The sequence below is a fragment of the Symphalangus syndactylus genome, chromosome 10 (assembly GCF_028878055.3).
Source record: "Symphalangus syndactylus isolate Jambi chromosome 10, NHGRI_mSymSyn1-v2.1_pri, whole genome shotgun sequence".
Lineage (NCBI taxonomy): Eukaryota > Metazoa > Chordata > Mammalia > Primates > Hylobatidae > Symphalangus > Symphalangus syndactylus.
Genome location: NC_072432.2, coordinates 125,902,475 through 125,974,563, shown reverse-complemented (window position 1 = coordinate 125,974,563; position 72,089 = coordinate 125,902,475). Strand labels below are relative to the sequence as shown.

The following is a 72,089-nucleotide window of genomic DNA, read 5'->3' as shown; positions in this document are numbered from 1 at the left end:
AATTGAAAAAAATTGAAAGAAGTGACTGTTACATCAGATGCACAGTTATCAATGTAAGGACAAAGGAGATATAAAAAAGAAAATATGACACCGCCAAAGGAACACAATAATTCTCCACCAATAGAATCCTTTAAGAAATTTATGAAACCCTGGGAAAAGAATTCAAAATAATGATATTAAAGAAGGTGACATACAAGAGAAGAAAAATATAAAGAAATCAGAAAAACAATTGAGGATATGAATGAGAAATTTACCAAAGAGATAGGTATCATTAAAAACAACCAAACAGAAACTCTGGAACTAAAGAATTCATTCAATTAATGACAAATATACTTGAGAGTTTCAACAACAGACTAAGTCAAGCAGAAGAAAGAATTCAAAACCTGAAGACAGGTCTTTCAAAATCATCTAGTCAAACAAAAAATTTCATAAAAGAATAAACAAAGCCTATGTGACATACGGAACACATAACATGACCGAATATTCAAATTTTCTGTGTCCCAAAAGGCAAAGAGAAAACAAAAGGGATATAAAACGTATTTAATGAAATAATAGCTGAAAACTTCCCAAGTCTACCAAGGATTTAGATAGCCAGATATAGGAAGCTCAGAGAGTTCCAAACAGACACAATGCAAAAGGTTTTCTCCATAGCACATTATAGTCAAGCTGTCAAAAGTCAAAGACAGAATTCTCAAAACAGCAAGAGAAAAGTTTCCAGTCACTTATAAGAAAACCCCCATCAGACTAACAGTGGATTTCTCGCAGAAACTTTACAGGCCGGGAGAGAATGGAGTGGTTTATTCAAAGTGCTCAAAGAAAAAAAGTATATACCCAACGAAGTTATCATTCATCAGTAAAGGTGAAATAAAGTCTTTTCCAGATAAACAAAAGCTAAGGAAATTAATCATCACTAGACCAGCCCTACAAAAATTGATTAAGGGAAGCAAAAATATGTTATCTGCCATCATGAAAACACATGAAAGTATAACACCCACTCACAGAGCTAACATACAAATGAGGAAGAGAAAGAACTCAAATGTTACCACTACAGAAAACCACCAAAGCACAATGATAAACAGTGAGAAAGAAAGGAACAAAGAAAATACAAGCCAATCAGAAATCAGTAAATAAAATGACATGAATAACCAAGCCTCCAGTATCAATAACAACTTTGAAGGTAAATAGATTAAACTTTTCTCTTAAAAGATATAGACTGGCTGAATACATTTAAAAAAAAAAAAGACCCAATTAGGTGCTGCCAACAAGATACTCATCTCACCTTTAAAGTCATATAGGCTGAAAGTAAAGATATGGAAAAAGATATTCAGATATTCCATGCAATCAGAAACCAAAAACAAGCAGGAATAGCTGTACCTATGTCAATTAAAACAGACTTTAAGTCAAAAACAGTAAAAAGAAGCAAAGAAGGTCGTTATGTAATAAAGGGATCAATTCAGCAAGAGGACATAACAATTCTAAACATATATGCACTCAGTACTGGAGGACCCAGATATATAAAGCAAATTTCACTAGATCTAAAGGGAAATATAGTCTCCAATACAATAATAATTGGGGACTTCAATACTCCACTCTCAGCATTAGAAAGATAATATAGACAGCAAATTAACAAAAAAGCATAGGATTTTTTTTTTTTTTTTTTTTTTTTTTTGAGACGGAGTCTTTCTCTGTCCCCCAGGCTGGAGTGCGGTGGCGCGATCTCAGCTCACCGCAACCTCCACCTCCTGGGTTCACGCCATTCTCCTGCCTCAGCCTCCCAAGTAGCTGGGACCACAGGCGCCCGCCAACACGCCCGGCTAATTTTTTTGTATTTTTTAGTAGAGACGGGGTTTCACCTTGTTAGCCAGGATGGTCTCCATCTCCTGACCTCGTGATCCACCCGCCTCGGCCTCCCAAAGTGCTGGGATTACAGGCTTGAGCCACCGTGCCCGGCCTAAAAGCATAGGATTTAAATTGCACTGTAGACCAAATAGAGCTAACAGATATTTATAGAACATTTTATATAATAGCTATAGAATACAAATTCTTCTGGCCAGCAAATGGGACATTATCCAGGATAGACCGTATGCTGGGACACAAAACAAGTCTCAAAAAATTAAAAAAAAATGCAAAATCAAACTAAGTCGAAAGTTAATAGAAGAAAAGAATAAAGATCAGAGCAGAACTAAACAAAATAGAGACTAAAAAAAATAGAAGGAGTCAATGAAACAAAGAGCTGGCTTTTTGGGAAAAAAGCAAAAATTGATAAGCACTAGCTACACCAACCAAGAAAAAAGGAAATCCAAATAAAATCAGAAATAAAAATAGAGACATACAAGTGATACCACAGAAATATAAAAGATCAGAGTATATTATGAACAACTATACACTAACAAACTTGAAAACCCAGAAGAAATAGACAAATTTCCAGATACATACACCTACCAAGATTGAATCGAGAAGAAACAGTAAACCTGAACAGACTAATGATGAAATTGACTAAGTAATAAAGTCTCTGCCAACAAAGAAAAGTCAGGACCAGATGGCTTCACTGCAGAATTCTACCAAATTTACAAAAAACTAACACCAATTCTCTTCAAATTATTTCAAAAAATTGAAGCACTGAAAATTCTCTTTAATTAATTCTATGAGGCCAGCATTGCCTTGATATTAAAACAAGACAAGGATGCAACAATAATAAAACTGAAATCAATATGTTTGATGAACATACATGTAAAAATCCTCAACAAAATACTAGCAAAACAAACCCAACAGCACATCAAACAGCCATGATTAAGTGGGATTTTTGCCAGAGATATAAGGATAGTTCAACATATACATATCAATAAATATAAAACATCACGTCAACATAAGGAAGGACAAGAACCATATCATCTCAATAGATACAGAAAAAGCATTTGATAAAATTTAACATTCTTTAATGATGAAAACTCTCAACAAACGAGGCATAGAAGGAACATATCTCAATATAATAAAGGCCATACACGGTAAACACACAGCTAACATGATACTAAATGGGGAAAAGCAGAAAAGATTTTCTTCTAAGGACCGGAACAAGACAAGGATGTCCACTTTCACCACTCCTAGTCAATATAGTACTGGTAATCCTAGGCAGAGTAATCAGGCTCAATAAATAAATAAAACACCTAAATAGCATCCACATTGGAAAAGAAGATGTCAAATCGTCCCTCTTTGCAGATGGCATGATCCCATATCTAGAAAACCTAAGGACCCCACCAAAAAACTTAGAATTGATAAAAAAAAAAAAAAAAAGTGTAGTAAAGTTGCAGGGCACAAAATCAACATACAAAAATCAGTAGTATTTATAACACCAATAATGAACTATCTGAGAAAGAAATCAAGAAGGTAATTCCATTTACAATAGCTATCAAAATAAAATACCTAGGAATAAATTTAACCAAGAAGGTGAAAGACCGCTACAAGAAAAACTACAAAGCACTGAAGAAAGACATTGAAGAGGACACAAATGGAAATGACCATACTACCTAAAGCAATCTACAGATTCAATGCACGCCCTATCAAAATACCCATGTCATTTTTCACAGAAATAGGAAAAACAATCCTAAAATTCACATGGAAACAAAAAAAGAGCCTGAATAGTCAAAGCTATCTTCAGCACAAAGAACAAAGTTGGAGGCATTAAACTACCTGACATCAAAATATACTACAAAATTATAGTAACCACAACAGCATGGAATTGGTATAAAAACAGACACATAAACCAATGGAACAGAATAGAGAACTCCAAAATAAATCCATATATTTACAGCCAACTAATTTTTTTTTTTACAAAGACAACAAGAACATACTAGGAAAAGAACTCTGTTTTCAATAAATGGTGCTGGGAAAACTGGATATCCATATGCAGAATAATGAAATTGGATTTCTATCTCTCACCATATACAAAAATCAACTCAAGATGGGTTGAAGACATAAATGTAAGACCCAAAACTATAAATCCACTAGAAGAAAACATAGGGAAATGCCTCAGGACATTGGTCTAAGCAAATATTTTATGGATTAGACCTTAAAAGCACAGAAAACAAAAAAAACAGAAAAATGAGACTATATTAAACTAAAATACTTCTGCATGACATAGGAAACAATCAAAACTGAAGAGACAGCCTGTTAAATGGCAGAAAATATTTGCAAATTATGCATCCAGCAGGGGTCTAATATCCAGAATATACAAGGAACTCAAACAACAACAACAAAAACAAATAATTCCATTTAAAAGTAGGCTAAGTTCATGAATAAACATTTCTCAAAAGAAGACATACAAATGGCCAATAGCTGTATTAAAAAATGCTCAATATCACTAAACCTCAGGGAAATACAAATAAAAACCACAATGAGATATCATCTCACCCCAAGTGGAATAGCCATTATTTTTTTTACTTATGGTAGATCAACTTATAATTTTTCAACTTTACCATGGTGTGAAAGGAACATACATTCAGTAAAAATTGTACATAGAAATTTGAATTTTGATCTTTTTTTAGAGCTAGCATATGCAGTATGATACTTTCTCTTGATGTTGGGCAGTGGTAGCAGTGAGCCACAGCTCCCAGGCAGCCAGCCACTCATGAGGGTAAACAATACTTGATATCTTCTTGACTAACACTATGCCTGCTAAACCATTAAGTGTCCATGCACCAGTACCTTCTACCAGCTCTTCTTGAGCCTCATCAGAAGAGACAGAAATTTAATAACCCTGTTGCTATAACCTCTCCATCATCCAGCAATTGATTGTAGTCCAATTCTTCAAACATTCTTCAGGCCCAGTGTGCTTTCAGCTGTGTACATTAATGGTGAGTACCCATACAACCACTCTGTTTTCCACGTTCAGTACAGTATTCGATAAATTACATGAGATATTCAACACTCCATTAGAAAACAGGCTTTGTATTAGATGATTTTGCCCAACTGTTGACTAACGTATGTGTTCTGAGCATGTTTAAGATAGGCTGGGCTATACTATGATATTCTGTAAGTTATTGAAAGCATTTTCAACTTATGATATATTCAAGTTACGATAGGTTTGAGACAAAGTGGAATGGCTAGCACAACTATCCAAAGTCTCAAAATATCTGATTTACCAATGTAATATTGCCTCAGACTCAAAGGATCCATACCGTGGTGACATAGGATGTATAGATTGTGGGGCTCACTGATTCTACCATAAACAGCAGCACTCAAAGCTGCCGGTCTGACTGTCAGAATGTTGAGATGGCTTTTTATAGCCATCCAACTTGGGTATGACAGCATGCATAGTTACGGTGCTATCCTTCGAAATAGAGAATACACTTTGAATCGATAAGCGTTATATGGTCTATGTTGATTATAGATAGAAAATGAGATCATGAAACAAAGGGTTAGGTAAGAAGTGGCTATTCTTACCATTGTTTACAGTGGCCCACTTGGGAAATTTGTGCTTTCTGTCTTTACATCAGGCTCTGATGGATTGTTAGTTCTATTGCTGGAAAGGAAGTTTTATACCAGAGGGACAGAATATGGGTTTCACTAAACTCAAAGCTGCTGGTACCACCTAGTCCCTTGGGACTAGACCAAGAGGCAAAGAAATAACTACACTGGCTGAAGTATCTGACTATCATGAGAAGATATTGTTGCTGCTATACAATGAGGGCAAGGGAAAAAAGTCAGAGGATTTAATAGGAATGTGTCTTGGTGCTCAATGCCCAGTAATAGCGATGGATGGGTAGTTGTAGTAACTAAGCTTGACAAAGGTTGAAATGAAAAAATGGGGGAACATTTTCAGAGATGAGTGTACAAGTTACCTCCCTGGCAAAAGCCTACAGCAGCTGAGAGTGAGAGGAATCTAGAAGGCATGACAGAGGAAGATGATCAATATAAATAATGATCTTGAAACCAGCTGCAGCAGTAGGCTACTGATGATCACTTTCATCATTTTTCTGAGACTTTCAAAAAATTTTTTGTCTGGCCATGACTTTGAAGAATTTCTAATCGGACAAATTTAACTCAACTTCGGACAGGAGTGAATGTGGGTAGTAACAGAGGTGAATTGTAGCTGATGCCTTTGCTGACCACGTATATCCTCTCTGCTTTCACTGTTCCCATATACACCTGCAGGTTCATACATCAAACAAAGCTTCTTATCTACACATCACTCTGACTGAGAGCAATTTCCGGCCACTGGAACATGTTAAGCTCAAATAGGACAGGCAGGGAGGAGCAGGACACAGAAGCTCTATGAACATCTTCAACAGTGAAAAACAGGAATTAGTAAATACATGTCTAAGCTTTCTTACCTTTGGGTAGAGCAGTTATCAGTGGGCCTGGCAACTAATGACTTACAGTGACAGGCTGATTATTAACACCTTCTATTGGCTTCATTCTGCTTGCTCTGAATTGCCTCCCAAATAAACGAAGCACTCAATTCCAATGGGTGGTTTGCTTCAGTATTTTGGGTCTCAGTTAAGACCTCCAAGGCTAAGACAGATTCTCTTTCCCCATGTAGTAATTACATGCAACTTCCAGGTACTTCGACTGACCTTAAATGATTTGCTACATTCTTCTATATATAAGTCTGCATATTGCTTCTGCTTTAAATATATCTCAATAGTATGTCAAGAATATTCAATCAGCTAAAATTAGAAAATTTTCTAATCGGAAAACCAAAATCTAAAGAACAGAGGAAATGGCTTGAAGCTAATAATTTTTTATCTCATCTCCCAACAATTTCCCATAAAGCCCTAAAAAGGCCAGTTAACTTTTTAGTATCTATGCTTCCTAATGTGTTAAATGAGACTCATAACCCTATGATGTAAGGGCAGTCAAGCAGATGAATTATTTAATGTTAGATGATCCATAATCTGCCACACACTATTATTTTGAAGATGCCCATGCATTATTCATTGCCGAATGCACTTATGTTATGTTATTAGAGTACACAATCTCTCACAAATTTCAGATATTACACACACTTTTTAATAGGTGGCAAAAACGATACATCCTATGCGATATTTTTAGCTAAAATGAGTTAATCCTAGGTGGCCTAGAGTGAAATGTTTTAAGACTATATAAAAATAATAAATGTAACCTTCTTGGTGATGATAAGTATTATTACTGTATTTATTTGTAGTTCAGTAGACTCTTGGCATTCAGGGATTTAATAACACAGTTTGTATTCTTTGGAGGCAACCTCAAGGGTTCATGCCACAGAGTGATGAGTAGTTTTGTGGTGGCATGGATTTCAATTGTATAAACTAATGGCCTGATATGTGCAGGCCTTTCCCAATACCACTACTCATGAACAGTGAGCTAGCTTCTTCTCATCCTGTAAGTGGCTCGCCTTAGCTCTGTTCTTCTTTCTCTTTCATGAGCAATAACTGTTCTTAAGTGATAAAAACTTCATATATTTTTGAAAAATGGCTCTTATGGGAGAAATAAACCATTGCTAGTGCTGGTGATGAAAATGAAGAAGTCTAAGAAGCATTTATTCTTAGCCAGAAAGAGATTTTTAATAAAAAGTAGGATGTTGAACTTGGCAGACTTAAATCCATGATATGACAGAGTCCACCAAGTGGGTACATGAACACCAGAAAAATCATTTTATGAAATTTTTAACAAGAGTTCTCACCAAATCAAAAGTTGATTTTTGCATTTTTCTCTTTTAAAGCAAGCGCTCATCTGAAGGCCAGAAAGGGAGTTTTAAGGTTTTTATTTTACTTTGTAACCTTTTTTTTTTTAGGACAGGTTGTATGTTATAGTAATGTTCTTTTGCATTTTTTAAAAATAAATTTTAATAGTGTTTTAGTTAATCCTTTTGTATTTTGTAAGAGAAAAATCATAATCTTCAAATGAAAATGTTATCTTCTTTTTTAAAACATCGAATCATTAAATTCCTAATTTTGTTGTCTTGTACCAGCCCTTCAGAAATAATGATTAAAAATAGAGATGTCTGACATGCTTCTACTGTTCTTAACTTTTACTGGAATATGTATAGGGTTTCCCAAAGTATATTTTATTGAACAGTTGTACTCTTTGAAGAAAAAGTTCTACGACAAAGCTTTAGAAATCTACCATACTCTGTTTCCATGTTAGAGAATCAAAGAGCATATTCACCTATTAATTGTACCAAGCAGCCCTGTAATTTAATATTTTATGGTTTAATTTTGTTTAATTCTGGATTAAACTGCCTTGTCCAGAAATTAAAGAGAGAACAGTCCCCACTGCCTTATGAAGCCAAATAACTTGGATGGTACATTACAGGAGAAAAAAAATGTATATCAGTTTTTAATCTCATCCTCAAGCTAGTTGGCAGTCATTCATTTTGTGAACAACAATGTGAAGGAAAACCCCTGCCACAATGTCCCCAATGACAACCACAGAATGGACACCGAGGCCTCCAATGAGTGAAAATAAGTCATAAATTAAAGCTTCCCAAAGTGAACAATTATTGTGCTAGAGATGGTGGACTACTAAGTTTTGCTGACTAACCAGAAAAACTATCCCTATACTTTCTTTTGTAGGCTTCTGGGTCAGTTTAACCTAAGAATTATAAGGCAAACCGTGAAAAGCTTTGATCCATTGGCAACTACTTTTTCAGTTTGAATCATGATTTTTTTTAATTTCTCTACTATGTGACGGCAATTGTGATCTAGGATCCTTTCCTTCATATTGTCTTAATCATCAAAGTAACCTCACAGTCCATAAAAATTGGCTACATAATAGATCAGCTCTATGAAGTTAGAATTATAAAAAGCTTTATAATAATAAACCTTCTTGCTTTTATAACTTGGGTATTCACATAAAAGTTAAAGTGTTTAAAACTTCCGCGTTGCTGTTGGCTTTGGTCAGTTGCATCAGTGTTCTTCAGTGAGATTTGCCTGTAGTTTCCTTTTGTGTGACACTTGGTCAAGTATTAATGGCACACTTCTATTTTTTTCCCCTGTATTTTAAGACACTATATGTATTCTGTTATCTATGCTCCAAAGACTGAAAGAGTTCATCTGTAAGTCTAAACAGCAGTAATTTTGAAGAATATTTTTTAAAAATTTTCCCATCCTGTTTATTGATATATTTAAGTTTTGTATGTTCTCTTTAGCCAACATTGATAGTGTTAATTTTCCTTAAAAACTATTTCTTTCCAGATTTACAAAATCCAATAAATATCTTTTCTAAGGGGATTTTTTTTCCATAAGTTATTGGGGTAGAGGTGGTATTTGGTTATGTAAGATCTTTAGTGGTAATTTGTGAGATTTTGGTGCACCCATCACCTGAGCAGTATACACTGCACCATATTTGTAGTCTTTTATTCCTCACCCCTTTTCCACCCTTCCCCCAAAGTCCATTGTATCATTTTTATGCCTTTGAGTCCTCATAGCTTAGCTCTCACATACCAGTGAGAACATATGATGCTTGGTTTTCCATTCCTGACTTACTTCACCTAGTAGTCTCACCCAGTCTCATCCAGGTCACTGCAAATGCTGTTAATTCCTTTTTATGGCTGCATAGTATTCCAACATATATACACATATATGTATATATGTGTGTGTGTATATATGTATATATATGTGTATATATGTATATGTATATATGTGTGTGTGTGTATATATATATATACACACACACACATATATATACACACACACACACACACCCACAGTTTATCTATTCATTGATTGACGGGCATTTGGGTTGATTCCATGATTTTGCAATTGTGAATTGTGCCGCTGTAAACACGCATGTGCAAGTATCTTTTTTGAATAATGACTTCTTTTCCTCTGGGTAGTCGAATTGCAAATTGCTGGATCAAGTGGTGGTTCTTTTAGTTCTGTAAGGAATCTGTACCCTGTTTTTCATAGTGGCTGTACTAGTTTACATTCCCACCAGCAGTGTAGAAGTGTTCCCTGTTCATTGCATCCATGGCAACATCTACTGTTTTTTGATTTTTTGATTATGGCCATTCTTGCAGGAGTAAGGTGATATTGCATTGTGGTTTTGATTTGCATTTCCCTGATCATTAGTGATGTTGAGCATTTTTTTCATGTTTCTTGGCCATTTGTATATTTTCTTTTGAGAATTGTCTATTCATGTCCTCAGCCCACTTTTTGATGGGCTTACTTATTTTTCTTTACTGATTTGAGTTTGTTGTAAATTCTGGATATTAGTCCTTTGTCAGATATATAGATTGTGAAGATTCTCTCCCACTCTGTGGGTTGTCTGTTTACTCCACTGACTGTTCCTTTTGCTGTGCAAAAGCTCTTTAGTTTAACTAGCTCTCAGAAATACCTTACTATTCATGGCTATAGCATAAGGTGTCCTATTCCATTTTCTTTCTAACCTTGTCCTCAAATTGGGAAGGAAAAGGTGAAAATGGAAAGTAACTTCAGTGACAGGTGTAAAAAGGAAAGGTAGACTGAAAGAGACCCCGTGTGAGAGAATGGGATATAAAAAGCTGCTTTATTAAACTTTCCATTCTATGGATTTTTTTTCTCTAAAAAAGAAGTTATCACATAAGAAAGAAAGGTGAAGGCAGATAAAGAATGGGCTTTCAGATGTTTAGGCAGGCTACTATTAATCAAGTTTTTTCAGCTATATAAGAAGAATGGTTAGTATCAACTGTATCCAGCTTTTGGAGGGAAGATTAGGTAAGATACTCTATAGAGCTCTAGAATGTAATCCTGCAGAAATATAAACTATTACTGTTACTTTATAGATTTCCAGCATTCCACTATTGACTCTTTTGCATCTAGGACAATGTTCATTATTAATATTATGGGCCAGGTGCAATGGCTCACAACTGTAAATCCCAGAACTTTAGGAGGCTGAGGTAGGTGGATTGCTTGAGCTCAGGAGTTCAAGATCAGCTTGGGCAGCATGATCAAACACCTAAAATACAAAAATTAGCCAGGCATAGTGACATATACCTGTAGTCTCAGCTACTTGGAAGGCTGAGATGGGAGAATCGCTTGAGCCCAGGAGGTTGAGAATGCAGTGAGCTATGATTATGCCACTGCGCTCCAGCCTGAGTGACAGAGAGAGACCCTGTCTCACATTTTAAAAAGCTCTTTATATTGTATTGGGAAAAATGACCAAAAACCATACGAGTTATTTATGGCAAGTTCTGGCTGACCACAGGACTGTCCAGGAAAAAAAAAAAAAGGTCTTATAAGATCAATTGGTATATTCCTATTAATAACAAGGAGTTATAATCACCAATACGGTCTTCTGCACTATTTCTTAGTGCAGCAAATTTCTGCACTATTTCTTATTCAGCAAATAATTATAACTTTGTAACTACTACTTCCCTTCTTAAAAGAATCAGTACTAAGACAGAAAAGAAAAAGAAATTATTAAAAAGATGTGAGACTTTGACAAGAAACTTGTTCAGAAGAAAGATCTTAGCCTGTATCCACTTACCTATATCTTCTGTTCATTTACCTCTCTTTCTGTGTATGATTCTATTTAATATCCTATCCTTGACCTTGGTAATTCATGGTTGGTTCTATGGTAATGGCTGCTGGAGAAGTAATCTGATTTTTTGCCTCATCTATTTTTAACATCCTTTTCCTAATGTCTTATCTATATACACTACACCAGTGGCAACTTCCTGCTGGTAAAGAGAACATATACTTCCTGAAACGCATCACTTTGGGTTCTACAAATGTCTCTAATTTCCCTTATGCTAATATAATCACTCCTGCAGGTGGCAAATAGTATTTTTGTCATTAAGGGCACGAATGAGAACCGTAAAAGAAAAAAAAAATGTATATATAATTGAAGCCCAAGGTGTTAAACCCTTGGAAATATTCTATTGCCCTTTAAAACATCTATAGAAGTGTACTTCTCTAGAGGCAATAACTGAATGAAATGCCCATTCTTGATGCTATTCAGAGACATCAATTTGCATAGTTAGAGGAGTAAGGAGGAGAAGAAGGTACCAATAGCCCTGGTAGAACTTTGTAGAAGTTCATGAAAGTAAAATATTTAGATAAGCAGAGACAACAGGAACACAATGGCTATACTAAAGAGGTGCAGTCTGATTTTCTCATGACCTCCTTCCCCATATGAGAACCCAATTTCTTAAAAAAACATGATTGAGATGGTTCAGCAAAGACCAAGAAAATCAGATGAAAAACTATAACCGACTTATACCGTGAGCCACACAGTTACATGTCACTTGGGAAACTAACATTTGTAGAATTTACAATCACCTTCAACACTGGATCCTTACGCTGTGTTGAAGGTATTATTTTGATTAGCTTCCCATTTTGCAAATAGAATTAAGAAAATAAGACTCAGATGTTAAATGACTGACCCTTTACTTACAGTTAATGATGGAGTTCAGGACATGCCCCTTCAACATATGGCACTTTGCCATTTGAGAAAATAGCAGAAAAACGAAGGCCACTCTCATCTTTCCTTGGTCCTTCTCTCCCAAAGCAGGTTCTTTCCAGAGGCACCTACTGCATACCTGGATGATAGGCATATCCTTATCTCTGGAGATATAGGAACACAGAGAAGAATCTGGACAAACAGGACTTGCTAAGTTTCCTCAAGTTTATTACCATCAGATCAGCACCTTTATCTAATCATGCTTCTTTTCCAAGGCCACTTCTTCATCAGACTTAGCATAAAAATACACAGGTTTGTCCATTTCTTCATGTCTTCATTTCATTATGAAGGCTTCTGTGCCATGTACTACAACTTATATTAAATTTGTATGCTTTTCTCTTGTCAATCTGTCTTTCTTTACAGGGGTCTCAGCCATAAACCATGCAATGGATAAGAAAAGATTTCTTCTCCCCTACAGTTTGTTCTCTGCTGCACTACTAAACACAAAGCTAGGACTATCTACAAATATCATGCTTTTCCATCACCTTCAAGTGGTCACCTATATTGGGGGAAGGATACTCCATGCATGTGAAATGACAGATAGTTAAACACAACACATAAAGGGAACACTGGATGAGTCTCCTCACTCTGCTGATGACAGCCCGGCTGGTACAGGCAGCATAGTTGACTGTTAGTAGCTGGCTCTCATGCAACTCTGAGACTAGCTTGAAGAATTTCTATAGACCTTATCTAGTGGTATACCCATACAAAAACACCGTAACGTGTGTAGAACCCATATTCATTCAATCTACAAGCCATGCTTGGATTCCCATTCCACTTGTTTCCAATGTCTGCACCCTGGGGCAGATAAAGATTCCTCAGGCTCCTTTGGTCTTGGCTTTTCCTGACTTTGAAAGGCACACAAGACCTTGCAACTCTCTGTCTCTCACAGTCACTGTAGGTATCTTCTAAATCTTTATTACAATGATTGAAAGGTAGAAAACTCACCGGTATCCCCCTGTGTTTGGAGAACCTTACTGAATGCTCTCTGAACTTGGCATTTGGACTTTTAAAGACTCTCACCATTTATCATAACCATCATTGTTCTTCCCTGGATTTTCCTGAGAGGTGTAGAAACTGGTTTTTGAAAGATTAGGATAATCAAAAAGGATGAAGAGGCTTTCCAGGTGACCCCATTCAGCTTGTTCCAAATTACTTTTGGGGAGAAGACATGAGATTCTTCTCTCCCCCATAATAAGTGTCAGCTATTCAATCATTGTTTGTAAACCATGATCTAAGCTTTCCCGCGTGCCTCATGACAGGTTCCTTTGCTTTTCTACATTAGCATATGGTTACATGGTGTTTATGCTCCAAGAAAAAGCCCTTGGACAACTCTACTGTCAAAAATGTGTTTTTCCCTAAGTGGGAGGTCAATAGCATCTCCATATCCCCACCCAGAAGAGAAATAAGATGCTGCATGTGACACCCACTAATCATCTACCTTCGAGGTTTGATTTGGTAATTTTCTCTGAGGATGAAGCAGCTGACAAAAATGCTTTCAAGATGGAAAGGGGGCTTGTAAACCTGCCTGACTCATTATTTTCTGCCTGAAAGCAATAAACATCTGTTTGCTTGATAAAGTAACCAGGTTCGCATTTGAGGGGAACAAAGCTATTTAGTTGGCTTCCAATTACTGATTCTTCTTGAGAACATTACCCTGAGGGCTCTGGGCAGTGAAACGCTGAATATCACCTCAACGTCTCTAGATTCCCCCATACAGTCTGTCAATAGCCTAAATTCCATGCCATGAGACATTTTTTCATACTATAAAATGCTGGCAAATGCTGTTGAGCACAGAAAAAAGGAAATTGTTGTTTACTTTGACTGAGATACTAGACAAGGCCAAAACTTAGAAATTTTTTTCACATGCCAATGGATCCCACTTTTAAATAGCCATAAGTCCAAAGAAATGACTAGATTTCTTTCTAGGTCTAGAAAGAGGTGAAACTTTTGTTTTTATTGTTTGCGTGTTATGTCTGAGTCTCATTACCACACTTAGAAAACTTATACTTTCGGCTCTTGACTAAGTGTATTCTATAATCTGTCATCTTAAAACTATAACAACTGTTCTTCATTTCTTTCAACAAATTGTTTGAGTAAATTTATGTGCTAGACACTCATTTAGGTACTTTAAAAATGTTAGAAAACCAAAACCAAGCATCCCTGTTCTGCTGAAAACTTATACTCCAGGTAATAAGTATGAAGCATAATAAATAAGAAGATTGCATACTGCAAAAAAAAAAAATTAAAAAATTGAGCAGAGTCATGGAAATCAGGAAAGCCAGAGAGAGGTACTGGATGAAGGACAGTTGCAATTTTAAATAGGGTAATTACAATAAGACTCACTGAGAAAGTGACATGTGAACAAAAGCTTGAAAGAAATGTAAGAGCTATCCACACAGATACTCAAAGAACAGCATTCTAGGGACAAGGGAAGCCCAGTGCAAAGGCAAGAAGGCAAGAGCATGCCTGGAAACTCCAAGAAGCATCATGGAAGCCAATATGCCTGGAGAGAAATGATCAAGCAGGAAATGAGCAGCATACAAAGCCAGAGAAGTAAAGATGGGAAGGGTAAGAAAAAGGATGGGCTATGTAGACACCATTAACTGATATAAAAACTTTGGCTTATTCTTTGAGTAAAATGAAAGCTTTTACAGGGTATTAAACAATGCAGCCATAAGAACCACCTCACATTTTAAAAGGGTCACTCTATCTGCTTTTTCAAAATAGACTGCATTAGGTAACAAGTATGGAATCAATAAATTGTTTCAGAGACTATTGCAATAAATCCAAGCAAGGAGCTCAGTAAAGGGTAGTAGCAGTAGTAGTAGTAGTAGTAGTAGTAGCAGTAGTTGTAAGTAGTAGTAGTAGTAGTCTTGGTAGTAGTAGAGGTGGTAAGAAGTGCGACATTCTGGATATATTTTGGAAAGTCAATAGGAATGCATGTTAGCTTGGACATGAAGTATGAAAAAAAGAGGTAAGTCAAGGATGACTTCAAGATTTTTGGCCTTAGCAACAGGATGGATGGAGGTGCATCAACTGAGATCGGGAAAACTCCAAGTGAAATAAATTTAGGAAATAATATCAGAAGTCCAGTCTTGAACATGTTATGTTTCAAATGTCCATTAGATATTCCAGTGGAGACGTTGCATAGGATGCTAGATTTATGAGTTTGGAAAGATCTGAGATGGAGGTATAAGTTTGGCCTATGTAGTTTATTTAAAGCTATGCTGCTATAGGACGTTATCAAAAAAGTAACTACATATTGAGCCCTGGAGCTGGCCAAAGAGGTTAGAGATAAGAGGAAGAACCAATGAGGAAGACAGAGGAGTTGTTAGTGAGCTGGAAGAAAAAACAAGAGAATGTGGTGTTCTAAAGACCAAGGTACAGAAACCGTATCAAGGCAGAGGAAATTATAAAAGTACCAAATGCTAATGAAAAGGTGAAGACTGGAAATGCCCAATGGATTTAGCAACATGAATCGCATTGATGACCTTGATGCGGGTCTAACAATGAGAAAAACACAGTTGGAGACCAAGTAAAAAAAAAAAACTTGAGTAATTTGTTTGAAAATAAGTACAAAAACTGGAGTGAAAGTTGATGGTGGGGGGATGGATTCAAACTAAGTTTTTTTGTTTTTAAAATTTAAAAAAATGATATTTGCATGTTATGCTAATGGAAACAATTCAGGATGGAGGGAAAAATGATGCAAAACTGGAGCGCATTCATGAAGAAATACTCTTGGATGAGCAAGAGCAGATGCGATCTGGTGCAATGGATGGAATGGCTCTGGATATGAATACAAATATTTCATCTATGGCTATGGGTGGGAAGGCAGAGTATGTAGGAAATGTGGGAAAGTGGGTAGATGTAACAGTGTGAGTCTGGCAGAATATCTTTGGTAACCTCTTTTTTTCAGTAAGGTAGGACGCAAGATCATCAGGTGAAAATGATGAGGATAGCAGAGGAATTTTTGAAGGTTTGAAAAAAGAGTGGCTAATTGTTTACACCTTTGATACTCAAAGGACGGTCATTGAACCAGCAGCATTGGCGACACCTGGGAGGCTGTCAGAAAAGCAGAATCTCAGGACTGAGAACTCCTGCATCAAAAGCTCCACTTAAACAGGATCCCCAAGTGTTTCATATGCATCTTAAAGTTCGAGAAGACCTGACCTTTGCAGGATATCATAGTAAAAAAAGCATAAAGAACATGAGTTTTTCAGCCAAATAAATTGAACTCTAACTTATGTGATTTTCAGAAAATTACTTACATTCTGTGTAAGTTTCCTTATTTGTAAACTGGGGAAAACTATTAATATTAGCACAGTAGAAATAAAAGTGGCAGTAGTAGTCGTTGCAATGACAACCACAACAGGTAACATTCACTGAGCACTCTATCAGTCAGGGGCTTGGCAGGAGGCTGGAATTCACTCAGGTGATTTCAATAAGTGGCTCTTAACTCTGGCTTCATTACTTACAAAGCTCTTAGACAACACCAGTGGCCAGAACCCACCCCGGCCAGTTACAATAATCTCTGGGAATGCCAGCCCAGGCACTGGTAGTTTTCAAAAGCTCCCTTGGTAGTCACGTGCAGCAAGGGTTGAGAACTACTGATTAAGTTAATAGTCTTTAGTGAAGGGCCTACTTACAGAGATTTGGGTAGCATTAAGGAACCAAAAAATAGCATGTTGAAGCACCCAGGGACCAGCAAGACAGGGAAATCATTAACTTACATGGGGTTGGAAGAACAAAGGAAGAAAACAGCGTCACTGCTGCAGTAGAGGAAGGACCACAGGTGGAGGTTGGTAGAGGTCAGCAATGGAGGCGCTGGGTTGCTGCCAGTGAGGGAGGCAGAACTCGGAGGGGGCAGGAAGGAAGTTCCCTATCCTTTCTTCTCCCGCCTACTGGTTCCCTGACACTTCCTCCCATTGGCTGGCCCCAAACTGAAGCTAGCTGGCAAGGGAATTTGGGTGATGTAGTCCTACATAGAAGTCCTATTTTCTGGGAAGACAGCAGGCCAGAGAAGATGGGAGAATGACCAGTGGGGGAGGGAGTCTTGCTAAGGGGTCAAATGGAGAATAAGTACAGGCACTTACTATGTGCCGGGCTCTCTTCCAGGTGCTTTGCATGGATTAACATTTTAGTAGATGGCTTCACTGTTTTTCATTAAAACTCAGCACATTTTTATTGAATAAGGAATTGTTCCAGGTCAATTCATTATTGGAGACAGTTAAATATTTCTAAGTTTTCAGATGCACCATTCCCAGAAGAGTGCATTAAATTGTTCCTCTGTGGTCAGGCTGAGAGCCCAGGGCTCAGCATTTGCATTCTCTAGGCTAGCAGGCACACCTACTAGGTTCTTGACAATGGGTTGCTTGCAGGAGTGTAATTTGAGTGATTAAACAACTTGCCTTGGTCCTTAACGACCCAGCTTTCCAATTTGTCTTAGGAAATATATGATACAGTGGGACTGTAAACTGTGGATCCTGCAAGAATTCTAGGACCCATGACGTGCGTGAACTAGATGAAGACATCTACAGGATCAATGATAGTTATAAAAATTCTTTTGTTTTCTGTTGTGAGATATATTTTATATAATGAACATCAATTCTTGGAAAATGCACAGCAAATACATTGTTTAAAGGCAGGACACTTTGGGAGGCCAAGGTGGGCAGATCACCTGAGGTCAGGAGTTCAAGACCAGCCTGACCAACATGGCAAAACCCAGTCTCTATTACAAATACAAAAACATTAGCTGGGTGTGGTGGCAGGCACCTGTACTCCCAGCTACTCAGGAGGCTGAGGCAGGGAGAATTGCTTGAACCCGGGAGGCGGAGGTTGCAGTGAGCTGAGATTGTGTCACTACGCTCCAGCCTGGACAACAAAGCAAGACTCCATCTCCAAAAAACAAACAAAAAGACAGGAGAGGATAACTGGCTAGAAGGGGCAGATGAAGAGCCCCCACCCAGTAATGATGGAACACAAAAGGTAATCTGGGTCACAGTTTAAAGCTATTTAAAAGTTGGTCGGGTGAGGTGGCTCACACCTGTAATATCAGCACTTTGGGAGGCCGAGGTAGGTGGATTGCCTGAGGTCAGGAGTTTGAGACCAGCCTGGCCAATGTGGTGAAACCCCGTCTTTACTAAAAATACAAAAATTAGCTGGGTGTGGTGGCCTGCACCTGTAATCCCAGCTACTCAGGGGGCTGAGGCAGGAGAATTGCTTGAACCCAGGAGGCAGAGGTTGCAGTGAGCCAAGATGGTGCCATTGCATTGCAGTCTGGGCGAAAGAGTGAGACTTCCTCAAAAAAAAAAAAAAAAAAAAACACACAAAAAGGAAAACTATTTAAAAGTTAACCAATGACATTTAAAAAGAATTTCTACTCAGAAGGGGGAGTTCTACTCATTTGGACCCAGAGAAGAGCTGAAAGCAAAGCTTTGATGAACTCTCAGTTGACTGTGGGAACGCAGCTGCTGAGCAAACACTCAACACTAGAGCGGGCAGTGTGGCAGACAAAGCTCATCTCTGGCCCCAACTGCTTTCCTGTGCAGTGATCCTGTTCCGCTTATGGATCAAAAAGATGTAGTTCAGGAAAGCAAGGGCTGGGATTGAGAACTTGAGACGGAGGCAGAGCTGAGCCATTGATTAGAAGAAGCACAAGTACATTTTATAAAGGGCATTTCTCAAGGTCCTGCTACCCAGCATTTTGCTTCCTCTGACTCCATTCATCATAGTCTTGCCAATGGTTATGTCAATCTATTGCCTTTAAAATTCATGTGATTTTGGAGAACATATTCTGAAGAGACCATATTTCCTTAAAACAACTTATCAATATGATCGTCTGTCTAACACAGGATTCCCAGATACCTAATTAGAGTTTCATTCTAACAAGACCACACTGAGCTAATCCTCTTAACAGTGTTAGCTGGCATATCATTTTGTTAGAAGTTCCTAGAAAAAAAGAAAAGTCTTCTGCTCATAGGCATTCCTTCCCAATAATGGGATTCAAGCACTTGTGGCAAGTCTATGAGAGAGAAAAATTGTTTTTAAATCCCACTATACTCAAAACTGCTTAGTCTCCTTTTATATCCAGATACCCTAGGAAAGAGGTAATGAAGACTGCGTGTCAGCACTGGTGATATTTATTTAACATGTGTTATAATCCCAGCTGACACTTTCTAATGAGTTTATTGCCACCATAGAGTTAAAGCTCCCCCACACATAGGCATAAACTCCAGTGTCAAAAATGAAACATAGGCAGTCCTGATGCTTAAATGGCCTGTATCGATTCTCCGGCAGTCTAACTGCTGTAGTCTGGTGCCAGTCCTCTAATTTGTGCCCTGAAGTGTATAGCATCACTTGATTTAGATGTCAGATTAAGGCAGCACACCAGTTTGAAAATTCAGCTAAAATATTCTAGAGAATTGGTTTGGATATTTTCACCTCACATTATAAAAATCATTGCTCTCACATAAACACGGGGCTATTAATATCTTTCTCATTGACTTTTTTTGAGTGTGTTTTATCAAAGGAAATGTCCTCACAGTCAAAGCTTGCTGTGTTTTGTGCTTTATCTGTATAGCAAATTCCATTTAGAGAAATTTAATGCCAAAGCTGAAAGTTCTGCATTCCTAGGCAATGACTATTTAGGGCATTGTCTTTAAACATGAAGTAAACACACACTCAGAATATTTGTACGAATATCCTTCAGTGTTCACAATATGCTCCCTATTCTTTGTTTTTTTCTTTTGAGACACAGTTTCGCTCTTGTTGCCCAGGCTGGAGTGTAGTGCAATGATCTTGGCTTATTGCAACCTCCGCCTTCCGGGTTCAAGTGATTCTCCTGCCTCAGCCTCCCCAGTAGCTGGGATTACAGGCACCCACCACCATGCCCAGCTAATTTTTAGTATTTTTTAGTGGAGAAGGGGTTTCACTGTGTTGGCCAGGCTGGTCACAAACTCCTGACCTCAGGCGATCCACCTGCCTCGGCCTCCCAAAATGCTGGGATTATAGGCATGAGCCACCGCGTCCGGCCTATGCTCCCTATTATTAAGCATCAAAAGACTTAGACACTTAAAAGATGCTGCAAAGCACCACTGTGTTCATGGTTATATTCTCTGCTTCAGAGAAATCATCTAGCATTTCCAAAGTCAAAGAGAATGGTTGAAGAACTAGCAGTGTAAAAATTAGCCAAATTTCTACTTAATGCTGGCAAAACACAGGAAAAGCTAATTATATCCCTCAAACTTAAAGTAAAAAATTGGTATACCTGGAATTATAATATACATTTTGGACACTTTAAAGAGATAGAAGTCCGAGCGTGGTGGCTCATGCCTGTAATCACAGCACTTTGGGAGGCCAAGGCAGGTGGATCACCTGAGGTCAGGAGTTCAAGACCAACCTGGACAACATGGTGAAACCCTGTCTCTACTAAAAATAAAAAAAAAATTAGCTGGGAATGCTGGTGCACACCTGTAATCCCAGCTACTCGGTAGGCTGAGGCAGGAGAATTGCTTGAACCTGGGAGGTGGAGGTTGCAGTGAGCCAAGACTGTGCCACTACACTCCAGCCTGGGCAACAGAGCAAGACTGTCTCAAAAAAAAAAAAATAATAATAAATAAAAGAGCTAGAAGGGACTTTGAAGATCAGCCACTCTTTACAACAAAGGAGACAAAAATTCAAAAAAGGTGAAACGACTTATTGAAAATTTTTTTTTTTTTTTTTTTTTTTTTTTTTTTGAGACGGAGTCTCGCTCTGTCCCCCAGGCTGGAGTGCAGTGGCGCGATCTCGGCTCACTGCAAGCTCCGCCTCCCGGGTTCACGCCATTCTCCTGCCTCAGCCTCCAGAGTAGCTGGGACTACAGGTGCCCGCCACCGCGCCCGGCTGATTTTTTGTATTTTTAGTAGAGATGGGGTTTCACGATGGTCTCGATCTCCTGACCTCGTGATCCGCCCGCCTCGGCCTCCCAAAGTGCTGGGATTACAGGCGTGAGCCACCGCGCCCGGCCTGACTTATTGAAATTATAGAGCTTGCTAAGAGGTAGAAGGAGGACTAGAATTCAAGCCCCATTCCCCAAAGCCCCATTCCCCGAAACTTTAACTCTGGTAGATCAACATTTCGCTAGAATGGCATGAGTTTACTTTAATCTTGTTATTTCTAGAGAAACTGACTGGACGTCCTTTCTGTTGAAGTTTGATATTGTTATAAGACAGCCTGGACATTGTGAAAAATTTTTTAGCAAATAGTTCAGATTTTCTGTCCTTAGAGAGTATATTGTCCCAAGTTTCTCAGTCTATGGATTTCCTTATTTTTGAAGCATGTGGTATTTCAGCTTTCAAATATTTGATCATACACAGTGTTATATAAATGCATAGGGTTAGTTTTACTCCACACTCTGGTGGTGATGAGCAGGTGTGTAATCAGAAAACCTGAGGCTGCTACAACTAACTATTCTGGCAATCAACAGTAGAGGCTTTTCAAAATAGAGCAATGACACCTGTATGTTTATCGCAGTATAATTCACAATTGTAAAGACATGAAACCAACCAAGTGCCCAACAGCCAATGAGTAAAGAAAAGGTGGTCTATATACATCATGGAATACGACTTAGCCATCAAAAAGAATGAAATAATGTCGTTTGCAGCAATAATGTCCTTTGCAATCCATCATGCCACTCTGTATGCCTTTGCCTAGCCATAGCTTATCTCCCACTTATAAGTGAGAACATATGGTATTGGGTTTTTCATTCCTGAGTTACCTCACCCATTATTGTAAGTCAGTACTTGGGAGACTCAGAAGGGAGAGGGTAGGAGGGAAGTGAGGGATAAAATCTACATATTGAGTACAATATGCATTACTCAGGTGACAAGTGCAATAAAATCTCAGACTTCACCACTATACAATTTATCCATGCAAACAAAAACCACTTGCACCCCAAAAGCTATTGAGATCAAAATTATACATTAAAAATATAGAACAGTGAGTATTAGAAAGGGACTTTCTTTGGTTAAAGTAATGGCTAATCAATACTAATTATATAATAGGTAATAGGTGCCAAAATGAGTTCTCCACCATGAAATGGGTGGTTTTCAAGATTTGTGGATAAGCTAAAATATTTTAGAGATACTCCATTCTTGCATGAAAAGGAGTCTAGCAGATTTTTCAAATTTACCCTTAATAATGGCACCTGAGGCTCCATTGTGTTTCTGTGTCCAGCTGGTAGTCCAGAGGGCTGTGTCCACAATATGCCAACTATAAGCTTGACTACATCTTGCTTCGGAATTTTTTCATAAGCCTCATATAAAGCATTCATTTAGAGTGGTCAATTCTTCAGCAGTCTAATGCTGTAATCTGGTGCCAGTCCTCTAATCTGTGCCCTGAAGAGTGGTTAGGGAACAAAGAAAAGATTGTATATAGAATAACCAAAGATCCCGATTTGCTCAAGACTTAGGTGTTGGTTGGACTTAGGATTTTGGTGCCAAAACTGGGACAGTTTTAGGCAAAGGGAGACACTCACCCTATTTATTACACAGTTCTATGAATTATGTACTTGCTTACTAATAAATGATAGTCTACTGTGTCAGAATTTCATCTGACACTTGTTTTAACTTTACAGATTACCTGATCACAAGTTTGTTATGGAAAAACCTAGAGTGCTCATCTATTTCTAACTGTTGGTACGACCAGTGTCTATCTTTTAAAAACCTGATGGTTTTTGTGGCCAGATTGATTTAGGTGCATATGCAACACATGGAGATGAATGGGAAACACACATCCTTGTGTTCCCAATGGATGGGAATTTCTTGTCACAGTGATCTGGATATTTTTATACCTATATCATTATACACATATATATCTACACACTCAAACACAAACAAAAAACAAATGCAAAAACACCCCATCACAAATAAAGAATATAGGTAGATGATACACAAACACTAATCAAGTTTTCTTATGCTTTTGTGGTTACTGCTATCAAAACCTTAACTCTTTATGTAATAAAAATTTACAAAGGGAGGAAAACCTCAAGGATTCCTTCCAAGCAAAGTTTTGAAAGTTGTTCAAAATGTGACTGTAATCACAACTTCATTTCTTATAACACAGAGGATTGCCCTCTCATATGTAATGTAATGAGAAATAGCAATTTGCTTTGGCTCTTAAACAGTGATTATTTGCTTGTTTCATGTAACTTCCATAGACATTAATGAGATAGGCAAACAAGCACTAAAAGTGTGCGTTTTCCAAAAAAAGGATGCTTCTTAGTATATTTCATAGGCTGAACCTTGGAGAATTCATCACTTTATACCCTGGACAACTTGTGTCCTAATGCAACAGCATCACTTACTGGCAACCTCACCAAGTGTCCATATTCTAATACAACATGACCCGAGATGATCACTTTGGATCAAGTCAAACTATCTCCAGTTGTTCTAGATGGTCCTTTTGATGGCCTGGATCTTTTATTATTTTACTAATACTGTTTTGAGCATAGAATACTTAGGCCCAGTGAAGTTGTGGGGATTGTGCTTCAACTCAATGCTGTTAAAATTATTACAGAGAAGATATCCTAAAGGCTTAACATCCATTGAAAAGCAAACAGGTGCAGCCACTCGACTTGCAAATTAAAATCCTAACTGTGAATTTCAACAAATTAGATGAATTTAGCTAATTGTCTCTACAGTTTGTTACTGATGAGTCACAAGCTTTGACAAATTTCTGACATTTCAGACTCAGAGGGACCTTATTCACAGGTACCTGCTGAGGACAGACTATACTTTGAGACTCTTTTGCTAAGTAGGTCATGACAAGTCCTGGATGACCTTCCATCTCCACCACAGAGCTTTTCATCCAGGTGTACTCTGAAAAGCAAAGTGAGCACTTGCATCACGAATCCAATCTTTTTTTAAGGATTGTGCAATGCATCCCATATCACCATCCCCAGCCTCACCACAAGAATGTAATCTGAATTATGCATATGATCATCTTGTTTCTTCAATTCATTTAGGCTTTTGAGAATAAAGGAAGAGAGCATTCTGTGAGAGTTTCAGATTTGGCCTTCTAGAGCATGTTATGTTAGACAAAACAAGTGGGATAGGAGGTAAAATCAAGAATTATCAGTTAGTGATTGAGCTGGAAAATGTATTTCAAGAGAGGGAAACTTGGGTCTATTAGAGGTTTCTTACCGATAGAACAGGTGTTTAGCTATACTTTGGGGATGGGTTTTCAATGGTAAATCTGGGAAATGACGCTGGCATCTGTAAGTACAATCGGTGGAGATGTGAAGTGACATGCACAGCCATAGATGGGAGGCATGGCTCCACTGCATACCCTGCATTTCCCCTACCTCTCTGGTCCCCAGCTACGAGATGTAGCTAAGACTATCTGTTGCTGCTTGTTCATGACACAATACCTTTTCTTCCACATACACTGCTCAAAATTTATTTTTTCCTTATCAGCTTCCTGGGACGTTCATTTTAACCAGAATTCACTGGGTTATAAATAGGGGGTGAAAGGGGAGTGGGAAGTATCACTCTTGGGACTTGTTGGAGCTCTTTATCCAAGATATGACCTTGTTTAGACCCTGGATTTAGTAAGAAAAAAAAAAAAATCAGCCACCTAGCACACATTTCAAACGATTACCTTGTCCTTTATATTTGCAATTCGCTAACACATACCAGGCAGGAAAATGAACCCTCAATCAACCAAATAACTACTTTTCATTAACTGGGTCACTCTTTAAACCTGGAGAGCTTAGCTAAATGGAGAGCTTAGCTAAATTGAGACCTAAATATAAATCTATCAGGTGGAAATTCTGAGATCTAATTCAATCATACTCAAGTATCTTTTTCAATGAGCAGACTGAAGAGTTCAGGAATTACTTTAACTTCAAGAATGCATCCCTTTTGAGCTTTGCAAGGAACGGTTTTTCAGTGGCAATATCTAAAATACTAACAACATACCAGTTACAATGGGCTCAACCACACATCAGCAAGGCTACGGGTTTTCAACACCCAGTGCACTGAATAGCATGTTGGCCTTCAAATCAGCCCTGATGCTCTGCGGTGGCTTCACAAGTCCTGGGATGCGGAAAACTTGACTCAGTTTCTATTCCATGATCTGACGTGTTCTAACATGTTTGCTTGTCCCACACAAGAACTAGAGAACACAGAGTCCCATCTTTATCCAAGAGGCCAGGTGGGGCTAACTCCTGCATTTCATGTCCCTTGGGCTGGGCTGTATCTGAAACTGCTGTGAATGGTCTGGCTTCTTTTAGACAGCCTGAGATAGAAGGGATTCACTGCCTTTTTTCAAAGGTCACTTGGTCTATTTTACAGACTCCCTAAAGATAGATATTATGGACACGAATTGCTTCTCCAAGGTTTGAAGAATCATGAAACACATGATGTTAGGCCCCAACCACTTTGGCACCCATTACCAGCTCCAAATACAAAACCTTCTTTCTCAGTGACGGGTGTTCTCAGCTGGTGGTGAGGTACAGAGGACTGGGTGCCCACTCCAACAATAAAAACACATTAACCACATCCACCATGCAACTAATACTTTCCTCAGAAGCAGCCATAGCCCATGGAAAGTAAGTGACGAACCCATCCAATGCTCTGTGCTTTATTCTTAAAAATTCCACTTGTTGGCATAACTTGGTACGCTGCTGTCTCTGAGTTTTCATTTTCTTCACATACATTAGAAATGAAAGCAGAAGTGTCCCCCAGACGCCCATCACATTAAAAAAATGCAATGCATGAAAATTTGACAGGTTAGGGAATTGTTCATTTAAAAGTGTTTGTTTACTTTTCAAGAAAGTCTCTACATGAGATTGTTTTATGTGTCTAGCTCTAGTGTAGTTTTGAAAAGTTCCACTTTAAAAAATCAATTTCTATAAAGTATTTAAGGAAGAGGTCTATTATTTACATTGTGATACCATAGGAATGAAATTTCTCTGAACTTAACGGCTCAACCAAGCAATAGCACAACCAGAATAAAGCAGAAGTAAAGTATCTCATTTCTCAATGCTATGATCTTAAGTTAAATATGACTTGTCAGTATCAGGGAAGAACATTGATAAACATTGAGGAATTAATGGATTGGCAGGCAATGCAAAAAAAAAAAAAAAAAGCCAATGGCATGGTGACCAAATAGAGAAAAAAAGAGAAAAATCTCTTTTTAGGTGTCTTTGGTAAGTTTGCTCTGAAATCCTGAATACAAGCCTGCGCACATTGATGCCAGAATAATATGGATCAACTCAAAGAAGTTAGGAGAACAGTAACATAAATTATTAGAAAGTAGGAGAGTGATTTATGGGCAAAGACCCACAGAACTAAATTCTGTCCACATAGGTTACTTAAGCAGGAGGCCAGGCTTGGAAGTGACAGCTCTGTAATTGAAGAGCACAGGAGGGAGAAGAATCTTTTAGAGGGGTAGAAAAAAAGGTTAAGTAGGGGCAATGGAATGGAATAAAATGTCTTTGTTCATGTATTTAAAAGATCCTCAGAGGCAACCTTCTGAATTCCAAATTAGCTGAGTCATCACAGCGGTTCCTCAAACTTAAAAAAATGGAAATGCCTAGCCATAAACCCTTGAAATGATTGTGTTTGCAGCTCAGAGAGGCAAAAGTAGGGGATAAAAATTCTGGTTAGATGTTGGGAAAATCTCTACACTTCCAGATGGTGAGAAACATTAGATCATGAAGGAGGACCCTGAGGGAATTGACAGAAATCACTGTAAAGCTCTTAAAAATCAGGATCTCCAAAGCAATAGAAAATGCAGCAGGGAGAGAATGCCTCCTTTAACAGAGAGATGACAACAGACAAAATAATATCCATCGCCTCTCACCTTCTCCAAACCACTTGTCCTCACTGTTACTGTTAGTGGCATCCACATTTTCACAGATACCAGGTTCTATGATCTCTTTCTGATGAGTCAGGCGTATCATTGCCTGCTCCAGTTCTGGAGCCCCATTTTCTGCCAGTTTCTCCTGCTCATTATTACCTTGTTCAGGTCACTAATTCCCTCACAGACATAGTTTGTAGGAATCCTGAATAATATCTTTATGCCCAGTGTCTCACCTTCGTACTCATTCTTCGTATCAATTATTCTCTTAAAGCACACTTAGATTATTTCATCTTGTTTTTTTTAAACCATTTTTTAATAGAAGCATTCCAGCTAGTCAATCATAAAGGTATGATAGAACATCACCACTTTGGAATTCCTAATAAAATGATTGGTCTGGTCATTGATGATCAGCCTAAAATCATTAAAGAGCTTAATGGGAGCTTGATAATAAAAGATTCAGGCTGACAACACCTGAACCCATCGATCAATTTTAGCATCACAAAAAAAGTGACAGATAGTACATCCACTCGACAAAAGTACATGACTCCACTTATGAAGAATTCTTGCCAATAAATCAAAACTGAATCTAATTAAGTATCTGGATATAACAACTAGTTTATGGAAAATACGAGGGACTGAGAACTATATTAAACAAAAGTCTGGTGATACAATCAGCAAAATCCAGAATATGAGACATTTTAAGGAATCAATGACCCAGTTTCTTCAACAAAAGGTAAGATTTTTAAAAACAAAATACAAGGTGAATTTACAGATTCAATGAGACTTTAGAGATTAATCAACCAAACACAATAGCTAGAACTTGTTTAGATTCTGATTCAAATAACCCATAGACTATAGTTATAGGCCAATTCATGACATTTGAAGTCTGTCTGGATAATTGTATGAAGGGATTATGGTAAATTATTGGGGCAGATGTGGGATTCAGTCATGGTGTTTTGAAGAGTTCTTTTTGTAGATTCACACTGAGGTATAAAAGGAAAAGTGAAGTATTATGTGTGAGACCTGCTTCAAAATAATCCAGAGGGAAGGAGAAGTTGGATGTGGGTTTAGATGAAGGAAAACTGGCATGAATGACAGTTACTAAAGCTCAGTGATGGACACATGGATTTTATTATACTGTCCTTTCTAGTTAATATATGTTTGAAATATTCCACAATAAAAAGTTTTTAAAAAGTCAATTGGCTAAGAAATACACCAATTTTGTTTCACCAAGATTATGAAGGGAACTTGCTTGAGCCAAATAAAATGGCTGGTTTGAGCAGTGACCTGTTTAAGCCCAATAATTGGTTTGGTTTGGTTTCATTTGGCTCCTTCCAGGTGGTCATAGAGATTTAAATTTGCTGTCTTTCTAGGCCTTCCCTTCACTTTCTATTAATTCTGTGGTTTTGTTTTTTTCTTGATCACCCACAGTAATAAATTATTCACTATTTGATGGCAGTAATGATTGGGAATTTTGTTTTATAGTCTGGCCATTTGGTGATTTCTGTTGGATCAATGATGTAGATCTCTTCTCTGTTAGATGAGAAACAACACAAGGCCGGGTGCAGTGGCTCATGCCTGTAATCCCAGGACTTTGGAAGGCCGAAGTGGGAGGCCTGCCCGAGCCCAGGAGTTCGAGACCAGCCTGGGCAACAAAGGGAGACCCCCGTCAGAAAAGAAAAAACAAAAGAAAAGAGAAACTACATAAAAATCCAACCTGTTGGTCTTCTGCCTGTTTGTCTACTTATGAGCTCAAATGAATTGTGTGCCAAGCTCAGTGGCTTCTGCCTGTAATCCCAGCACTTTGAGAGGCCAAGGTAGGAGGATCACTTGAGCCCAGGAGTTTGAGACCAGCCTGGGCAACATAGCAAGACCTTATCTCTACAAAAAGAAAACAAACAAACAACAAAAACAAACACAAAACTTAGCTTGGCATGGTAGTGTGCTACCAGCTACTTAAGAGGCTGAGGCAAGAGGATTGCTTGAACCAGGGAGGTCAAGGCTGCAGTGAGTTGTGATTGCACCGCTGTATTCCAACCTGAGTGACAGAGCAAGACCCTGTCTCTAAAAAACTAAAAGAATTTTGTGCCCACCATGGAAGAGAGCAACTCTTTGCGATCTGGACAGTGAATTTTTGTTTTTAGGTTTGGTTACAACTGTAAGCTCTGTGTAGGTACGTCTATAATTCAGAAAGACATCTAACTCCTGTTATTGAGAATTAAATATTTTTCTACTTCTAAAATATTTAATAAGTTAGATTATGATGTACCTTAAATTTAAGGAACTATTCTCATTGATCTGTAGCCACAATGTTTTCCAAACTTCACAGAAAATAAGAAGGCTAAACTTTGAAAATTGTTTGAAGTGGTAGCCTTTTAAGAAAAAAAAAAAAAAAAAATTCTTCCCATAAAAACCAGCTGGAAAAGATTTGTGTAAAAGAATACAGGTTTACACAATTAAGGTTAAACAATCCTTGGTTTAATAATTTGGGTTTAAGAAAGCAAACAAATGCAGCTGTGCATCCATTCCCAAATTTTATCAGCATAGAAAACAAGAGTACATTTTATTTTTATAAGATTAGGATTTAATGTCTCATGAAGAAACTAGTCTATCAGACCTTTATAAATATTTAATAGATTATTTATCAAGAAAAAATTACAGTTATTCCTAAATACCTGATTATGAAAATGTTAATTTATATTCATTTAATTTGAAACATTATTGTGAAAATCTTTTTATATATCATCACTAATCATTTTAGTGTATCAGGTTGAATACAATATCTAAGTTCTCTAGATGACTTAAAACCTTGAACTAATATTATGTTAAGTAACAAATAATTATTGGACATTCAGATAATTAAGTATGTCTATTCTTTGAAACATAGATTATTAATCATACTTTAAAGTATATATACATTTGCCTCTATGTTTACATGCTGTGTCACTATATCTTGTGGGTTATATTGATAAGCATATTTGGTTTTTCTACTGCAAAAAAGCATAGAAGATGAGTGAGCAGCTACAGAAAGTTGTATGTATTCATGAGATTTGCTACTCCACTAAAATGCTTATATATGACAGATAGGTCTCACTTTTCTATTAGGTTGGTGCAAAAGTAATTGTGGCTTTTAATGGCAATTACTTTTGCACCAACGTAGTACCTCCCACTTTCCTATGTAAAAGAGAAGTTAGTTACTGCTATAATTTGCTTTTTTTTTTTTTTTTTCGAGACAGGGTCTCACTCTGTTGCCCAGGCTCAAGTGCACTGGCGTGATCTCAGCTCACTGCAACCTCCACCTCTCAGGTTCAAGTGATCCTCCCACCTCAGACTCCCAAGTAGCTGGGATTACAGGAGTGTGCCACCATGCCTGGCAAATTTTTGTATTTTTTTGTAGAGACAGGGTTTCACTATGTTGCTCAGGCTGGTCTTGAACACCTGAGCTCAAGCAATCCACCCATCTTGACCTCCCAAAGTACTGGGATTACAGGAGTGAGCCACCACACCCCCACTCTTATAGTTTGCATATTTGACCCTCCAAACCTCATGTTGAAATTTGATCCCCAATGTTGGAAGTGGGGCCTAGTGGGAGATATTTGGGTTTTGAGGGGAGATTCCTCATGAATAGATCAACGCCCTCAAGGTGAAAGGGATAAGTGAGTTCTTACTATTGGTTCCTGCTAGAGCTGGTTATTGAAAAGAATGTGGTGTCTTCCCCCCTCTTTCTTGCCTCCTCTCTCTTCATGTGATCTCTGCACACTCCAGCTCCCCTTCACCTTTTGCTATGAATGGAAGCAGCCTGAGGACCTCACCAGAAGCAAAGCAGATGCTGGCATCATGCTTCTTGTACAGCCGCAGAACTGTGAGCCAAATAAATAAAACTATTTTCTTTATAAATTTCCCAGCCTCAGGTATTCCTTTATAGCAACACAAATGGACTGACAGTGACTTTGATAAAGTTATCACTAATATGAATTTTGAGGCTATACTGAGAACAATAGTGACAGAGAAATATAAATATGGTGACCAAGTACAAAATGGAATGCACTTTTATCAAAATAAAAAGAGAATCTTGTCTTAAAGGTCTGGCTGTTCCAGAATGTGAAACCTAGAGGATAGAAACACAAAAATAATGAACGGCTGCAGAAAGGTGTAGAAGGTTTGCAGAAAGGAGGGATCATTTTATTTCCCTTGCTTTATAATACTTGAGTCTGGAAAGAAAGCAATAATATGTGTTAAAATTTTATCAAAGGTGGCTTGATTTTGATGGGTTTATCCATAAGAAAACATTTCTGTTTTTCTTCAGTGAAGAAAAAAAATTTCTTCACCGCTAAATATATTTGCAAAAAACCTAGAATTTGATTTTCTTAATCTGTTAAAACTATAAATTATTTTATAGCTCTTTAACAAAACATTATTCTTTATTTTCTGTGTAATCTGCCCAGAGAGTATAGATTCCCTATCTTACCAGATAAAGTCTCCTTTGAATATATTTTGATAAAAATTACTATTAGGGCTCTTTTTTGGTTCCATATGAACTTTAAAGTAGTTTTTTCCAATTCTGTGAAGAAAGTCATTGGTAGCTTGATGGGGATGGCATTGAATCTATAAATTACCTTGGGCAGTATGGCCATTTTCACGATATTGATTCTTCCTACCCACGAGCATGGAATGTTCTTCCATTTGTTTGTATACTCTTTTATCGCCAAGTCAATCCTAAGCCAAAAGAACAAAGCTGGAGGCATCATGCTACCTGACTTCAAACTATACTACAAGGCTACAGTAACCAAAACAGCATGGTACTGGTACCAAAACAGAGACATAGATCAATGGAACAGAATAGAGCCCTCAGAAATAATGCCACGTATCTACAACTATCTGATCTTTGACAAACCTGATGAAAACAAGCAATGGGGAAAGGATTCCCTATTTAACAAGTGGTGCTGGGTAAACTGGCTAGCCATATGTAGAAAGCTGAAACTGGATCCCTTCCTTACACCTTATACAAAAATTAATTCAAGATGGGTTAAAGACTTACATGTTAGACCTAAAACCATAAAAACCCTAGAAGAAAACCTAGGCAATACCATTCAGGACATAGGCATGGGCAAGGCCTTCATGTCTAAAACATCAAAAGCAATGGCAGCAAAAGCCACAATTGACAAATGGGATCTAATTAAACTAAAGAGCTTCTGCACGGCAAAAGAAACTACCATCAGAGTAAACAGGCAACCTATAAAATGGGAGAAAATTTTCGCAACCTACTCATCTGACAGAGAGCTAATATCCAGAATCTACAATGAACTCAAACAAATTTACAAGAAAAAAACAAACAACCCCATCAAAAGGAGGTGAAGGATATGAACAGACACTTCTCAAAAGAAGACATTTATGCAGCCAAAAAACACATGAAGAAATGCTCATCATCACTGGCCATCAGAGAAATGCAAATCAAAACCACAATGAGATACCATCTCACACCAGTTAGAATGGCCATCATTAAAAAGTCAGGAAACAACAGGTGCTGGACAGGATGTGGAGAAATAGGAACACTTTTACACTGTTGGTGGGACTGTAAACTAGTTCAATCATTGTGGAAGTCAGTGTGGCGATTCCTCAGGGATCTAGAACTAGAAATACCACTTGACCCAGCCATCCCATTACTGGGTATATACCCAAAGGACTATAAATCATGCTGCTATAAAGACACATGCACACGTATGTTTATTGCAGCACTATTCACAATAGCAAAGACTTGGAACCAACCCAAATGTCCAACAACGATAGACTGGATTAAGAAAATGTGGCACATATACACCATGGAATACTATGTAGTCATAAAAAATGATGAGCTCGTGTCCTTTGTAGGGACATGGATGAAACTGGAAACCATCATTCTCAGTAAACTATCGCAAGGACAAAAAACCAAACACCGCATGTTCTCACTCATGGGTGGGAATTGAACAATGAGAACACATGGACACAGGAAGGGGAACATCACACTCCGGGGACTGTTGTGGGATGGGGGGAGGGGGGAGGGATAGCATTAGGAGATATACCTAATGCTAAATGACGAGTTAATGGGTGCAGCACACCAACATGGCACATGGATACATATGTAACAAAACTGCACATTGTGCACATGTACCCTAAAACTTAAAGTATAATAATGATAATAATAAAAAAATTACTATTAGGTGAACTTCATCTAAGTTTTCTACTTTTGTCTAGCTTTCATATTTGCATGTCTTTGAAGTCACCGAGTGTAACCAAATCAAATACTCATTAAATAGAAAATAAAAAATAAAATGAGAAAACGATGATTTTGGAAATATACAGAAAAAAAAAACAGAAGTAAGATAAAGTCACTTTTTCTCTCCCCTATTTAAGTATGTAGCTATGACTAGTAGCTTTGGGAAGGGTGTATTTTGAATAAAAATATTACATATGACGAGAACCTATTTGCATTTTGAAAGTTTAAAATCAGTAATAGACCACATTACAATTTATCCTTCATTTCTTAGTAAAAATGTGTTTTAAAACATATTTTTAAATGCTTATTCATGCTGTAATACTTTATGGAGCATCAACAGAAGGCCTTTTGCAGTGTTCTAAGGGGCCAAAATATAATTACTCCCAAGTACTATTAACATCACCTACATTACACAGCGTAACAACATAGATCATCAAATTCTGCATAAAAGTCTGTTGTTGTACTGAGTTCCCTGATGCATGATAAAGGCAAATGTTTTAATAGAAACAGAAAAATAAATTAAAACAAACCCAGGATTTTCATGGTGATTAATTCAAAATTATACCAAATTCCTAAAACAACTATCTTCAGATTAATTCCATGGAATAACATACACCAATGTCATCGCTACTACTAGAAACATTTGTTTTGATAAATACAAGCTTTTTTTTTTTTTTACAATAAATTAATACCACTTACTATGCCAGGCCCCCAAAATGGTATGATAAAGAACAAATCAGGTTTCTTTGAGAGCTGGCAAGATCTTAAAGATTCCTTTCAACTACTCATTTTGTAGAAAAGAAAACTGAGGCACAGAGAAATCAGGTGACTAAGGCTACACGGCTAATTTTTTGCTTTTGCTTTTGTTGTGGTTTTTGAGACAGAGTCTTACTCTGTCACCCAGGCTGGAGTGCAGTGGCTCAGTCACAGCTCACTACAGCCTTGACCTCCTGGGCTCAAGCAATCCTCCCACCTTTGACTCCCAAGTAGGTGGGACTACAGGGACATGCCACCACACCAAGATAATTTTTTTTTTTTTTTTTTGGGTAGAGATGGGGTTTCACCATGTTGCTTAGGCTGATCTCAAACTCCTGGGATCAAGTGATCCACCTGCCTTGGCCTCTCAAAGTGCTGGATTACAGGCATGAGCCACCATGCCCGGCCTACATGGCTAGTTTTTAATAAATTCCAGTGCACTGCTCATTTTATCTAGTCAAATATAAGAGTGGGAGATATGCAAGTTTTTGGAGCCTTTTTTCTTTTTTGAGAAATAAAAAGTACATGACAAATATTATAGCAATCATCTCTACCATCATTGTTCAGAATTAACAACTGCTAACATTTTTGTCATATTTGCTCCTAGTCTATTTTTCTTTAATGCATTCAACCTTACTAACATGACTAAAAGTCACTTTAAATATCACTGCAAGTGCTATTTGGGATGTTTGGGATGTAAACTTCTAGTTCAGCACTGTCCACCAGAAATATAATGGGAGGCACATATGTAATTTTAAATGTCTAGTAGCTACATTTAAAATAAGACAGGAACAGAAAATTAAACACCGCATGTTCTCACTCATATGTGGAAGCTAAAAAAAAAAAGTTGATCTGATAGAAGTAAAAAGTAGAACAGAGGATACTATAGGCTGGGAAGAGTAGGGAGAAAGGGAGAGATAGGAAGAGATTTGTTAAATGACAAAATTACAGCTAGATGGGAGGAATAAGTTCTAGTATTCTATACCACTGTGTAACTATAGTTAATAATACTATATAGTTTCCGATAGCTAAAAGGGAGATGTTGAATATTCCAAGCACAATGAAATGATAATGTTTGAGAGGATGGACATGCTAATTACCTTGATCTGATCACTATACATTGTATGTATCAAAATGCTACTGGGTATCCCATCAATATACATATTGATGTATCAACTACATATTGACGATGTTTATGTAAACATTAAAATAGGAATATAAGTAATAATGTAAACAATTGGTTCATGAATTGTGACAAATGCATCATACTAATGTAAGATGTTAATAGCAGGGGAAACTGAATATGGATATATGGGAACTCCCTGTATTGTCTGCAATTTTTCTGTAAACCTAGAACTATTCTAAAATCAAAAGTTTAACCAAAACTGGAATGATACAGAGAAGATTAGCATGCCTCCTATGCAAAGATGACACATACATTTGTGAAGCATTACATATTTTTTAAAAAAGAAAAACATTATTCTAAGTGAAATGGGCCAGTCACAGATGACTGCATGTTGTATGATTTATATAAAATGACAAGCTATAAATACATCCTTAGGGACAGAAAGTAGAATGGCAATTGCCTGACTGGTAATGGGAACAAGGGTTCTTTTACGGTGATGAAATGTCCTAAATTTATTGTAGCGATGATTGCACAACCCTATGAACATGTAAAAACAACATTAAATTGTACAATGTAAATGGGAGAATTGTCTGGCATATTAATCCTTATTTCAATAAAGGTGTTTTAAAACAAACATAACAAGTTAATTGCATTTTTTAAAGTAAAAAGAAACAAATGGAATTAATTTTAGTAATTATTTTATATAATCCAATACATCCAAAATATTATTTCAGCAGTTAACATTTAAAAAGTGTTAATGAGTTATTTTGATTTTGATTGGAAGACAGCATAATCAAAATCACTTTAGTAACTTTTCCAAGTTATACAGCTCTGCCTCCTTACCTACCACAAACTCTCAACCTCTGTACCAGTTGAGACCTACTAGAAGGTGATGGGGTGAAAATTTTGAGATTTGTACGAGCCTCAGAGTTTAACAGTTAAAAAATCTCCCCAGCTTCTGTGTTCAGGGAAATGGCTCATCACAAAGGGCCACATTGCCCTCACATATTGCAAGAATGCCTTCTCTTGTGAATCCCGTAAGACTTCCAGTCCATCCTTTCTCATGACTTCCTTTTCAAAACTCCAGGCTTTCTCCCTCTTCTTTGAGATGTTCCACATTCATGAATGTTCTGCCTGAATAAAATCATACCCTTAACTTTATAGGGCACTTGTCTTTCACAGCTTTGGTGACATGACTTGGATAGGATCACATCTTGCTTTCAGATCTCTGTTTGTTCCACCCAGGCAAGGAGGCTTGCTGGAGCCCTTTGTGCTCCATTCCTGATGGGCGCTCTGAGGACCAGGGGTGGTTCTGACTCTTCGTGCTGGACTCCCAATTCCTGTGCTCTGGGGACCCGCTCCCATTGGCAGCATGGTGGGCCCTTGACTTTGATTGCTTGTAAGAACTCACTTGATTTCCAATTGTGGCTTTTCTTTTCTTTTTTTTTTTTTTTTTTTTTGAGATGGAGTTTCACTTTTATCACCCAGGCTGGAGTGCAGTGGCAAGATCTCAGCTCATTGAAACCTCCGCCACTCGAGTTCAAGTGATTCGCCTGCCTCAGCCTCCGAAGTACCTAGGATTACAGGCATGTGCCACCACGCCCAGCTAATTTTTGTACTTTTAGTAGAGATGAGGTTTCACCATGTTGGTCACGCTGGTCTTGAACTCCTGACCTCAGGCGATCTGCACACCTCGGGCTCCCAAAGTGCTGGGATTACAGGCGTGAGGCACCGTGCCCAGCTGGATTGTGGCTTCTTTTGGTTTTGTGGTCTGACCATTTGGTGATCCTGTAAATAGATTAATGATTTTATAGAAGTCTTGTCTCTCTTGGGTGAGAGCTGACGGACAATCTGGTGTGTTAATCTCTTATGTTTGCCTACCTGTCCATATTGAGCTCAAATAAATTGAGGATTCATACCTGCTGTGAAAAGAACAGCTCTTTGATATGAACCAATGAGTTTTGTAATTATGTATTTATACTTGACCCATGGCTAAAATTTCAGAATTGAAACTGTAAGCTCTCTCTATGCCTGCATGCTTATGTATTTATAAATCAGAGAGGCCTTTACCTCTCATTGTGTGAATGTGTAACATTTCTCTAACATAGGATGATATTAGTCATTAGATTATAAAATCTCTTAATGGTGCTCTATTCTTGTTATTTCAGAGATAAGTAAATACTTATATAAATTGAATATTCCTAATATTTCCAGAAATTAAGAAAATTGAATCTAGCTGGGTGCGGTGGCTCACGCCTGTAATCCCAGCTGTTAGGGAGGCCGAGGCAAGAGGATAGCTTGAGCCCAGGAGTTGGAGACCTGCTTGGGCAATATAGCGTGACCCCATTCTCCACAAAAATGAAAAAAATTAAAAAATAAAAAATAAGTGAAAACTGAATCTCAAACACTTTCAATGTCTTGATTTAAAAATTATTTTTACAGAAACTAACTTGGATATGATTTAGGAATTCAAGTTCACATAATTTAGATAAAGCTTTGGCAAACAAGACTAGTTTAATATTTTGGTTTTAATAAAAACAGCTATGTCTTCTCTGATTTATCAGGGTTAAGCATGATATATACATAGATTTTTATTTCTACTTGGGAACGTTCTATGTAAATGTATACAAGTTTACTGATTTATTAAGCTTGTATTACTAATGTTTAAGATTAATGTTTAAAATTATGGAAAGTATAAATTTGTGTTTAACCAAATAAATTATTACAATGACAAACTTTATTTCACTAGTAATTATGTTTTATAGTACGTCAGCTTGAAGATAATTTCCAAGATCTTTAGGCAACTTAAAACCTCAGATTTACACTAAAGTTAGTTAATTGATAGATATTTATTGAATACCTAAATCATTTCCTAGTAAGACAGAGTACTGAAACAAAGCAAAGTCTTAAGTTTATCTATATTTTGCGTCTTATTTTCTGTTACTTGGAGATGATATATTTGGGCCTGTTAATGAACATGCTGATTTTTACCACTTCGTAAAGTTGTACTATAAGGAATGTGTGGCTGCAGAAAGTTGTGAGTTGTATATTCATGAGCTCAGCTTGTCTGCTGAAAAATACTAGTGTGAGAATGGTTTTGTCCTAAGGTGAAATGACTGACTGTTGTTGTGCAAGACAAAACCTGAATAGATGTACAAAGTTCTCCAAAAAAACAAAGGGGAAATTTATTTACCATGGGGTCAAAGTTAGTTAGGGTTTGATGGGTTTATTTACAGGATTTTTAAAAAGAACTTGTGTTTACCTTGTCTGTTTTAGTAAAAGTTTGTAAAGGGTTTTTTTTTGTTGGCTTTTTTTTTTTTTTTAACCTTCTGAGTAATCATCGGATTACAGAACAAAGAATAATATTCTTCTTGAACAAAAAGGGGAACTGACAATGTTGAACTTTAATCCTTTACTGATGTTCTGGGAAATGGCTAACCACCAAGAATCACCCTGCCTGGCATATTCCACAATAAGAATGCCCTTCACACTCTTCTCCAAACCTCTAAGTCTCCCTGCCTATGTTTCTTCATGGCCCTCTTGTTTACCTGCCTTTCTAAGCCCCAGGTGTCCTTGCTCTTCATTAATGAATGGTTTGACTGAATAAAATAATCTCTTTAATTACCAAGTGCATTTTGTCTTTCACAGGGACACAACCCTTAGATTAAGTAGCTTTGACAAGTTAATAAATGTAGCAAGCAATGCCTGTACAAAAAGAAAAAAATAAAAAGAGAGAGAGAGAAAAAAAAACAAAGATGACAAAGTGGTTTGTGATGACTTTTATGGAAACAAGCTTTAAATAAAATATGAAGGAGAAGAGGGAAGTTTCAGCTTACTGGAAGTCCCTAAGAAAACCAAAACTATCTTCCATTGGTACTGTCCCCAGGGGTGACCAGAAACTGCCAGAAAGAAAGAAATTATCACTAAATTTCCAACATCAAATCAGACATTGCTGAAAATAGCAGAACTACGAGCCTTAAGTGCAAGTCCTGTTACAGTATGAGCTGGAATTTCTTATAGAAAAAGGTTTTTTGGGAGGCTGAGATGGGCAGATCACGAGGTCAGGAGATCGAGACCAGCCTGGCTAACACGGTGAAACCCCCTCTCTACTAAAAATACAAAAAATTAGCCGGGCATGGTGGCGGGCGCCTGTAGTCCCAGCTACTCGGGAGGCTGAGGCAGGAGAATGGCATGAACCCGGGAGGCAGAGCTTGCAGTGAGATGGCACCACTGCATTCCAGCCTGGGCGACACAGTGAGACTCTGTCTCACAAAAAAAAAAAAAAAAAAAAAAAAATTTATTAAGCTCCAAATACTGACAACGATGGACGGCTCATAGTAGAATGTTTATGGCATGACTTGTAGAGGGGGGATATCTTGAGTAATGATCCCAGAGCAGCTTCCCACCCCCAAGAGACAAAGGTGCATCCAGAGAGTAGGAAGGGAGAATCAGGGGCCAGGAGTAACTGGTTGGTACCTTAGAATGAATGTGTTGTTCAGGATGGATTATGTAAACACTGTCAGAAACCCTGGGTCTTAGAAGAGAAGACCTGGCCTATCCGAGGATAGTCTAGGAGACTGCAGGCCTCTGAGAAGTGCTCCAAGTCCAACCAAAGCTGAAGTGGATACTTGACAGGCAGGGCATCAATATGAGCACCTCAGTGTAGCCTGGAAAAGGCCGGCAAGAATTCGTCAGCCCTCAAGGAAGAGCACAGAGGGGCTAACTGGCTTTGCTTTTTGGGCTAACATGATGTCAAGTGTTGTCTGGGGTCGGAGCTTGGATCTCAGATAACCACAGCAGATGTAGCAGGGCCAGAAATGGATGTGCACGATCAAGTGTTACAAGCCACATCTTAGCAACGGTCAAAGAGGACACGATGTAACATGAAGGCCAGATAGCCCTCACCTTATCCCAGGACAATAAGTCACAATATTTCAGCCACCTGGGAACTTATTTAACTTCCATGGAGAAGGATAGCAAAGTAGAGAAACTCCTGGATTGATTTGGTGGCACACAAAGATACAAAGTTCTTAACTGGAAGTGAGTGAATAACTTTGAATTGGTGTAAGTTTTTGGCTATCTGGTGGAAACAGATACTATAAGGTTGTAAAGCTACACTTAGTTTTGCAAAAACATATTTTTGCACATGTACATTTGTGAATGTGAAATGTTATACCCACTGTAAATTATAGGTAGAGTGAAATTAACAAGGAATTGAGAAGAAGAGATCAGATGATAGAAATGATTCTTAAGGTTTTCTGGATCGTGACCCTAAATAAATATCAAGGAAAGAGGAATTGGATTTTAAGAAACTAGTGTGGTGCAAAATTCGTAGAATTCTTCTCTAGGAGATAATGCAAAAAAGGAAAAGATGATGGGCCTGTTGAACTATATTCTTATAGAGAAAGTTTATCTCTGACTCCAGAACCAATAGGTGAAACTTTGAAAATGGTATGTCTTTCCGAATAGATAATCTACCTAAAGGGTTGGCCTAAGAGTAGAATTGGCATTTTTCAGATAGCCTAGATCAACAATCTGGACATAGAGTTCTACAGATATGAGTGTATTGGGGTGAATATGTGACAGAAGGCTTGAAATGTAGTGTTGGTTCTTGAAAATTTGGATGCTGATTTCTGGGTCCATGTGGATAACAGATCACAGTTCTCCAGCCAAATATTCCTCCCTCTAAACTTAAATAGAAGTGCAGCATGAATTATAGACTATCTCCTGGATCCTTAGTTAACATAAATCAATTTACTGAAATGAAATATCTTTGGATTTTTGTGTAAGATGGTAACCATGTTTGTGTATTTCAGATCTCTGAGGACACACACACACACACACACACACACACATGAAATATCCTGTATGTAGTGACAGCTTCTTCTTTTACTTCAAGTACCCTCTTATTCTGTGAATATCGACCTATTTTATTTGCCTTCAGAAAAGTCCTTCACACTGAAGTGTAAGTTTGAAATGCTTATCTCTTAGGTGGGAGCACCCTTCACAAGATCAAAATCTGAAGTGAATGAAAGAAATGCTAATAATGAAATAGCAGGCTACATCCAAGTGAATGAGAGAAATATATGGGGATTACCACCTTTCCTAGACCCCCTGAAATCACACCATCTTATTGGTGATCTCATAAATGCATATGTTGATGGGACCAGCAAACATTTTTTAGTTAGGGATCAAAGTTAAGCTAGTTGAGAATACAGAGCAATATATTTGTTGGAAGCCTGGAAATACATACCATTGGGGTTTATATTTTAGCGTCATCTGGATTCATGAGAGCTTCCTAAACAGAAACAGGACTTTAAGAAAACAGTTCTTTATGCAAAAAGCAAGATAAATTTGAAGAAACAGTAGTTGCTGGCAGAGTGGGTCCACTGGGATAGTGTGGATATTGGGAAGGGAAGATAATGTAATTATGACACATTCTTTATGGTGTATCCATAAAAATCTGCTGACCTCAAGCAATCCGCCCACTTCAGCCTCCCCAAGTGCTGGGATTACAAGCATGAGCCACTGTGCCCAGCCTGCTGATAAACTTTCTAGGTAGCATATCTCTGTTGGCCTGAGTCAAGTTCCTCAATGCAGGCATGGCAGTCTCTTCCTAACATAAAACTCCATTTCTATGTTTCTGGCCTAATGATGGCTTAGTTCAGCTGCAAGTATGTAAAATTCTTCGAGAATCTTGATGTGAAGAACTTAGATTTTCCTGAGGAGGAAAAAGGTTCCACCACTACAGCAAACACCCCAGTGTCATAAGGCAGTACAACCACAGCCGAGCTTCTCTCCCACAGGACGAAAACAAGCCAACAAAGCCCATTACACAGTCTCTTCATGGGAGTTCTCGTGGTTTAGGGAGACAAGTCCCATCCTATCATCAGGACGTAGTGCTAGTGCCTGTATCACTTGTGCTCTGAGTTTTCTGCTGTTCTAGCTCTCCTTTCCTTTTTTAAATTATTTCAGGGCCTGATTTCATTAAAATACATTCAACCTGAGCAGCTTCTGACAAAGATATATAGGCTCTTCATGCAGGCTAATAATTTAACACCCCAAGCAGACTAATACACTGCTACCCTTTCCAACGTGCATACTTGGGTCATTTGTTCACATTGATTTGGAGAAGAAATTGAGAGCTGCCTGGGGGAAGGACAGAGAAGGGCCTGGCAGCAGGCAGCTGGGCTTACTCTCTTCCTTGCCCTGAACAATCAGCTCTGGCCACAGAATGTACATACCCTCAGCCAAGCAAAAACCCCAACTGCCCTCTGGGCTTATCCTCCTTAGTGAGGAGCTAAATGAAATGAACATGTTACGATTCTCAAATATAACCTGGTGGGGCAGTGGTTTCGGGCATTTCTTAAAGAGATTTTTGAAGTATTTTCCATAGTAACTTTAGTATTCATCATATGAGATATGGCACTTCCTAGCCATGCTATTTTTTAACCTCTCTCTGCCTCAAGTTTCCTCATCCGTAAAATGAGAATAATAATCGTATCTACATCATTAAGTTGTGAGATTTAAAGAAGTTAATAAAGTTTATTCACTTCTAACAATGCCTGCTACAGACTGGACTACATATAAGCATTGGCTTTTATTAGTAGAGTAAGAAGAGGAATTTGAGCAGTTACAATTTTCTCAGTCTCCTTTCCTTTTCAGAAAGGTTTGGTCACACTTGTAACGTTTGGCGCTCCACAAAGATTAGCATCCTAGACATCTTCTGGGCTGATCCATTCCTTAGTCAGGGTCTGAGTCTACAACAGATACCAAAACTGGGGTGTAATGTAAGAAGTAAATATTTAAGTTGGACAGGAGGTGTAGTGTGTTCTCAGAGGCATGGAACTCTAAAATGGGTATACAAAGTCAGAAACCCTTTTTATGGGTACAGGAAGAATTGAGACCAAATCACTAATGGTGGTAGGGCAAGTGAGATGGGAGTGGGGTTGAGGGGCTATGTTATCTATTTATTTATTTATTTTTATTTTATTTTTTTTGAGATGGAGTCCTGCTCTATCACCCAGGCTGGATTGCAGTGGTGTGATCTTGGCTCACTGCAACCTCTGCCTCCTGGGTTCAAGTGATTCTCCTGCCTCAGCCTCCCGAGTAGCTGGGATTACAGGTGTGTGCCCCCACACATGGCTAATTTTTGTATTTTTAGTAGAGATGGGGTTTCACCATGTTGGCCCGGCTGGTCTTGAACTCCTGACCTCAAGTGATCCTCCCACCTCGACCTCCCAAAGTGCTGAGATTATAGGTGTGAGCCACCGTGCCTGGCCAAGGGACTATTTAGAGAAAATATACCCAAACCTATATATTCGAATGCTGACTTATCATACACATATCTTGAGAGGCTGTATACACTTTTTCCAGTAATGCTGCTGTATTTGAAAACATTTCAGGTAATGTGAAAATTTACAGAACAGCCACATTAGAAGGTATACCTGCATGGAAATCAGTGTTTTATTTCTGATCGCCAATCTCTGTCAGGCAGTGGGGCCACACACTGTATTCACCAGACTTGGTTCTGGATGTCGTCTGACCATTTCTAAAATGCCAAAGGACAAATCATACACTTTTACCACTAAGGCTACCCAAAGCTAAATTCTGGCAATGTCAGCAACATTTAAATAAGGACATTTCATTTATATTCTAGATTGTGATATTGAATTTCTAGAATGTCTGTTAAGAAAATAAACCACATTACTTTGCAGTTGTTTTCTCAGTCTTGTGTATTATGAAATCAGTGTATGCTCTAGGTAAATTAAACTCAATGGCTCATGATCCTGCCTGGAAAAATGAACAAAATACAATTAACCATGTACTTACTTTGCAACAGCAGTGTAAGGTGTAAGGAGACTATTTGTAAAGTAATTCTGAGTCCTTATTACGTGAATGCAAATCATCAGTATTAAAATCAACAAATAACACAGCTGTCTGTGATGGAGACAGTCATGGTAAGGGTTTTAAGCAACCTCTTAAAGACAGTGTTTAAGAAGCTATTTCTATTTCCTCCATTGTAGGAGCTAATTTATCCTTTGTAGTGACAGGAATGGAAATGCTTTACTCTGGGAATGCTGACTGCATTATGGCTAAGCCATTTGTGACTACTAAACAACTTGCATCCCAGTAAGACTGATAGAACTCAGAATTGCATTCATCATTGTGTTTCCACCACAGAGACTCTGCTCAATGGAGTTACGCATTTATCATTACAGTTTGCACCTCGAATGAGGTACTTAGCTGGGATTTGCCTTCAAATCCCAACTGGCATGAACCTGTGGATACGAACAAGCAAGACACATATTGAGATGGCAAGCCCTGGAAAAATTACCAGGAAAATTCATAGCTTCACATTCCTGAGGCCTAGCCTAACTTTGGAAAGTGTCAAGAGCACGCAAGACAGCTGCGCAAGCATCTGGTTGACCTCTGGAATGGCTAAACACCAGCCAGGAAGTGGGAGAGACTGCATGAAGCTGAAGCTTGGCAAATTTTAGACACTGGACATGAGAAATGACATCAGACAATTTCACCAGAAAATATCATCTTAGCTCTTTTATTTTATTTAGCAAAGCAAAAGTTTTCAATACGCATATCCTTAAACATGAAGTCTCATATTTTGTAAGATTAATAGTCTCAAGAAGACCACCCCTTACTCCTCCTTTACCAGAAAGTCAGAAGGACCCTAATAGAGTAAGGAGAATGTTTGCTTTACTCACTCCACGACTTTTACTGGTCACTCACTGTGTGCCAGACACCAGATAGCACTAAAGAGACAGAAGTGAAAAAGATATGGATACAGCCCTTGAAGGGCTTACTGTTTCAAAAGAAATGACAACTTACACCCTCACATGTAAGGAGGGCTATCAGATCAAGAAGAGCATCCTTCAGGTTTGGAAATGGTAACCAACAACCTGCAAGAGTTAGAGATGTCTTCGCAAAAACATTTACTTTGGGGACGGCCTTAAATGTTGACTAGAAATTCACTCTAAAGTAGTAGGGAAAGAACAGTCTAAAAGAGCATCCTCTGGGGTTGAAAACACAGAACTGTTTGGTGTACCAGGAGGTGTTATAGTTTGAATTGTGTTTGCCTGAAAGTCATATGTTGAGGCTCTAGCTTCAGTGCCATGGAATGTCAGTGACCTTAGTTAGAAATAGGGTCACTGGGGCTGGGTGCAGTGGCTCACGCCTGTAATCCCAGCACTTTGGGAGGCCGAGGTGGGAGGATCACTTGAGGTCAGGAGTTCAAGACCAGCCTGGCCAACATAATCAAACCCCATTTCTATTAAAAATACAAAAATTATCCAGGTGTGGTGACAGATGCCTGTAATCCCAACTACTCAGAGGCTGAGGCAGGAGATCACTTGAATCCAGGAGGCAGAGGTTGCAGTGAGCCAAGATCACACCACTGCACTCTAGCCTGGGCAACAGAGTGAGAGTCTGTCTCAAAAAAAAAAAAACAAAAAAAGAAAAAAAAATAGGGTCATTGATAATGTAATTAGGATGAAGGGATGAAGTCATACTGGAATAAGGTGAGCCCCTAATCCAGTATGACTGGTGTCCTTATAAAATAGGGAAATTTGGACAAAGATATGCATGGAAGGAGAATACTGTGTGAAGATTAGTGCAGAGATTGGGGGGAGGGTACAGCAGGAACCAAGGGAGAAACACCAAAGATTGCCAGCAAAGCACTAGAAGTTGAAGGAGAGACCTGGAACAGATTCCTCCCTGATGGCCCTCAGGAGGAACCAGCCCTGCTGTCACGTTGATCTCAGGCTTCTGCCTCCAGAAGTGTGAGGCAATACATTTCTGCTGTTTAAGCCGCCCAGTCTGTGGGCCTTTGTTACTGCAGCCCTCAGAAGCTGGTACAGGGAGAATAGCAAGAAGCTCTGTTTGACTGAATTGGAAGTCATGTAGTTCTGAAGTGGAGACAAAGCCCATAAGGGAATGGAGCTAGAAAGGAGATGAGGCCTTATCCAGGGTCCCTTCATGTAAAAATCAAAAAAGACATCTCAAATTTGTCAACAAAAGGGAACAATGGTGGTTTTTAATGAAGGGATTAAACTCTGGAGAAGGCGAGAAGCTGAGGCATGCATGAGTGGCAGCAACTAGTAAAAAGATTCTTGGCCCAGAGTCCTTGGGCCCAGGCACAAGCTTGAAAGGCTGTGAGACTCTTGGAATTTTAGGTAAAATTTTGTTTGATCATGAATCATTATAGGCTACTAGTGAGTACAAAAATTTTGAAGTCAATGGTATCGGTTCCAAAGCCCCATTCTAACATCTATTAGCACAAGGCCATGGACAATAATTTCTCTTCCCTTAACCTCTGTTTTCTCACTGAAAATGGGATGGCCTTACTCTATCTGCTGGTTCTGAGAATATATTGGTATGTTGTGCATAAAGTATTTAGGATAATGCCATAAAATAAGTGTTCTTTTTAAAACACCTTCTATTATTTCATTATTCATGTTTTCCATGTACAGGTAATAGCTCAACATTGAATTCAACACAACTTCACTGACAGAATTTTCACATTTAGTTTTTAATCCTTGCAAAGCCCAATGATCAGTGTAACAAAGTTAAGCCTTCAAGTTCTACATCCAAATTAACATTTGCTTGAATAGAGTAAAATCAATGATTTTTAAAATTAGGAACACACTGCCAATCTCAGTTAATGGACTCTTATAAAATTCAGGATTAATAATCATACTGTCTTCAGTAGGGATAAGTGACCAAGACAATTAAGTTCTGGCTAATAGGGCCAAGTTCTTTGATTTTGGAACTAAAGTGACCGACATAAACTAACAATTATATACATGTTAAATAAATACCCTAGTATGTGTGTATATGTGTGTGGATACTGCATATACAATATGGCTCTGAGTTGTCCAGCATTACCAATGCACCTGATTAACCATTCAGATACAAGTCACTTGATAAATCTATTTCAAAAGACTGGCCTATGGAGCCTAAAATTTAGATTTGTGCTAACACATTGCAATGGATTTTTGTTCTAATACATTATCTACAAATTTTCCACAATCATAACGTAATAAAACTTTTAACATCAAATTGAAGAGGGGTGTTTGAATTGATTGATGGGATCATGGTATGCAATATTTTAATTCCACATTACAATTCAGATTACGTCATACACATCTGGGATATTTGTTAGAGTAAAATCTATCTCTTTAATACAAAGGCCTTTAATAATCTTAGTTCTAGAAGAGGGGAAAGCTACTATTTCTTTTATTGAATACTGGACCCAGGATCATGGTCTGCAGCCAGGACTGAAGTTAAATGTAAGCTTGTTTGATATAGAATCTTTTCTCTCTACATCACATTATCTTTTCAACTATGTATCAATAACACAAATATATAAACAATGAGAAAGGAAATTCCTATTTCCTGAGTACCTACTATGTGCTTGACACTTTGGCATAGATTACCTCATTTCATAATCCTTTATTACCTTCATTTTATAAAGTAGGATTTGGCGATTCAAAGAGGTCCATTTCCCAAGTGCACTCATCTAATATGTGATAGTATTAAGATTCCAATACAAGTTTTCTGACTCCAAATTCACTGTTTTTTTTATACTACAACAATAGGAGATTGCTCCCTTACCACCATCCCCTAAAACATCCATATTAGCTTTCTCTCTCCAGATACAATTTTATAAATTGTGCATTACTGTCATAGGTTGGAATATCAAACCAAAGACTTGAGTGCATGTAGTTTGAGAGGCAATTCCAGGCAAGATCCTTAGGGGAGTGGGGAAGCAAAACAGAGAAGAAAAAGAAACCAATACAGGGGCTCAGAGAAACTGTCTTTCTCAGTTACTCAGGGATTATGAATATGCTAACAGTAGACTCTGCTAGATAATGTCACTTATCCCAAAGGAGTGTGTTTTACATGTGGAACGGATGAATACATTAACTTCACTAGGGTGCTTGCCTATTAACACATTTTACTCCTCCCAACGAGGAGCTAAGTTCTTTTCGCTGCTTCATACTGACTTCCTTTCAGTTATCAGCTCTCAGCTCACCTGCTCTCCCCAACTTGTGAAATAGCCAACATGGTCTTCAAAGCACATTCTTCCCACCTTCTTATGGTATCACTCTCTGTTCCCTCATTTTAACTTAATCTTAAGGGCTGTAAAGACCCCATCTCCAGATAAGGTCATATACTGAGATAGTGAGGGTTTGGATGTCAACATATGAATTTGAGGATTGAGGCAGGACATACAAGTCAGCCCACAACAGCACATATACAAAAAACTAAATCAGAGCCATCGAACTGATCATTTATGTTAGGTTTAGGAATAATCTGGGTTTCTGGCATTTCAAATGATTGTCACATTTAAAAGAATTTGGCATTTTAAAATTCTAAAAGATTAGCTTTATGAGGAAACATAGAACATGTTGAGTCATTCAGTTTAGACTTGGAATTTTAAGTTGAAATATATGAGATTTTGACTAAGTTTATAGATAATGTTAGGCTATTTTAAAGAACTTGAGATTATATTATATTTTTAAAGTATAATTTAATACATTAACTTGCAATGTCAAAGGATCTGGGAAAGTTTTGCTTGTTGAACAGATATTTAAAATATATAATAATAGAATCTATTATATTAAATTTATAAATGAAGTTTAAAGTATTTTAAGGCAGTTTAGCTATGTTTATAAATGGGACAGAATATTTAGAAGAGTGTCAAAATATTAATTAGTTCTCTTGGAAATGACTGTTAGGTATCAGTAGACTTATAACTGTGATAATGTTATTTTTAGGTTAAACTTGAAAGCTTAAGGGAAAACTAGGGTTTTTGATTTGTCACTTTAATGAATTGAACATTAGTTTTAAAAAGCAGCCACTAAAAGCATTCCCTGTGCATCAGTTATCCTTCAAAAACACAAAAATCTCATGTAAATATTAAGAGCCTCATGTCAGAAAGGGTTGCCTTTTTAACTTAAATTAATATTTTTATCTTACTGCAAAAGCAGCACAAATATTATAGAAGCATTTGAAAATATTTTTAAATGTTTGAAAACATTAATAAGAAAAAGATAGTAAATGGCCGGACATGGTGGCTCACGCTTGTAATCCCAGCACTTTGGGAGGTTGAGGTGGGAAGACCACTTGTATCCAGGAGTTCCACACCAGCCTGAGCTATATGGCAAAACCCCATCTCTACCAAAATACAAAAATTAGCTGGGTGTGGTAGCAGGTGCCTGTAATCCCAGCTACTCGGGAGGTTGAGGCAGGAGTATCACTTGAACCCAGGAGGCAGAGGTTGCAGTGAGCCTAGATCGTGCCACTGGACTCTAGCCTGGGCGATAGAGTGAGACCCTGTCTCAAAAAAAGAAAAGAGAAGAGGAGAAAAATTATGTAATCCAATCCATAATTATGACAGTAAATATTCTTATAGCAAATGTTTGCCTATGTCAGGGTTTATCAAAGTGAAATTCCCAGATCAGTTGAGCAGCAGCACCTGAAAACTGGTTAGAAATGCAAATTCTCTGGCCCTTCCTCCCTGCAGATATATTGGATAACAGTTCTGGGAGCGGAGCCCAGAAATCTGATTATAGCAGTCCCTGCAGGTGATTCTGTTGTATGCTAAAGTTTGAGAACTGATATCATACATCATTAAGAGTTTCCACAGGATAATTACCTAGGAGTAATACTGCTTGATCAAATTGTTTTTTTCTAAACTATAGACTTTATTAAGATTTCACCAGTTTTTCCATACATTGACCTTCCATCTTCCAGGATCCAATCTAGGATCCTATATTCCATTAGTCCTCATGTCTCTTTTGTCACCTAAAGTCTGTGACAACAGCTTAGGCTTTCCCTATGTTACAAGACCTTGATGTTTTTGAAGGGAACTTATCAGGTATTTAGCTGAACATCCCTCATTTGGGGTTTGTCTGATGTTTTGTCATTATTAGACTAGGATTATTAGTATTTGAGGGAAGAGAGTTGAGGTACTCTTCTCATTGACTCATATAAGAGAGCACCTGATGTCATCACGACTTATTACTGGTAATCTTCATCTTTACCACTTGCTTAAAGTGGTGTCTGCCAGATTTTTCCACAGCTACAATTTTTCTATTTCCATACTTTATTCTTTGGAACCAAGTCACTAAGTCCACCACATACATTGCTTGGAATTCTCATGTAAGAGATTTCCTCTTCTTCATTAAATGATTGGTTACTTGCTTGACTGGTCATTAGTATAGATCCATAACATTTATTGATTCTTTGACTTACAATCCAATACAGTCTTTATTTATTTGTTTCTCATGTTTTCTGCCTTTGGCCAACTCTTTCAGTTTGGGGTCCTACATTCTTTGTTTCTCTTTTCTAACTTTCTTTTACTGTGGGTTGCTCCAGGCTTCTTACTTTGTGTTTTTCCTGCTCAGCCCCCAAGTCAGCCATTTCTTCAAGGAGCCTTGGTTTCTTTGACTGGTGAATGGTATTGACTAACCAAGATCTGGGCACTAGTTGTGCTCATTGCCACTAGAGTTGTATTAATTCTAGGCCTTCTCAGTAGGCAGAGCTAGGAATCATGTATACTTTTAAGAATTTCAGTATATATTTCCAAATTGCTCTCTCTTTTTTTTTTTTAAGTTTACATTGTTATATCACTATTGTATGAGAGAGCAACTTTCCTATGTTTGTCTAAAAGGGTCATTATGATTTATTTAAGTTTACCAAATTGATACTTTTTAAAATGGTATACATCCCTGCAGTTTTTATTACTGTGCCAATTAGATATTTTTCAGTTACATACTAGGCATTTTACTTTCTCCTTTTATAAATTTTCTATTTGCAGCATTTGCTCATTCATTTTTCTACTACTGGTCATTTTCTAACTACAGTAAACTACTTAATTTTATGCTATTTAGATATTAAGATGACAGAAAACTAAGACTAATGGCCATGTCCAATAAGCCTCTTGACTTAATTATATTTAGGGAATAGAAGAACAGGCATTCAGTTATCTTTTTTACCTTAAGCTCACCTGAAAAGACAATTGTTAAGACAAACTCCAGAGTGGAATCAAATATTTGGAAAATCTCATATTGACCTCCCATTGCACTGACAGCAATCACTAACATTCTGTGAGTCTGTATGAGGTATGGAGTGATTTTAAGTTTTTCTCCCTTCTTGTAGGAAAAGTCATGATTTAGTTGTGCCTATATCCTGATTTATAGGAAATAGTAAGTTGTATGAACTCCTTTCTCTGAATCTATATGAGCACAGAATTTTGCTATACTTGCAAAGGAAAGTTAAAATGGAGTATGAAGCTTAAAAGTGTGCCCATACAATTATAACAAGGAGAGTTCATTTATACTCTCATTTATATTATTATTTAGTATAAGATACTCAGATCAGTCATATGATTTGGAATTCTCATGTAAGAGATTTCCTCTTCTCCATTAAATGATTGGTTACTTGCTTGACTGGTCATTAGTATGGATCCATAACATTTATTGAAAAAAGAGCACAATGGGGCCTGGAGCAGTGGCTCACGCCTGTAATCCCAGCACTTTGGAAGGATCACCTGAGGTAAGGGGTTCGAGACCAGGCTGGCCAACATAGTGAAACCCCATCTCTACTAAAAATACAAAAATTAGCTGGGTATGGTGGTACATGCCTGTAATCCAAGCTACTCAGGAGGCTGAGACAGGAGAATCACTTGAACCTTGGAGGCAGAGGTTGCAGTGAGCTGAGATCATGCCACTGCACTCCAGCCTGGGTGACAAAGTGAGACTCCATCTCAAAAAAATAAAAAAAATAAAAAATAAAAAATGCCCTTTGGGCATATAAGCTACAAGCCTAGGTTCAGTGCCTAGAATTGTATTATAAAGTTGTCAAGCCCTGTAAAATCTGGCAACATCTTTCTGCTCTCATTTACTTCATCCACCATCCTTTGTTTAAATCACACTGAGCTGACTGCTATCCTTGACCATGCCAGGCATGCTTTTGCCTCAGGGACTTTGCACATGCTGTTCCCTCTGCCTAGACCATTCTTTCTCCACATGTTTACATGGCTTCTCCCTCTGCTCTTACAAGTTTGCTCAAATGTCACCTTCTCAATGAGAACTTCCTGACCATATGTTAAAACTTGTAATCCCTCACTCCAAGACTGCTTTCTTAGTTAAAGTAATGCTAGCAGATGTAAAGTTAAAACCTTAACTCTCAATGGCGTACCACAATAAAAGCTTTATTCCTCATTCAAGTAAAGCCCAAATGGTAGGTGGATGTGAAAGGACTGGAGATTCTACTCCACACAGTCCTTCAGAAACTTAGCCTGATGGAGGCTCTGCTATCATCACAAGGAAATCAATAGATAAGGAAAGAAAGAAAGTAGGAGTCAAGGCAGGATATTTTTACATGCCAAGAGAGAACTCATTCAGAATTACTCTACCCACATTTCACTGGCTGGAAGTCAGTCACAAGATTACATGTAGCTATAGGAGAGACTGGGAAATGTGGTCTGACTGTATGTCCAGGAGGAAAAGGAAAAAGGTTTGATTAACAACTAGCCAGTCTCTTCCATACACATAGTAGGCATCATTAAAGACTTATTGACAGACTGAATAAACAATGTATCAAGACTGTGATCCATTCAAATCAAGTTAAGAGGTGTTTTGAGGAATTCAATGAGTGATAAGCATGATTTTGGATGGTGTCAAGGGATTTATATTTAGGTGGGAAGGTGACATTTGCTTTCTTGAAAAATTAGCATGCAAATAAATATAGAAGGAATATTATCTGTAGCTTATACTACATGTCATTGAGATTCAGCTGCGACCTCCATTCTGCCTGCCCATTTCTGCATCAGGGGCCCAGGTTGATATATCGGTCACTACTGGGAGCATTTTTGGTAACTGTGACTAAAACATAGAACTCTGGAGGGTCTTACCAATGAACTGCGCTGCTTGAAAATGACATATGTCAACTTCCACTTAAACTCATCCGCTAAAACTAGCCACATGGCCCAGCCCCAAATGGGAACAATTTGAATATTTGGCAAGCAACACCTAAGACAGTCATAAAGGACAGTGGAGAATTAAGTTAGACAGGAGGTACCAGTCTTACCTTTACTCTGCACAAACATGGCACTTGGGCAGAAATTAATTCAAACTGCAAAATCTTGAAAGCCTCTAAAACTTATCTGTTCACTCAGATCACTTTAAAGTTCTCCATTGTTTATCCAACTCCCTGCTACAAATTTTCACTTGGATATTTGAGTTGATCTCATTTATCAATTTCTTATTCAATAAAGTTTTGAAGACCCATCAAGCTAGATGCTAGGGATACAGTGGTGGACAAAGCAGTGATATTCCCTGGCCTCACAAAGTAGTAAGCTAGGTTAAGGGTCAGCAAATATTTTTTCTACAAAGGGACAAGTAGCAAATGTTTTAACCTTTGCAGGTATACAGGCTGTTGTCATTACATTGTAATTACATTGTAATTATGCTGTAGCATGAAAGCAGCTATCGTCAATACAAAACTCTATGAGTGTGACTGTGATCTAACAAACTATCAAAAACAGCAGGCCAGATGTGGTCCAGAGGCCCTAGTTTACTGGCCCTGATCTATTAGAAGAATCAAATATATATATTTTCTTAGAAAGAATAACTTTTACTCCGTAATTTCTTGCTTTCATGCTCCATCAGAAAGTTTGGAGAGAAGTTCAGAGGCTTTAGTTCAAATCAGCGATGTCAACAACTCTGTGTCCTTGAAGTGTCCCATCCCTGAGCCTCAGTTTCTTTATCTGTATATAACATAAGGTTAGGAGCAGGGGAAGCTCTAAGATCTTTTCCATTTCTAACGTTCTATTTTCCTATTTGTGCACTTGAATGACTGGATATGCAGGAAACTGGGGCAGGGTGGATTCACAATAAAGAAAAGAAGAATCATCAGAGGTGTGACCTCCATTGCCTACCTGCGTGTGATAGCCACATGTCATCGTCAGGTGGGGAAGCATCTTACTTCCTTTTTTTTTTTTTTTTGAGATGAAGTTTTGCTCTGCCATCCAGGCTGGAGTCTAATGATACCATCTTGGCTCACTGCAATCTCTGCCTCCCAGGTTCAAGCAATGCTCCTGCCTCAGCCTCCTGCATAGCTGGGATTACAGGTGTACGCCAAGATGCCTGGCTAATTTTTGTATTTTTAGTAGAGATGGGGTTTCAACCATGTTGGCCAGGCTGGTCTTGAACTGCTGACCTCAGGTGATCCACCCACCTCAGCCTCCCAAAGTGCTGTGATTACAGGCGTGAGCCACTGTGCCTGGCCACATCTTACTTTCTTGCTTCCACACTTGCTAAAGCTCTGAGCAGGATGCTGGGCACACTGTAGATGCTATTCTGCCAACTGTTTCCTCTTGATCCTCATTTCTTCTCCTTTCTCTTCCTTTATCTTCCTTCACTCTCTCTACTTGCAGTGAAGACATCATTGCAAATTAAGTTCTCTTGTAAAAGGTACTAACTGTTTTCATAAAAAGTAAAAAGCTGGCAAAGAACTTGGTTTCAGTCTTTGCATTTCTGATGCAAGCAGAGACAGAAAATTTATTTAGAAAAGAAAGCGCCAAAGATAAATTTCATGGATAATAAAAGTTCTTAACAGATGCAGGTGGATTGATTTGAGTTCTGCCAGACATGGCCCTCCCCCTGACCTGTCCTCATTTCACCACTCAGTGCAGAGTGAGGCATTTATCCAGTGTGTGAAAAGTGTCTCAAAAAAATATGTGAGGTGAGTTTAGAAAACAAGCTTGTATGGAGAGAAAAAGAACTTGAGCCTTATTCCCTTATTTTTTTTTTAAAGCTGGAACTAGTTCTTTTTAAAATATAGTGAGACTATTAGACATGGCACATAATGACCAATTGATATGATTTGCTGCTGTAAATTTATTTGTGTTTTTTGTTTCTTTTTTCCTCATAAGGCGTATTCTAACTTCTTCCCTAATACAAACTACACACACACACACTCACACACACACACACTACATTTTCAAATGGCCTTTTGGAATATTTGAAAAGGATCAAATATGTGATTATGTGATTATGGAAGACATGATATAGCCCCTTCCACCTCCCAATAATTGTTAAGTACTATATTACAGTGGAGTCTTTTGAAGTCTAATCTTATAAAATTTACATTTTGAATTTGAGATCAAGAGGTTTGGAAAATTACAAACTGAACTCTGCAGTTTTCCAAGGTTCAAATTCATTTCTAAGTAATGCTATGAGTCAGCAATTTAAGGCTGTGATGTTAGATTGCTAGAATGTATATATATATACACATACATACACATATGTGTATATATACACATACACATATGTGTATATATATACATACACATATGTGTATATATATACATACACATACATAGACATATATACATACATATATGTATGTATGTATGTATATACACATACATATATATACATACATATACATATATATACACATATATATGGGATTTTTATATATATATATATATATATATAAAAATCCCATAACAAGATCATCTGGAATACCTTCCCTCTTAGGCAGAGATTTTTCTTTTCTCTTGTTCTACCTACTTATCTCAGCTTTTTTCCCCCTTATTTTCATTAAGGTGTCCTGAGCACTGAGTACTGGAGGTTAGATTTATCCAAGAGCTGGCATTTTTGGAAGGAGGTACAATGGAAGATGAGCTGGACAAGAGCAGGAACATAATGGAAGATCACAAAATCTAGCTGAATACGGAGACAGAAGAAGAACAGAAGGAACTCAGTGACTGAAAATGATAGGGAGAAGGCATTAGGCAGCATTGGATGAGGTCCAAGTCCTGTGGACGTGAGGATACATTAGAAAGTTAAGAGGAAGGGTGGATGTTGTGTTAGGGAGTGAGCATCAATTGACAAATTAAAAGATGATACAGCTCCTAGTGATGATGAGGGCTGGAGTGCCGTTATGAGTGCGGATGGCAAGGCATGAGTGAAAGAGAAGGTCACCGCAGATGAAGAGGTTGAAAAACTATGAGAACGGGATGTTTTGCTTTCAGATTCTCAGCTGATGCTATAGAGAGCAAAACTGTGAGCCTGTGGAGCAGGTATGGAATTCTGCAATGGACAGGGTAGGTGTGTTTGCGCAATGAGAGCAATGAGGTTGGGGCGTGACTCCTGTGCCAGGAGCCAACGTTTCTGAACATTGCCTTGGGTACACCTTCACTTGATGAAAATAAGAATAGATAGCACTTACTGACAAATTGCCATATGCCAGACACTCTTGCTTAGAACTTAAAAAAATTTTCTCATTTACATTTCCCAACAACATAATAAAGTAGGCGCTATTATTTTCCCCAATTTTACAGATTGAGAAAGAAGGGTGAAAAAAGAAAAATTAATTTGGTCAAGTAGACACGATTAAAGTTGTGGTGGCCATTTTGAACCCAGGCAATCCATTCTAGAGTCCATTTTCTTAACTGCTACACCATATTGTCACTCAATTTGGAATCCCACAAAGGTGAGGCAGATGACCCGAGTGGGAAGAACTTTGCCTGAAATATGGTAAGAAACTGCAACATCCTAACCATTTAAAACAAGTTTCTCAGATTTCAGAGGAAGGCCCTTAAACATGAGACACAGAGGCTAAAATTGCCTTATGTCAAATGACTAGAAAGAAGGGAAGACTTAATTTTCATTACTCCAGGGGGGCACCTCTATCAGTCTTCTGAGAACATATGGGAGAAAGCACCATTCTGACCAAGGAGACTGCTTAAGTGGCAGTGTGTTTGCAGACTTGGCAATTCTGAGAATACTCACCATGTGGTATCCGCAGACCATAAAGAGAGGGATAGGTAAGGTGAGCAGGATTCCCCAAGCTGCAATGTGCTGTAGCCTAAACTCGTTCACCCTGTTAAAGCAGATCATATTTGCTGCCCTGGGTTATTTCTAAATGACTAGAAAATCTGCTGAGAATCCTAACTCTAAAGTATAAAACTTTGGAAAGACCATAAATAAGAACTCTGAAACTACCGTACTTTATCCCGTATCGATAGACTCACTTGGGAAAATCATTTTTTGCTTTCAAGTCAAAAAATAAAAGTAAATTTCGGTTAGTAGCCATGATTCCTCATGGGTTTTCTTTTTAATCCAGATGAAGCAAAGTATATATCTGGGAAACAGCTTGATATAAGGCTAAAGAAAGGAGACCCAGACACTCTCACACTGTCTTCTTTACCAAATCAAGTGTCAGCTCCCAACTGAGAGGCAGTGAGATGAGTTATGACCACATGAATGAAGCCATGAGAGGACAGTGGGTACAGGGGGCACTGCCATAGCCAAAAGATGCCCAAACGTCAGAAAAAAAATGCAATATCTATAAAGAGACTGGTATCAGAAGGTCTACAAAAGGGTCAGACTAGCAGGAGCCAGGTCAAAATTTGGAGTTGAGTACAGATATGAGGTGCAGGTTCTGAAAACGGGAATCTGTTATCTGGGAGCAGAGAGTTTGGCACAGAAATCTTCAGTGCAAGATGTTATTGCTTGGAGATCTCAGAGCATATTCCCAGAATCAATGGCTTCTAACTACCATGCTTTTTATGTTTCTGCCCCATATAACATTTGACCCTCCTATATTTCCCCCAGAATGTCTGCATCCTCTATAGACATACTAAAAATTATAGTTGAGAAAAAGCAAGAAAAAACACCAATAATGAAGCTTCTCAGAAATATTATTAACCTTTGATATATTCATCCAGATTTTGTCATATGTGTATTTGTATTTTCAAGAATGGATCATATTATACATAATAGTCGATAAATTGCTTTTCTCCCTTGGCATTATATTGTACCAAAATATCCAGGAGAATATAATTCTTATGTTACATCAACTATTCCAAAGCATAGAAATTGATGGACATCATCCCAACTATAGGGCAGTCTTGCTAGCAAACACTATGATACAAAATAACAAAGTATTCACAAGTTAAATCTAATAATATACTGTGACCAATTAGGATTTACTGAGGAATATAAGAAGGTTTCAACATTGGGAAATCCATCCATGTAATCCAATAGACCAAAAACTAAGGGAGAAAAAACATGATCATCTTAACGATAGATATCACCCATTTCTGTTTCTTTTTAAAATTAAAATCTTTAGTCACTTGGAGCGGAAAGAAAATCCCATAGCCTGGATGGATAACTAACAGAAACATGATACTTAATTGTAAACTATTAGCCATTCATAGTAAAGGGTTTTTTTTTAGGCTTAAAAAAGTGATATAGTTATCCTATATCACAGCTACACTTCAACACTTTCTTATTTTCCCTAAGGTTCTAACTAATGTAAAACACACAACGAGAAATAAGTGGAATAAATATTCAAAAGAAAGAGATAAGATAGTCACTATTGTCTATCTAGGGCATACAAGAGAAGAATCACTCACAATGTCGAAGAAAAAGATTGGAAAAGATAACAAATTTCAGCCAGGAGTGGTGGCTCACACCTGTAATCCCAATAGTTTGGGAGGCTGAGGCTGGTGGAACACTGGAGCCCAGGAGTTCTAGACCAGCCTGGGCAACATGGTGAAATCTCTTCTCTATAAAATATGCAAAAAAATTAGCTGGATGTGGTGGTGTGCACCTGTAGTCCCAGCTGCTTGGGAGGCTGAGGTGGGAGGATCACCTGAGCCCAGAAGGTCGTGGCTGCAGTGAGCCATTATCCCTCCACTGCGTTCATTCTGGGCAACAGAAAGAGACCCTGTTTGTTTTGTCTCAAAAACAAACAAACAAAATTAATAAATAAAAGATTTCAACAAGGGAGCTATGTGCAAGATGAACTTAAAAGACAAATTACTTTCCAAAACACTGTCAATAATTTGAAAATAAAATGGAGGAGGAAAAGATAACACTTATAACAGCAACCACCACTCTGTGCTACCTAGGAATAAATGTGATAATAAATGTATGTTTGTGAAGAAAATCATAACGTATTTTTGGATATATAAGAAGACCTAACTAATTTAAAAGATACAGCATGTTCTTGTATGGAAAAGCTCATTATAAAGATCCTTCTCCCTTTCAAATTAAACAATAAAGTTAATGATTAATGGGGTTAATATTTTTATTTTTTTATTATACTTTAAGTTCTAGGGTACATGCGCACAACGTGAAGGTTTGTTACATATGTGTACATGCACCATGTTGGTGTGCTAAACTATGAATAAATATACTTTTATCATTTCCCATATCTTTGTAACCTATTCATCTGGAGGCCTCCATTGATCTGGGGACAAATTAAGATTTTAAAGCAGAAGCTCAAAGAGAAAGAGCCAATATTCAGATTTCTACTTCAAAAATGGTATTTTTGATTCCACAGCAAAGAAATTGTCTTGGAAGCCAAGGTTTGTTGAGTGGGGAAGAGAGTTTCTAAGTTTCATAATCTCTCTTTTATATTTCAAGTGCTAAATCTGACTAACCTAGATGATAATAAGGTTTTACCATTATCACTAGTGTGGATAGAATGTAAATTGCCACGTAGGGAAGTTCCCGTAAGACGAAAGTGAAGGCATAGAGACCCCTTCCTTCAGAAGAAAAGGTATTTGGAAAGAAGTGAACAAGGTAGAGTCACTGCCTAGATCCCACATGAAGACCATTATAGTACATTAAAAAATGGAAACAATGTATACATGTATCAATAATAAGTCAATAATACATGGTCATGTAATAGAGTTTAAAAACAATAATTCAAGTGCAATACAACCCTTAGCTATGAAATTACACCATGAGAATATTTACATTTCAATAAACATATATCTACAACATCACTTCTAATGGCTGCATATTTAACGTTGTATGAATACGCCATACTTTTCTATTTCTAGATCCCTAGTTTGTTTCATATTATAATTTTTAAGTCATAATAAACTATTTTAGACATACATGTTCATACATTTGTCGGCTATTTGTTGGTCAATGATTTCCTTAGCATAAATTAATAGAAGTAGAATTCCCAGGACAGAATGCAGGCAAAATTTTAAGGCTTTTGGTACATATTAATGGGTGGTTCTCCAAAACAGTTCTACCAGCTGTGTGGTTAGTGCTGGATAATGTTTTAAACAGGGAGGAAAGAAATGGGTGCACTTAGCTAGAATAATAACTGGAAAAATTGTGCCAGAGAAGGTATACAGACATTCCCAAACAGTTCTGTTGGTGGGTTTTCTATATAAAGTTCTTATTTCTTTAAATGTATGCAATCATTGTTGTTGTAGTAGTATCAGTAGGCCTTATTTCATTTGCCAGATCAAAAGAAGCCTTCCCAGAGAATCAACATAGCAGAGTGAAAGGTAAGGAGGCATAGAAAAAGGAAATCACCAAAATTGAGGTAGAACTATGGCTTCATATCTAAACCCTATTTTATAGTATCTGTATTGATTTGGGAAAGTCAACTTAATCTTTCTTAATATTCATTTCCTCATTGTGAAATAAGAATATTATCTATGGCTGTCAGAGTGGTAAAATGGTACACGTGGAAGGACCCAGTATAGTGCCTAGCACAAAAGACATTACATTTTTATTTTGGTTTCCCTTCTAGAAAGCAAAAAACGAAGCAAGTTTTACTCAAATAAAATTGATTACTTTATGCGTGGAACACTACTACACATGAGAGAAAATGTGTTGGATTAATCCCAAGACTGGAGCTTGAGTTCTGTAGGCACTTTTCAGAGACACTACCTCCCTGTCGCTAACTTTCTATGTGATCTTGAGCAGATTGCCAGCTCTTCCCGAAATGTGTTTTTCATGCCTTTAATGCTGAAATGTGCTCTGAATCAAAAGATCTCAACCTAAGACTAATTTTGTTTTTATGTGCATTTTCCTAAAGGAAGGGTTCATAGCCATCAACAGATGTTCCATGAGATCTGTTTTTCAGTAATGATTAGCAATGTTCTAAAACTAGATGGTCCCTAAAATTTCATCCATATCTTACACTCTGATTCTGATTAAGCTCATAATTGGCTCTTACTTTTGGTTCAGTGTTATTTATTAACGTGTTTTGAGGCTATGTAATATTTTAGTGGTGACTCACCAGCCAAAATTTTAGGTTCTTTCTTGGCCTTCAGACTTCCCTGCAGTTTTCTCACAGCCCCTGGGAAAAAGGTATGGCCGGGGTATTTCTACATGAAAGTTTCTGATTACCCAAGTGGTTTCCTAGACTTATTATCCTCCTCATCCTTCTTGGTTCTTTTTTTTTTTTAATGTTCTCTCTCTTGGCCAATTCACCAGAGTACAGATTTAATTAATAGGTGGCAACATATTGCAACTCTCACTGCCAAGATTCATGATTAAGAAAAGAGCCTGTGGGTTTCAGATCTTTGGTTTCTCTTCCGTCTTTTCTCAAATCAGGCCCCTTATAAAACACAAAATTGTACTGAGGACAATGTCAGAGTTCAATCTTACCATAATAAACGTGAATATATGTGAATATTAAAAAGTAAACGGAAAGAAAAAATACTAAATGTATATGATTGTTCTGGTAACCAACATATTTACTTGCAATGAAAGTGATAGTGTTAGGAGACTGCATCACAGAACTCAGAGAAGTATTCATCCTCTTAATATTTATAAAGGACCAACAAGGTACCATGCAAGGGGATGTAAAGGACAGAATAATGAACCAGAATCCTGCCTTCAGGGAAATAATCCATTATTGAGACATGTAAGAATAAATGTGCATGCAAATAACAATAATACAAGGTAATAAGTGATAAGTTGCAACTCAATACCAACAGATAAATTGCTAAAGTTGTCCCATAGTCAGAAGAAAAGCTTTAGAATGGGCGAAACAGGGAAGATATATACAGGTTAGTAATTGAGCTGAATTTTGAGTAACAGTAGAGTTTGTTCACATAAAATACTTGTATAAACACAACAAACAGAAGCAATGGCATGGACAAAGTAAGGAGGAATTTGAAAGATTCGAGGCCTCTTTAGGACACATATTTATTTCAGCTCTAAGTAACATTTCTTGGTATCTTAGAGGTAATATACATAAATGGGAATAGTAAGAAATAAGATGAGAACAAGTCTGTGGCTAAATTGTGGTAGACCTTGAAAGACTAGGAAGTTTTTAGTTCATTCTATAAACCGTGAGGAAACACAGAAGGTTTGTAACCAGGGAAGTAATATGACCCGAGTTTACATTAGGAAGATTAATATTTGGCAATATTTATTGTGGAAACTAGCTGGGGAAGCAGAGACTGAGCAAAGATAAAGACATCGGTAATACAAAGAGTAGAAAGAGGTAGGAGAGAAACTATGAAGGTCAAGGTCAAGTCAGTAATTTTTTTTTTTTTTGGAGATGGAGTCTACCTTTGTCACCCAGGCTGGAGTACAGTGATGTGATCCAGCTCACTGCAACCTCTTCCTCTTGGGTTCAAGTAATTCTCCAGCATCAGCCTCCCATGTAGCTGGGATTATAGGCACCCACCACCATGCCCAGCTAATTTTTGTATTTTTAGTAGAAATGGGGTTTCACCATGTTGGTCTGGCTTGTCTCGAACTCCTGACCTCAAATGATCTGCCTGCCTCAGCCTACCAAAGTTCTGGGATTACAGGAGTGAACCACAGCATCCAGCCTCAAGTCAGTAATCTCAATTTACTGGATAGGAAGGATCAAGAGGAAGGAGAAAAAAAAAATTGATTGCAGGTTTAAGTCTAAGGATCTGGAAGGCTAATGGGGCTGCAAAAACAGGACATCCAGATTTAGTAAAGAGTATAGGACAGGATTTGGATGAAAACGCCAAACTAGTCATGATTAATGATGATCATCAATGCCATTTTGAGAACAATATGCTAACAACTGTGCATTAGTAAGCATCTTCCAACATTTCTTTTCACCATGTTTATCTTACAGGTAAACAAGTAGCTAGATAGCTTCCTCTTCAATATTGCTATCTCAAAATACTTAAAAATTGTTATTCAATTTAAAATGTGTTTCATTGCTATATTTGTGCCACCATAATATCTTGCATATTCCTGTAACGCTTGATGGTATATGTTTTGGAATATTATATAAAATGCTATCATTTTAAAGTTTTGCTTTTTTATCTGCATTGCAAAGATTGTCATCATTTGATCAAAAATACTGACTAGTATTACTTTATAGAATAAATCTGTGGTTGTAGTTATAGAATAAATGCAGCAGGCAAAATGAGTGACATTATCTTGGTGGAAATGAGAAAACTTAGGCATGCATATTCAACCAAAAAGTGGACACTTGCAAATCAACTTCAGTCAATAAATTTCATGAAAGGTAGAACTGTTTAGATCTTTCTATTTTCTATTTTTCAAAAAGATATATATGTATATATATCTGCATTTTTATGTAAATCTTGAATTTTAATACATTATGCAGATAAGATTTCCACTTCTGGCCATATCGGAGTAACTTCTACATATCGGACTTGCCTTTGCATCATAAATAAAATATTAAAAAACAATATGAAATAGCTGTTTTTAGATCTTTGATAAAAAGAAGTTCAGGACTGTGATCCATGAGAAAAGGTAAATGCGGTGAGCTCTGCATTGGCCCTGGATTTCTACCCAGAAGCATGTCCAGATCATGGGACAAGGAAAGAAATTCAAGTAAAGCAGGAAGGTCTCCCTTAACTTAAAATACAGATGCTGAAATTAGGGGAGGCAAAGGAGGTTGGAATTCAGATGGCAGAGTACCCGAGAAGAGAAACGTATACAGAAGTAGAACTTCAGAAATCTGCATCTAAGTCCACTTGACCTGATGCCGTAGTACACTGGACATGTGTGGGTGAAACTGTCATACATAGTATGCTAAAACTACTGGAGAGTTTTAACCTGACAAATTCCTAGAGCTTACACGGGGCTGGGAGACATTAAAGTTCTCAGAGACAATGCATTAAAAACTCAGATATTCAGGAGAGACTCCAGAAGAATCATATCTTAGTATTAGGGCTGAACTAACTCTAGGGTAAAGGCTACTCTAGATCTGCCTAACAAGACTTTAAAAGTAGACTTCAAAGGATCAAGTCGATTTGCAAATTACTTATCTGCCAAAACAAAATTGTTCAACGTTCTTTAAAAAGAAGACAACAAAATCTAGACCTAATAATTTAATATTCAACATCCAAACAAAAATGTTGAGGCATGTAAAGAAAAATGTTCAGTATAACCTGGAGAAATATCCATGGTAGAAATAGATCCAGAAATAACAGACATGATCAATTTAGTAGACTTTACAATTGCTTTCATAAATATGTTAATAGATTTAGAGGAATAACCATGAAACTAATGAGAAAAATAGAAGATTGAAAAAGAATAAAATAGAACTTTTACAGCTAAAAATTATGAAAATAGAAAAAATTCCATGGATAAAATTATCAGCATGCTAGACAGAATTATCAGCCGATTAGATAAATTAGTAAATTTAAAGATAGAGCAATAGAAGCTATACAAACTGAGGAATAGATATTTAAAAAGACTGAATAAAAATAAAGAAATATAGAGCCAGTGACCCATAGGACAATAATAATTAGTCTAACATATATATTACTGAAGTCCAAAACAAGGTAGAAGAAGAAAAAAAATTTGAAGAACCAATGGACAAACTGTTTGACACTTTTTGAAAACTATAAACTAACAGATCTAAGAAGCCTGGCAAACTCCCCAGAATAGTAACCACATAAATATATATCATAATAAAATTGTGAGAAACAGAAGATAAAATAAAATCTTAAAAACAGCCAGAGGAAAGAAGAAGCTTTACAATAATAAATAATACTATGAAACAAATAAGGGAAACTGCAGACCTCATCAGAAACAATGCAAACCAGAAAAGAAAAATAGAACAGCTTTAGAGTGTTGAAAGAGAAAAGCTATCACTCTAAAATCCTATAGCCTCCAAAAATGAAGGTGAAATAGCAACGCTGTGCATATTAAATCTTCAGGTTTGCAGGCTGAGTGTGGCCATTAACCAACCCCCTACTGGGAGGGGTACATGAATGGGATGGTGGAGAGTCCTGGGAGCAAAACAAAACAAAACGAAACAAACAAAAACTTGGCTAAAGGAAGGAACCATAGGGACTAAGGTTAGCCCAGGTGGGACTCCCAATCAGAGAGCTTGGTTCCCAGAATAAGAATAACGTCACAATGATAATGAAGGTCAATTACTTAAGAAAGGGAATTCTCATGTGTTTAGGGTACAATGAAGAATGCTCAGGGGTATTAACAGATGTTTTTCCTCAAGAGTATCTATTAGATGATCGATAGCATTAGATAATAGGGGGATACAATGACTTTTCCGTTTTAAAAAAGATCATAATACAATGGATTTGTAAACGCTTAGAAAATTATTTTTAAATTTATGAAGTTTGCTGTGGGTTTGGCCAGGATCTGACTCTACCTCAGGCTGATCATAGGGAGTTGTGTGTTTCTATTTTACTTCCTTCTGTTGACAATTACATTTTTCTTAATGCTTCATGCTTGTTTTTGAAAACTTGAACAGCACTTGAATTCCTAGGTTACCAGTGGAGAACATAAATTTCAGCAGCAAAGGCTCTGATTTTTAATGCCAGTAGTGAAATTTCCAATAGACTCTAATTAACATTTAGATTTAAAAAAAATTTTAATTGACACATAAAATTGCAGATATATATGGAGTACATAGTGATGTTTTGATACATATAATGTATAGTTATCAAATCAGGGTAATTAGCATATCAATCATCTCAAACATTTATCATTTCTTTGTGTTTCTAACCAGAGTTCGGGTAGCTTTGTGAACATTTATCCCATGAAGGCACCCTTATATTCCTCCTGTTGTACAAAGCGGGGAAAGGAGGTGGCCTCAGCCACCAAGACTTTTCATTTGTTCTACTGGTGGTCTGTGAGAACTCCACTAGACCTCTGAAGAAATAGCCTACTGCAGAGATGACTTTAGAACCATCTGAAAGTTTACCTTTAGAGCACCCACCCTGCTCTCAAATCATCCATCTTTCTCTTTATATCTGAAATCCCCCCCACCAAATAGAATCCCTCCCTTTTCCTCACCTACCTCAAATCCTGCCAATTCTTTCCCTCGAATCTGTCACTATTTTCTGTATCCATGACCATGGCTGGTCTTCCTAATCCTAGTTTCTATCTTTAAAAATCATCTTCCTTCCTGCCATCACATTATTTTGTATTAAAACCTAGCACTCTTACCTAAATGAATGTCTTTTCTCTAGATAAAATTCCAGATCCTTTTATATGGTATTCAAGAATCTTCACAATCTCATTAATGAAGTCTCCTAGTCTCGTCTTTAGCAATCCTGACCTGACCTTGCACCCAGACATCAACACCAAAATGCTCTATACGAATAATTCACAAAGTTTAGTTGACAGCTTGATAAAATGTGCGTCATAGCAGCCATAAAATATCTTTCCTGCTTACTGGAATAAGTGATGTTTGTCCCAGGGAAGAAGAGAAAGGATGATAGCTTGAAACTATCTGTATTACTGGTAAATGAAAAAAAGTTTTTGATTAAAACAATATGTATCTCTTAAATTCATTTCTTCTGAGTCAAGGAAAAGAGACGCACACATTTCAGACTCTAAAGCAAGAACAGCCTGTTTATGCTAGGGACAGGCTTCAACAGAGATGTTCCTACAAAGGGACTGGGAGGTCAAGAGACTACCCAAGAGATGAGTTTTTCAAAGATGACTGTGTGTATCCTATAGTTCTCTCGGTGATTAGAGAAGAACTCACAGAAAGACAGAGGCAGCTTTTTTTTACATGTTGATGGTTATTTGGATCCCTTAGAAGAACATTCAGAATTCAAAGAAGTAGAAATAGCTCCGTTTTCAAATGCAATGAGCAAAAAAAGTCAAAAGTGAAGAGAAGCTCAAATGAAGAGAAGCTTCAGGAGATAGAGGACAATTTGATCCAGAGTCAGGGTGTTAAAAGAATCATCTCTTGGCAAAGATGAATGAAAGGGAGAGAAAACAGGAAAGTCCAAGGTGAGGTTAAGAAGGCAGGCAGGGCAGCTGCCCAGGGGAGGGTGGCAGGCTGACACCCCAGCACACCTCCTCCAGGATGTCCTCAAAGCCATCTCCAGGGAACACAGTGCAATTGGTGAGAAGTGAGGCTGAAGGAACAGCAATTCAAACCTGAAGGCAAAATGATGTAGCCCTAGACCCAGAAAGGAGAAGAACCCTCATCTCTAAAGGATTTAGGAATGCTTACTTGACCGAAGCCCGGATGGAAATACAGGAAAAGGGTGGTCTTCAGAAGGGGGCTAAAGACAGCTCCTGGGTCTGAAAGAGGAGGAGCAGGGAGTCCTCTCTGTTCACCTCACAATGAGGTTCACATTGTGAGGGAATCACCTTGGTGGTGATGTGAATAAAGTCTACAGGGTGAACCGCAGTGAAGGAGGGCACCCAGAGGGGAGATGGTAGGGCTGGGAATGCCCCTGGAGACCACATTCTTCCTTTGAATTCCTCAAAGGAAGGAGAAAAAAGCTAAAGAGATCAGTGACAGTGGGAACTTAACTCTGGGAAACTCAAGCTTCTTTGAAAGTGGAAGGATCTAGTGATCCTGGGCCTTCATTTCTCACCCTAGGCAGTTTTCTTTATTTACTTTACTAAATTGGCCTCTACAGGCATTTGGATCTATCATCGTATTACAACTACAGCAAAGCAGAGGAACATGACATCAATATGGGCTGGATTCAAGGGGGAAAACTTCATGGGATGAGTAGAGCTTGAGCTAGAATCTGCTGGAGGGAGGGAGAGGAGATTCTGTGTGTCTGAAGACTTGAAGGTAGAATGAAAGCTTTCAACCACATGGAATTCATTGTCTTTGACTGGGAAAACATATGAGCCACCAAAAGGATCCCAGAACAGGCTCAGCGTCATGGAGCTCTTCACCCAAGAGAACTCCCAAGGGTTATGCTCCTATGATAGAGGAGGCCACTGCTATTTCAGCAATGGGAATGGGTTTATGCTGAAATTAATGGGAAAAGATCAGTGGGCCAGAAGTCTCAATTTCTATTCCTGGTTATTTGATTGATTTGTTATGTGCTGGAGCAATCTACTGAAACTCTGGACTTCAGCCTCTTTATCAGTAAAATTAAGGGATTGGACTGTAGAACCTCCTAGTTTCTTTAGGCTCAAAAGACCCATGATTCTAAGAAAGATCATTGTGTCTGGAATCTGGGTATTCTGTTGGACGTTAAGGTGAGTAGTGTTTTGTTTGTGGAACTGCGAGGAAATCACATGCTTACTCAACCAATATTTATTGAGCACCTACTATGTGCCAGGCACTAACTATTCTGGGTGAGAGATATAGGAGTGAACAAAACGAATGAAACTCCCCTGCTCTAACTGAGCTTACATTGTAGCATATCAGGGGAAATTCAGCCCCTGATATTTCAACATGGGTCCTTTTCTATTTTCCCTACCTGTTGGCTGGTCTGAGAAATAAAGGGAAAGAGTACAAAAGAGAGAAATTTTAAAGCTGGGTGTCCGCGAGAGATGTCACATGTCTGCAGGTTCCGTGATGCCCCCCAAGCTGCAAAACCAGCAAGTTTTTATTAGTGATTTTCAAAAGGGGAGGGAGTGTACGAATAGGGTGTGGGTCACAGAGATCACATGCTTCATAAGGTAATAAAGTATCACAAGGCAAATGGAGGCAGGGCAAGATCACAGGACTGGGGCGAAATTAAAATTGCTAATGAAGTTTCAGGCACACATTGTCATTGATAACATCTTATCAGGAGACAGGATTTGAGAGCAGACAACCAGTCTGACCAAAATTTATTAGGTGGGTGTGTCCTCGTCCTAATAAGCCTGGGAGCGCTACAGGAAACCATGGCTTATTTCATCCCTTATCAATAACCGTAAAAGACAGACATTCCCAAAGCTGCCATTTTAGATACCTACCCCTAGGCACACATTCTCTTTCTCAGGGCTGTTCCTGGCTGAGAAAAAGAATTCAGTGATATTTCTCCTGTTTGCTTTTGAAAGAAGAGAAATATGGCTCTGGTCTGCCCGGCTCTCAGGCAGCCAGACCTAATGGTTATCTCCCTTTTTCCCTGAACATCGCTGTTATCCTGTTCTTTTTTCAAGGTGCCCAGGTTTCATATTGTTTAAACAATTTGTGCAGCTAACGCAATCATCACAGGGTCCTGAGGTGACATACATCCTCCTCAGCTTATGAAGACGACGGGATTAAGAGATTAAAGACAGGCATAGGAAATCACAAAAGTATTGATTGGGGAAGTGATAAATGTCCATGAAATCTTCACAATTTATGCTCAGAGATTGCAGTAAAGACAGGCGTAAAAAATTATAAAAGTATTAATTTGGGGAACTAATAAACGTCCATGAAATCTTCAGGATTTATGTTCTTCTGCTGTGGCTTCAGCCGGTCCCTCCGTTCAGGGTCCCTGACTTCCCACAACAGTAGTGGCGGATGAGGAACAGAAAATAAAATAAGACACAATATATAGTATATTTAAAAGTGTTAAGTGCCCATATGCAATGGTGTCTAGAATTGAAGAAGGTTGTGTGTGATCAGTAGAAAGCAAAGGATTAATCAAAATTAAGCACCTTGGAACAGAATAAAAGCACATTTTTTTTTGTCTGTCCACCTGCCATTTAGCATTTGTCTATTCTAACGTCTACATTCCTAATAATGTAAACACTTTCATCATACATCCTTCCTATCAACTGCTGTGACCAGGGACTGTGGCAAAAGTTACAGTTATCAGACAGCTGTCTGTTGATTGCCTGACACTGTGACATCTAGAACACCCTGTCCAAGGCCAGTGAAGTTCCTGCTTGACACTGGCAGTCACTGTGGACTGCAAGCTGCTTTTATTTTCCTTTAGCTAGCATTTTCTTTTTTTTCTTTTTATATTTGAAAATTCCAAATGTAATGATTTTTACCAAATTGCTCTCTGTTACCACTTGAATTTTTTTTAGAGAAAGGCTCTTGCTATGTTGCTCAAGCTGGCCTCCAATACTGGCCTCAGGTGATCATCACTTCTCAGCCCCCCGGGTAGCTAGGATTACAGGCGTGCACCACTGTACCTGGCTTGAATGTTTTTTTTTAATTAAACATTTCTCGGAATTTTTTTCAACTGGTGTATGTCAAAGTTTAAAACAAATTCTTCATTTTGCAGGTCCATTTTCTAGGTTAATCTCATTAGTAGGTCTAGATAAGGCATATTTGTTTCAAAGAAAGGAAGTCATCATGCTCCAGTATCTTAAGAAAATTACATTTTCTGAAAGCAAGTTGGCTTCATCTAATCGCTCTCAGACACTTTTTTTCCTAGACAACCAAACACAAATTGGCTGATCCCTTGAAAAAAAAGAAATAATTCAAGGGTTAGAGAAAGAGGTTAGAGTTTAAGTAAAATAAAACAATCTGAAAAACATTTAATCACCCAAATTACCAGTCATCTGAATAGACAGGAAATATGTGAACATGTCCTTTAGACTCAAGTAGTAGAACTAAAGGCCAATATTTAGAAATACATAATTTCTTGGTAAAAGTCAAAGCTCAGATTCCAGCCTAAATTACAGTGTATATGTCATGATTGGTTACAGAGTTGATGGGGTGGGGAGAAAGCCACAGAGGTGTTAATAGAGACCCACAACTGCATTGGAAGGAACGTTGTACCACAAACAGTGAGAGGCAAAGACAAGAGATAAAGTTGTGGTGCTTGGCTGTGGATTTCCCTGTGTTGAGTTTTGAGATGCCTGCTGGCTGAGTCAGAGTAAAGAGAGACAGCTAGCAATGTGATGTGGGGTGAGGCAGCTATACAAGCAGAGGCAAACAAGGAGAAAAAAGGATAAGTTCTAGAACAGATGTCAGCTGCTCGAAGAGCCCTTGCGATCCAACTGGGTCATGATAACCTCATCATTAACCTGTAGTTCAGTGTGGAAGGAAAAGGAGTGCTTTGGTCTTTGTTAAAGTTGCCTTCTTACTTTCTCTCTTCTTTCCTTCCTGTGCTCATATGATCTTTGTAAGAGGGCTCGTGTCATAGCACCTTAGCACTTCTACTAATACTGATAAATTATAGTAGTGATAGTAGCAGTAACAACATTAAAAGAAGATACTTATATCGTGCCTTCCATTTTCCAGTCACTGGTCTCATTAAATGTATTAACTCACCTCATCCTCGCAGCAACACCATGAAGCTGGTACAAATTGTATCCCCCTTTTTCAGATGAGGACACCTGAGCCACAGAGGAGTTGGGTGACTCACTCAAGGTGGCACAACAAGATTCACAATTAGATTGGAGAACTTAAGATCATAGGCACAGCTAACCTCTACCTTCCTGGCTATTCACGATCCACTCATGAGAAGGACCTTGCGACAAACTACAGAACTGGGACGACCTCCAGGGTATTGTCTTGTCATACTCCTGACCTTACTCACTGTAACACTACTTTAGGTCTCTAGGGTCAGATGGTGACATCAGGGTGGGAACTACCAATCCCTGGAGAGGTATTTCATAAGGGAATATTGAAAAGCAGAGTTGAACGTGGGATGGGGGCTACCAAGGACAAAAAGAAAACCAGGACTACTGGGACAGCAAAGCAACGCCACTAAAGAAACTGTTGAATGTCCTAGAGAAATACTGAGATTTAATATTCATG

General features: G+C 37.9%; 1 non-coding gene across 1 annotated transcript; it reads left to right on the top strand.

The window, feature by feature from the left end:
* Positions 1 to 35,632: 35,632 nt before the first annotated feature.
* Positions 35,633 to 35,738, top strand: LOC129492356 (U6 spliceosomal RNA). The gene has a single exon (XR_008660818.1). It is a non-coding gene; the product is annotated as a U6 spliceosomal RNA (small nuclear RNA).
* Positions 35,739 to 72,089: the final 36,351 nt, after the last annotated feature.